General features: G+C 47.7%; 1 protein-coding gene across 1 annotated transcript; it reads right to left on the bottom strand.

The window, feature by feature from the left end:
* Positions 1-26,674: 26,674 nt before the first annotated feature.
* LOC120916399 (urokinase plasminogen activator surface receptor-like) lies at positions 26,675-43,206 on the bottom strand. Its single transcript, XM_040327354.1, has 7 exons — positions 43,066-43,206; positions 37,045-37,158; positions 35,552-35,701; positions 33,228-33,365; positions 32,988-33,131; positions 29,144-29,272; positions 26,675-27,121 (listed from the first exon to the last, which is right to left on the bottom strand). Exons 1-7 carry the CDS (start codon positions 43,118-43,120, stop codon positions 26,883-26,885), a joined length of 969 nt encoding a protein of 322 aa, XP_040183288.1. The 5' UTR covers positions 43,121-43,206; the 3' UTR covers positions 26,675-26,882.
* Between the last annotated feature and the right edge of the window lie 14,628 nt (positions 43,207-57,834).

Below are 57,834 nucleotides of genomic sequence, written 5' to 3'. Positions count from 1 at the left end.
TTCCCACCGAGATCAGGCAATCAGTTCTGAGCACCTTCCACGACCGTAAGTTAGCCGGTCATTTTGGGGCAAGGAAGACCTCTGAACTACTTTCCCGTTATTTTTGGTGGCCAAAATGGAAACAAGACTGTAAAACTTACATTTCTTCATGTGCAATCTGTCAACGCAACAAGGGTCCTAAAACCAAGACCTGGGGGTTACTTAAGCCTCTGCCAGTTCCAGAACGTCCGTGGGCTGATATTGCTCTAGATTTCATCGTAGATTTACCTCCATCGGAGGGCTTCACGACAATCCTGGTAGTCGTGGATCGCCTGTCTAAAATGGCACATTTTCTACCCATGGTTGGAACCCCTTCTGCTGCCGAAACGGCGAAAATTTTCTTCAAAGAAATCGTTAGGCTTCACGGGGTCCCCAAAACCATTGTCTCAGACAGAGGGGTCCAATTTACCTCTAAATTTTGGAGAGAGCTTTTCAGATCCCTGGAAGTCAAAACATGTTTGTCATCGGCCTACCACCCGCAAAGCAACGGGCAAACGGAAAGGACGAACCAAACTCTTGAACAATACCTCAGATGTTTTTGTTCTGCCTCCCAAGATGATTGGTCATCTCTATTGCCCACCGCGGAGTTTGCCTACAATAATTCTGTTCACACGACCACCAACCAAACACCCTTTTGGGCTAATTGCGGTTTTCACCCGGCCTTCCTGCCAGACCCTCTCCCGGAGATACCTGTCCCAGCTGCCCAGGAACGTATAACCACCTTACAGTCTAACTTTCGAAAACTCAGGGATGTAATGCAGCAAGCCCAAGAGGATTATAAGAAATTCTATGATAAGGGAAGGAAGGACTGTCCCTCTTTTGAAATTGGGGAAGAGGTCTGGCTCTCCGCGGCTAATTTGAAGTTACCAGTTCCTGCCCGGAAGCTAGGTCCGAGATTCATTGGCCCGTTTAGAATCAAACGCAAGATCAACGAAGTAGCTTTTGAACTTTCATTACCCAACTCTTATAGAATCCACCCGGTTTTTCATGCCTCCCTCCTAAAACCTACCATCCCCGACCCTTTTCAGGGAAGGGCAGCTCTTCCTGCACCACCAGTGGAGATTGATGGAGAAGAGGAGTTTGAGGTCGAGGCCATTTTGAGCTGTAGAAAAAAGGGGAGACAACTCCAATACCTGATCAAATGGAGGGGCTACCCTCCAGAAGACAACTCATGGGAACCTTCAAGAAATGTGCATGCCCCTCAGCTAATTCGTGTTTTTCACCAGGAGCATCCGGAGTTGATGGCCAGTTTAGGCGTCCGGAGTCCGCCCCTTGGGGGGGGGCACTGTCAGGGCCAAAGCGCTGTACTTCCTCCTTTAACACACCAGCGTAGTAGATTGGCTTCCCGGCGGCTAACTGGGCACTTTAGGCGTGTGCGCATACGCATGTGACCTCTCGGGGCCAATCACCAGCGTGACCGCCCTATTTAAACCAGCTCCTGTCAGTAGACAGGTTGCTGGTTTATCGTCAGCTACTTCCTGAACCTGTGTCTCTGGAAACCATTTCCTGTTGGAATTCCGTTCGACTCACCTCTCACCTGGAACCTGACCTCGGATTGCTTCACCACTCTATTGAACTCTTCTGACCCCGACCTCGGCTTGTGACCTGGACTCTGTTGTTGTTTCTCCTGCCCTTGAACCTCTTGGCTTGTGACCCGGATCTGCTGTCTTCTCTGCTCCCCGAACCTTGGCTTGCACCCCGGACTTTCCAGTTTGTTTCTTGGACTCTTTCAGTACCGGTTATCCGGCTTCAGTATCGTTTGTTCCTGTTTCCGTCTGCAGTCACCCAGAAGCACCTGTCATCTACAACCGTCACCGGTCAACGCTTCTCCACTGGCACCGGTACCGCCTCGTGCTTCCGCCACCTGTTCCAAAACTCAGTGGGCGGGCGCGCTTGGTCGTAAAGGTGAACCACCCTCGGCAGTTCGGTCTCGGTGAGTACTTGATTCCTGATAGGGCTGTTTTAAAACAAGTCCAGGAATATTTGTCTGCTGGGAAAAGGCCCGGCGGGCAAATGTTTGCTGGAATTCGGCCCGCTCGCGCCCACACACGACCAAACATGTCTGCTGAAACTGGCCTGCGGGCCAGTTTCAGCAGACATGTTTGCTCGTGAGTATGGGGCCTCAGATGTGCTCTGATTTTGTTTGTTTTTAGTCTACATTGATAGATAGAAACATTTTTAAGCTATTCGGCCCTGCAAAGTTGACTTTAGAACAGTTTAGAATGTCTCCTGCTTGAGGTGATTGTCTTATCAAAGGCAAGTAGGTGACATCAAAGAATATTCTGCCATTTTGTTTTATCTTTGATCTTTAATCCCCGGGTAGAGGAGCTAAATGGATTATATCCACATGCTTTTCAAAGTGTTTTTTAGTACTTTTGCTCATTTGTGTTCGCAGTTCTGATAAAGAATGAGCTTTAAAGTAGAACCAAGGTCCAAAAGTTTTTCTTGTTTCATTTTCGATAGAGTAAGGTTTTTTTATGCCAGCTGCGTCCCATTGGGGAGGTTTCCCTTCATTTCCTGTCCCATAGCCAAAACAGGAAGTGAGGGGAAATCCCTACAAATTAAGGGAATCTCTTGGGGCCCCTCAGGTCAGCAGAACTAGTGTCCCCATTGGAGGATTTCCCTTCTAATACTTTTCTGGGGACAACCCAAAATGTGAGATTTTTATTTACGGTACATACTCGAGTATAAGGCGAGTTTTTCAGTACATTTTTTTGTGTGTTGAAAATGCCCCCCTCGGCTTATACTAGAGTCACCTTTTTGCGCCTGATCTCCTGGACTTTGGGGACCCGGTACTGTCCTCTAGACCCCAATCTTGGCACACATGTAGCTTCACTCTTCCTCTACAAGTGTGCAAAGCAGTGGCGGCCCGTCCATAGGGGGCGCCCGGGCGCCGCCCCCCCCTCCCCAGTCAGAAGAAAAAAAAAAAAAAAAAAAAAAAATTATTTAAACCTGTGCCTTTAAAAAAAAAAAAATCCTAAAAAGGTCCTTATGTGCACTGTGTCCGCGCGCCGGGCGCCGGGGACAGTGCGGTAGGAGTAGCGCCACGTCTGTGCAATCACGGGATTGCAGACGTGGCGCTTCATTGGCAGCCAAAATATGCCATTGTGGCGCTTCCCAGCGCGCCATATGCTTCCGGCGCGATGGACAGTAGTATTGTCATTGGCGGGCGGGTGCATACACTTTCTATGTGCACCCGCCCGTCTCTGTGCTAGTTCCGACGTCACTGGACAAACAGGAAGTGACGTCGGCACTATCCAGCTCAGTGCGCCCGTTCGTGGAACAGGTAAGCTGCATTCTATGTCTTCCCCTCACCCCAGTTTGTACTGTTCTGTGCTTCGGCGGCAGCAGCAACAGCATCGGCGGCCGGCACACCCCCCCACCCGCTTATTGAGACTTCAACATGCCGTCAGGAAGCACCACCCCCCCCCTCCCGCTGGTTGAAAACTTTTTTTAAATGTCTGCCGTCAGGAAGCACCCCCTATTATTGTTTTTTTTTAAAATGCACATTCACTGCCTGATCCCCACCCATCCACCTCGGAGCCTTTTATTGTAGTTAGACTGCTGGGACTTTTAGTTCTCCATCTTCTCCTGGGGCTAATGGAGAAGATGGAGATTGGAGAACTACAAGTCCCAGCAGGTTATACATACAATAAGGCTCTGAGGTGGATGGCATGCACCTGAGCCCAGGAGAAGATGGGGAACTACAAGTCCCAGCAGGTTATAATATAAGGCTCCTAGGTGGATGGGTGTCTTATATTATAACCTGCTGGGACTTGTAGTTCCCCATCTTCTCCTGGGCTCAGGTGCATGCCATCCACACCCATCCACCTCAGAGCCTTATTGTATGTATAACCTGCTGGGACTTGTAGTTCATCTTCTCCTGGGGCTCAGGTGCATGCAATCCACCATCTATGGGACTACAAGTCCCAGCAGTGAGAAAAACTGGACAAAGATGGTGGATTGCATGCACCTGAGCCCCAGGAGACGATGGAGAACTACAAGTCCCAGCAGGTTATAATATAAAGCTCCGAGGTGGATGGATGACTGGACAGTGACACAGTGGGGACAATTGGCACAGCGGCATGAATGGGCACAGTGGTGACAATTGGCACAGTGGCTGCGTTTGGCATGGCACAGTGGTGACAATTGATGGCACAGTGACCACAATTGATGGCATGGAACAGTGGCTGCATTTGATGGCATAGCACAGTGGCTGCAATTCATGGCATGGCACAGTGGTGACAATTGATGGCACAGTGACCACAATTGATGGCATGGAACAGTGGCTGCATTTCATGGCATGGCACAGTGGTGACAATTGATGGCACAGTGACCACAATTGATGGCATGGCACAGTGGCTGCATTTGATGGCATGGTACAGTGGTAACAATTGATGGCACAGTGGCTGCGTTTGATGGCATGGTACAGTGGTGACAATTGATGGCACAGTGGCTGCGTTTGATGACATGGCACAGTGGCTGCGTTTGATGGCATGGCACAGTGGTGCGAATTTTTTTTTTTCTTTGTTTGCGCCCCCCCAAAAATTTTGAGCACCAGCCGCCACTGGTGCAAAGTTTGATGTCCAGGAGACCTAGGGCCGGGGAGCACCGATTTTTCAAAGCCGGGCACCCCTTCCATTGACTCCCATGTTAAACGGTAATTTCTCTGGTGACTTTGGGGACCCGGTACCGGCCGGTTGTAGGTCCCCTGGACCCGGAACTTGGCACAGAGTTTTTTGTCTGGGGGACCTACAGCTGGGGAGCACCAATTTTTCAAAGCTGGGCACCCCTTCCATAGATTTCTATGTTAAACGTCAGTCTAGTCATGGACACAGTGAGGCATGGGCACAGTGAGACATGGGCACAGTGAGACATGGGCACAGTGAGGCATGGGCACAGTGAGGCAATGTGAGGCATGCAGATGGACACCCTAGGCTTATACGCGAGTCAATACATTTTCCCAGTTTTTCGTGGTAAAATTAGGTGCCTCGGCTTATATTCGGGTCCGCTATACTCGAGTATATACGTTACTTTCACTTTCAATGATAATGGAAAAACAGGACAAATAGAGAGGATGAATCTCCCTAACGGGGGAACAGACAGCAATAAAAACTGACAGGCATGCTAATCCATCTCCACCCTATCCAAAACAAAACAAAAAAACTTTTGCCTTTCGTTATACGTTAAAGCGGAGTTCCACCCAAAAGTGGAACTTCCACTTTAAGCACTCTTCGCCCCCTTACATGCCACATCTGGCATGTCATTTTTTTTAGCGGGGAGTGGGTGCTTGGTTTTAAGTGGGACTTCCTGTCCCACTTCCTGCTTCCGCCTACGGGCTGCCTAGGTGACTGCTCCTCTCCCCCTGGACGGCCCCTCCTTTTCAGCAATCTTCTGGGTCCCAGAAGATTGACTTCCACTGGGAGAGCGCAGCGCAACTCGCACATGTGCAGTGCACGCCCGGCCGTGAAGCCACAAGCTGTCATGGCCGGGTGCCCACAGTTTCAATAGAGGCGGGAGGGAGAGAGAGGCGAGGAGGAAGAGAGGAGCGAGTCTTTGTGCGGCCGCATCGCTGGGCCGTGGAACAAGGTAAGTGTCTGTTTATTAAAAGTCAGGAGCTACACCTTTTGTAGCTGCTAACTTTTAATAAACAAAAAAAGCCTGGAACTAAAGGGGTTGTAAAGGTTTGTTTTTTTTTCACCGTAAAGTGAAAAAACACCTGGCAATGATGGCCCCCCCCCCCCCAGCCCTCCGATTTTTACTTACCTGAGCCCGTTCAACTGCTGTGCGTGTCCCCCGACGTCCTCTTCTAAATGGAGTCTGGCCATTGATTGGTTAGATTGGATAGATTGATAGCAGCACGAGACATTATATGGTCTTATTATGTTTTTCAATTGTATGTAGCGCCTGTGTACTTTCATTCCAGGTGCTATTTCAAATTTAGAGGGGGATGAGAGAGTTAGTTAACTCTCATCCAGGTAATTTGAGTAAATTGAGCCTCTGTTTCAGCTGGGCTTTATTGTGTGTTCCAGGGGTGCTTTTCCACCCCGGGGGCAACAGGTGGCTTCCGGTGGAGTCTTGGTGGGAGTGCCTCTCGCCAGCAGCCAATCGGGAGGGGTTTTCCCTCACGGGGCATGCTTGGGGATTCCCAAGCGAGTTGTGCTGTTCGATGGGGAGTCAGTCTGAGGTGAGCCCGGAGGCAGGCGATCCAACAGGGCCTAGACAATCCATCGGGGATCAAGGTGACCGTACATTGAGAGTTTGTCTGTTGGCAACCTGTCAGTCGGTGACCATTTGAGAGACTACCTGAGGGAGATTCAGGCACCAAATTACTAAGGAGGATTTACCTCACGGTCTACTCGCTGAAGGAGGGGGGCCTGTGGCAGAGGTCCCGTTCTGATCTTCATTTCTACTAGGTCTGTGGCAGAGACTTATTCCTTCTCCTCAAGTTTTCCGAGTGATACCCTGGCTGCCAATGTCGGTGTGAGAGGCCTGTCCAGATACACTATACCCACTCCGGCTGGAGTGGCGACGAAGTAAAAGTGCCGCTAGAAGCAGGATTGCTTCCCTATTATTCAAGCCTGAATCTGCAATTCTACTTTTCACCCATATTTCTCTATCTACCTCAAGTTACTGTTTTGCCGTGTTGGGTGAAATAAAGCTACAAGAAAAGACACCTGCTGGAGATTCAGTTATTGCTCTCATCGTCATCATTACCCCTGGACGCTCACAGAGGTAACACGCCATCCCTATTCTGACCGGCGGCTTGTGCGGGGGGTGAGCGCTACATGTACTATCATGTACTGTTCCTAGGGATCTTTGGCAATCAGTTTCCTTTCATGTGACATATCCACATCATTACACACACCCACAGGTCTCATATAAAGTCCCAATCCTACCCCTTCTGGTCTTTACACTTGTAATCCAAAGCACTCGTATATCAATGCGAGCTTCCCCATAGAAGTCAATGGAAACAAAGATAATTTGTTTTGCATTGACTGCTATTGCATGCAACACCGCATGTGGCCAGAGGTGGGGGGTGCCAGAGAGCCTCGGAAATAGGGACAGCGTCAGAACAGCTTGGCTGAATTCGGAAAACCCTCGGAAAGGCTTGGAAACACTCAGGAACTGAGTATTTCCGAGTGTTTCTAATGCCGCGTACACACGATCAGTCCATCCGATGAGAGCTGACTGATGGTCCGTCGCGCCTAAACACCATCGGTTACGCGGTGACGTAAAACACAACGACGTGCTGAAAAAAACGAAGTTCAATGCTTCCAAGCATGCGTCGACTTGATTCTGAGCATGCGTGAATTTTTAACTGATGGTTGTTCCTACTAACGATCGGTTTTTTCCCATCGGTTAGGAATCCATCGGTTAAATTTAAAGCAAGTTGGCTTTTTTTTAACCGATGGTTAAATAACCTATGGGGCCCACACACGATCGGTTTTGACCGATGAAAACGGTCCATCAGACCGTTGTCCTCTGTTTAACCTATCGTGTGTACGAGGCCTTAGTGATTCTGAGGGCCAGATTCTCAAAAGAGATACGCCGGCGTATCGCTTGAAAGGCCGTCGTATCTCTGAGTCCGCCCGTCGTATCTATGCGCCTGATTCATAGAATCAGTTACGCATAGATAACCATTAGATCCGACAGGCGTAAGGCTCTTACGCTGTCGGATCTTAAATGCAATTTTTTTTTCAGCCGCTAGGTGTCGCCGACGTCGTTTTCCCCGTCGAGTATGCAAATGAGCGAGATACGCGAATTCCCGAACGTACGCCCGGCCGACGCAGTGAACTTACGACGTTTACGTTAGATTTGCGACACGTAAAGTTGCCCCTGGGTGTATGAGGCGCAGTCAATGTTAAGTATGGCCGTCGTTCCCGCGTCGAAATTTGAAAATTTACGTTGTTTGCGTAAGTCGTCCGTGAATGGCGCTGGACGCCATTTACGTTCACGTGGAAACCAATGACGTCCTTGCGATGTCATTTAGCGCAATGCACGTCGGGAAATTTTAAGGACGGCGCATGCGCAGTACGTTCGGCGCGGGAACGCGCCTAATTTAAATGATCCACGCCCCCTACCCGGCTCATTTGAATTAGGCGGGCTTGCGCCGGGGGATTTACGTTACGCCGCCGCAACTTTACAGGCAAGTGCTTTGTGAATCAAGCACTTGCTTGTAAAACTTGCGGCGGCGTAACCTAAATCAGACACGTTACGCCGCCGCAACTTTAGGCCATTATATGAGAATCTGGCCCTGAGTATTTACGAATGGCTCCAAACCGAGTGTCACCGGCGCCCCTGCACCTCTGGGCAAATGCGGTACTGCAAACCACAGAGGCTTGAATTCTGATTGTTAACCGCGTTCCTCGTAAACCAAGGATCCACTGTATATGTTTTCATTTTTTTTTTCATTTGATTGAGGTTGTAGATAGAACCATCTGATCCCGGACTAAGACCCCTATCTCCACCGTCCTGAGCACGTTGTATTGTGTAAATCCGGTAAATTATGTGGTGGTGTTTTGTAGGGCGGCTAAAGTTCCCTCGGCAAGTATGTCTTCAGAAAATGACACTGCAAATGTGGATTCCATTCTCTGGTGCCGAGAGAACCACTCAGAAAATGTCAGTGTCTTGGTGTCCATGTGTGTGTGCCTCGGAGGTTTTCTACAACCGGTCCTTCCAGTTCAGATATTTCAGATTTAAATAATTGTGGCTCTCAAAACATTTTTAGGTAGATTCACGTAGGGGCGCCTAACTTTAGGGCGGCCTAGCCTAGCCTGTTTAGGCTACACCGCCGTAAATTAGTTAGGCTAGTAGTGATTCTCAAACCACTTACCTGCTAATTTTCGGCGGCGTAGCCTAAAACGAGCGGCGTAAGGGCGCCTAATTCAAATGACTTGGAGGGGGGCGTGTTGTATGGAAATGAGACTTGACCTCACGTTTTTTGACGTTTTTTGACACTGCACATGCGCCGGGCGACTACATTTCCCAGTGCGCATTGCGGCTAAGTAGGGCGTACGGGCCTATTGATTTTGACGTGGACGTAAACGACGTAAATCCCGATTCGCGGACGACTTGCGCAAACGACGTAAAAAATTCGAACCTCGCGGCGGGAACGGCGGCCATACTTAACATTGTTATTCCACCTCATAGGTGGAATAACTTTAGGCGGCCTATCCCTTAGGCCCCGTACACACCATAGAATCCATCCGCAGATAAATCCCAGCAAATGGGTTTCAGCGGATAGATCCTATGGTGTGTACACTCCAGCGGATCTGTTTCCGCGGATATATCTCCCCTGGGATGGATTCCAGCAGATCGAATATTTGCCAACATGCAGAACATATCCATCTGCTGGAGTCCATCCCAACGGATGGATCCGCTGGTCTGTACAGACTCACCGGATCCATCCGTCCGAAGGGATCCCCCGCATGCGTCGTAATGATTCGACGCATGCGTGGAATTCCTTATATGACAGCGTCGCGCACGTCGCCGCGATGATGATCATCATCGCGGCGACGGCGCGACACGTCATCGCCAGAGGATTTCGGCGCGGAAACGGTCTGCTGGATCGTATCCGCGGATAAATCCTCTCGTGTGTATGGGGCCTTACGGAAACGGTCTGCTGGACCGTATCCGCGGATAAATCCTCTCGTGTGTATGGGGCCTTACGGAAACGACGTAATGCGACGGTGTAGGCCTGGCGTACGTTCGTGAATCGGCGTATCCCCTCATTTACATAATCGACGCCGGCCGCAATGGAAGCGCCATCTAGTGGACTACAGAAACATTGCAAGCTAAGATAGGCTGGCTTGCGCCGTTCTATCTTAGCTTTGTTTAAGTGTATCTCTGTTTGAGAATACACTTAAACGCTGGCGTAGATTCAGAGTTAGGTCGGCTTATCTACTGATAAGCCGGCCTAACTCTTTCTGAATCTACCTATTTGTTTGTCTTTTTTTTTCTGTTTCGTGCATTGTCACTTTACATTTGTTTTACATTTTTTCATTTTTTTTTTTTTACTGTAGTGATATTTTGTTCACTATTATATATTTATAAGAATGGGAATGACCAGAGTGATTTTGGAAAAAAAATGTTATTGCCATAAAATTACCAATTTTTCAGGCTAAATATTACTGATGGTTCAAGCTTCATTTATTTACGTATTAAAAACTGGCTGAAATATTTTTTTTTTTTTAATTTATTTAGAGGGTGTCTGTTTTTATTTTTTAATATATTGACAGGTATAGCTAGATTCAGGTAGCCCGCCCTAACTTTGCGGCAGCGTAGCGTATCGTGTTTACACTACGCAGCCGTAATTTAGCGAGGCAAGTACATGATTCACAAAGTACTTGCCTGCTAAGTTACGGCGGCGTAGCGTAAATGCGGCGGGCGCAAGCGCGCCTAATTCAAAATAGGCTGAGGGGGCGTGTTTTATGATAATTTGGTTTGACCTGACGTCAGGATGCCTGGTTCCCTACTGCGCATGTGCGAGTTGCACTGCGCGATTTCACTGGTCCCTGCTGTCTTCTGGGACCTGTGTGACGGAGGAGGGGCGGACATGGCATTGATCGCCCACGGATACTGTGGCGATCTATGCCCGGAAGTGGGAGCAAGTACCTGTATTAGACAGGTATCTGCTCCCCCCTCCCCCTGAAAGGTGCCAAATGTAACACCGAAGGGGGGGAGGATTCCAAAAAGCAGAAGTTCCATTTTTGGGTGGAACTTTGCTTTAAGAAATGTCACATGGTGGACCAGGCAGACTGCAGGAGTATTCGTTGGGAGGGAGCTCCAAAGTACCCTTCCCCAAGTTGAGGTCATGTAGCCTGGTATGGTTCAGAAGGGGGGCGCTCGCTCGTCCCCTCCCTTTCCTGAACTGCCGGGCTCCATGCTCAGATAAGGGTCTGGTATGGATTTTGGGCGGGACCCCACGCCATTTTCTTTTTAAATTGTGGTGTGGGGTTCCTCTCAAAATCCATGGGTGGATTTGGGGGAAGGGAACCCCATGCTGTTATTTTTTCACATTCAGCTGCCAGTGGGGAACCCGCTGACAGCTGATGACTCATTGGTTATTAAAACCGTGCCGGCTAGTTCCCGATGCGCTCCTTAGCAGCCAGCTATGCACAGTGTATTAAAGTGAAAAAAATAAAAACGCATAGAAAAAGGCACCACAAATGCAACACTTGTGTTTCTGGTACGGCTCTATTGAAGTATTTTACGCGCAAAATGCAATGTGTTGCGGGAAAAAAGTCCGGCCCTTTCCAAAAACACATGTGCTGAAAAATGCATAGATGTGAATGTGTACCATAGGACAATGTTCCTCAATGTACCCCCAACGGGTCATGTTTTCAGGATTTCCCTCATATGAAACAGCAATGGTAATTACTAAGGCAGTGAAACTGATCAAATCACCTGTGCAAATTAATGTAAAGCCTGAAAACATGACCTGTTGGGGGTACTCGAGGACTGTAGTTAAGAAACATTGCCATAGGAAAGCATGTTAAATCGACTGTTTTCTGCAAAACGTAAAACGCACAAAAAAACGCATAGGTGTGGGGTAAGTCAGTGACAGAGTACCTGAGTCAAAGAACATGTTACTATAGGGCGGTGTTGTAACAGCAGCCAGGTATTTGGATGTACTGTATGGCCCGGATTCACAAAGCACTTGCGTCAACGTATCTCCAGATACGCCGCGTAAGTGCAAATATGCGCCGTCGTATCTATGCGCCGGACTCACAAACTAAGATACGCCTAAAAACAGGCTTCATCCCACCGACGTAACTTGCCTACGCCGGCGTAGAGTGGGCGCATATTTACGCTGGACGCATGTGGCGTTCCCATTGATTTTCTATTCAAATATGGAAATGAGTGCGATACGGCGATTCACGAACGTACGTCCGCCCGACGCAGTGCGCGTAAAGTCATACGTCCGGCGTAAAGTTATGCCTCATAAAGGAGGTGTAACTCAGCAGCATCCATGCAAAGGGCTGCACCAGGGAACACAAGCCGGCGTATTTTACGTTGGACGTGAATATGACTAGGCGTAGGTTACGTTCACGCCGTAGGCAGTGATCCGACGTATCTTAGGGAGTAGTTCCAACGTGATTCTGAGCATGCGCACTGGGATGTGTCCACGGGACGGCGCATGCGCTGTTGGTTATACGTATCTGTCTGGCGCTCGACCCATCATTTGCATGGGGTCACGCCTCATTTGCATGGTTCACGCCCACTTCCCCCTACGCCGGCTTACGCCTAGGAAACCCAGCGCAGTTTTGGCAGCACTGGCTTTGTGAATTCAGTGCTTGCCTCTCTGCGCTGCGTCGGCGTAGCGTAAAGGAGATATGTTACAGCGGCATTAATGTGCGCAGCTGTCTGTGAATCCGGGCCTATAAGTTCATACGATGATTTACTATGTATTAACTCCTGAAGAAGGAGCAATGCACCGAAACATGTTGAGTATTGATTTTAATACATTTGGTAATTTCTTTTATTTATTATTATTGCAATCAACCTTTTTACTCTGCACTGTGTGAACACCCAACACCCAACAGCATTGTGGTTGAGCGTGGTACACCCAAACCTGTAACGTTTTGTTGAAGGCTTCTTGGAAGTCAACTGTGGATTCCTTGTTAGTAGGGGTGCAACGGATCAAAAAACTCACGGTTCGAATCGTTCCTCGGATCAGGAGTCACGGATCATTTTTCGGATCGGCAAAAAAAATAATCTCCCCCACTGTAATATCTACATCTCCCCCCCCACCAACTATAGTACCCCCTCAGTGCAGACACCCCCCCCCCTCCTCTTAGTACAGAGACCCCCCCTCCTCTCAGTACAGTGACCCCCCTCCTCTCAGTACAGTGACCCCCCCTCCTCTCAGTACAGTGACCCCCCCTCCTCTCAGTACAGTGACCCCCCCCTCCTCTCAGTACAGTGACCCCCCTCCTCTCAGTACAGTGACCCCCCCTCCTCTCAGTACAGTGACCCCCCCCTCCTCTCAGTACAGTGACCCCCCTCCTCTCAGTACAGTGACCCCCCCTTCTCTCAGTACAGTGACCCCCTCCTCTCAGTACAGTGACCCCCCCCCTCCTCTCAGTACAGTGACCCCCCCTCCTCTCAGTACAGTGACCCCCCCCTCCTCTCAGTACAGTGACCCCCCTCCTCTCAGTACAGTGACCCCCCTCCTCTCAGTACAGTGACCCCCCTCCTCTCAGTACAGTGACCCCCCTCCTCTCAGTACAGTGACCCCCCTCCTCTCAGTACAGTGACCCCCCTCCTCTCAGTACAGTAACCCCCCCTCCTCTCAGTACAGTGACCCCCTCCTCTCAGTACAGTCACCCCCCCTCCTCTCAGTACAGTGACCCCCCTCCTCTCAGTACAGTGACCCCCCCTCCTCTCAGTACAGTGACCCCCCCCTCCTCTCAGTACAGTGACCCCCCCTTCTCTCAGTACAGTGACCCCCCTCCTCTCAGTACAGTGACCCCCCTCCTCTCAGTACAGTACCCCCCTTCTCTCAGTACAGTGACCCCCTCCTCTCAGTTAGGGTGACCACATTTCCAAACTGCCATTCAGGGACACCCCCCCCCCCCCCAAAAAAAATACGTTTTTTTACATATTTTTTTGCCAGTTTTGGGGGCAGGGGCGTATCATGAAATCAGCGGGCCCGTGACAGGGGACTGGGTGACAGGGGACTGGGTGACAGAGGGCTGGGTGACAGAGGGCTGGGTGACAGAGGGACAGGGTGACAGAGGGACTGGGTGACAGAGGGACTGGGTGACAGAGGGACTGGGTGACAGAGGGACTGGGTGACGGAGAGCTGGGTGACGGAGAGCTGGGTGACAGAGGGACAGGGTGACAGAGGGACTGGGTGACAGAGTGACTGGGTGACAGAGTGACAGAGTGACTGGGTGACAGAGTGACTGGGTGACAGAGTGACAGGGTGACAGAGTGACTGGGTGACTGGGTGACAGAGTGACTGGGTGACTGGGTGACAGAGTGACTGGGTGACAGAGTGACAGAGGGACTGGGTGACAGAGGGACTGGGTGACAGAGTGACTGGGTGACAGAGGGACTGGGTGACAGAGGGGCTGGGTGACAGAGGAGCTGGGTGACAGAGGAGCTGGGTGACGGAGAGCTGGGTGACGGAGAGCTGGGTGACGGAGAGCTGGGTGACAGAGGGATTGGGTGACAGAGGGACTGGGTGACAGAGGAGCTGGGTGACGGAGAGCTGGGTGACGGAGAGCTGGGTGACGGAGAGCTGGGTGACGGAGGACAGGGTGACAGAGTGACTGGGTGACAGAGTGACTGGGTGACAGAGTGACAGAGTGACTGGGTGACAGAGTGACTGGGTGACAGAGTGACTGGGTGACAGAGGGACTGGGTGACAGAGGGACTGGGTGACAGAGTGACTGGGTGACAGAGGGACTGGGTGACAGAGGAGCTGGGTGACAGAGGACTGGGTGACGGAGAGCTGGGTGACAGAGGGACAGGGTGACAGAGGGACTGGGTGACGGAGAGCTGGGTGACAGAGGAGCTGGGTGACAGAGGGACTGGGTGACAGAGGAGCTGGGTGACAGAGGAGCTGGGTGACGGAGAGCTGGGTGACAGAGGGACTGGGTGACGGAGAGCTGGGTGACAGAGGGACAGGGTGACAGAGGGACTGGGTGACAGAGGGACTGGGTGACAGAGTGACAGAGGGACTGGGTGACAGAGGGACTGGGTGACAGAGTGACTGGGTGACAGAGGGACTGGGTGACAGAGGGGCTGGGTGACGGAGAGCTGGGTGACGGAGAGCTGGGTGACGGAGAGCTGGGTGACGGAGAGCTGGGTGACGGAGAGCTGGGTGACGGAGAGCTGGGTGACGGAGAGCTGGGTGACAGAGGGACTGGGTGACAGAGTGACAGAGGGACTGGGTGACAGAGGGACTGGGTGACGGAGAGCTGGGTGACAGAGGGACAGGGTGACAGAGGGACTGGGTGACAGAGGGACTGGGTGACAGAGGGACTGGGTGACAGAGGAGCTGGGTGACGGAGAGCTGGGTGACGGAGAGCTGGGTGACGGAGAGCTGGGTGACGGAGAGCTGGGTGACGGAGAGCTGGGTGACAGAGGGACAGGGTGACAGAGTGACTGGGTGACAGAGTGACAGAGTGACTGGGTGACAGAGGGACTGGGTGACAGAGGGACAGGGTGACAGAGTGACTGGGTGACAGAGGGACAGGGTGACAGAGTGACTGGGTGACAGAGTGACTGGGTGACAGAGTGACTGGGTGACAGAGGGACTGGGTGACAGAGGGACAGGGTGACAGAGTGACTGGGTGACAGAGGGACTGGGTGACAGAGGGACAGGGTGACAGAGTGACTGGGTGACAGAGGGACAGGGTGACAGAGTGACTGGGTGACAGAGTGACTGGGTGACAGAGTGACTGGGTGACAGAGGGACTGGGTGACAGAGGGACTGGGTGACAGAGGGACAGGGTGACAGAGTGACTGGGTGACAGAGTGACTGGGTGACAGAGGGCTGGGTGACAGAGGGACAGGGTGACAGAGTGACTGGGTGACAGAGTGACTGGGTGACAGAGGGCTGGGTGACAGAGGGACAGGGTGACAGAGTGGCTGGGTGACAGAGGGACAGGGTGACAGAGTGACTGGGTGACAGAGTGACTGGGTGACAGAGTGACTGGGTGACAGAGGGACTGGGTGACAGAGGGACTGGGTGACAGAGGGACAGGGTGACAGAGTGACTGGGTGACAGAGTGACTGGGTGACAGAGGGCTGGGTGACAGAGGGACAGGGTGACAGAGTGACTGGGTGACAGAGTGACTGGGTGACAGAGGGCTGGGTGACAGAGGGACAGGGTGACAGAGTGGCTGGGTGACAGAGGGACAGGGTGACAGAGTGACTGGGTGACAGAGTGACTGGGTGACAGAGGGACTGGGTGACAGAGGGACTGGGTGACAGAGGGACAGGGTGACAGAGTGACTGGGTGACAGAGTGACTGGGTGACAGAGGGCTGGGTGACAGAGGGACAGGGTGACAGAGTGACTGGGTGACAGAGTGACTGGGTGACAGAGGGCTGGGTGACAGAGGGACAGGGTGACAGAGTGGCTGGGTGACACTGACAGAGTGACTGGGTGACAGAGGGACTGGGTGACAGAGTGACTGGGTGACACTGACAGAGTGACTGGGTGACAGAGTGACTGGGTGACAGAGTGACTGGGTGACAGAGGGACTGGGTGACAGAGGGACTGGGTAGAGAGAGATTATACAGTCCAGATTACAATTTGCAGGGGCAGCAAAGGTGACAGAGAAAGGGGGGTGCACCATGCAACCAACCCCCCCCCCCCTCTCTCACTGTCACCTCTGCTGCCCCTGCAAATTGTAATCTGGACTGTATAATATCTCCCCCCATTGCATGGTCAACCCCCCCCCCCCCCTCCCCTGCACCTACCTTTTCTGCCCCTGCTCCAAGGATGGCCGGCGCCGCGGCGCAGCGGAAGTCGGGACTCGCGGGAGGTCGGGACTCAGGACGGGCGGCGGATCGAGTCCAGCTGTGCAACCGATGCCTGGAGGGGAGGAGGAGGAGGTCTTGGTCTGTGCCGCTAACGGTGAGTGACTCACTGCCTGTTACGCTGCTGCTCTCTCTGCAGCAAGAACCGCGGCTGGCCGCTGGAGGAGGAGGAGGTGGGGGTGGAGTCGGAGCCGCAGAGAGAGCGGGACACTGCGGTGACGTCACTGGTTGCTACAAGCCAAGCGGGGCTTCCCTAGCAACCAGTGATTTAGAATCATTTAATTACAGCTGCAGCAGCGGCAGTGAGTGTGGCAGGCAGTTGATTCCGGGACTCTCCATTGTCCCGGTTTGAAGGCTCCCGGGACACGGGACAAAAGTGTATATTACGGGACGATCCCGGGCAAACCGGGACACGTGGTCACCCTACTCTCAGTACAGTCACCCCCCCTCCTCTCAGTACAGTGACCCCCCTCCTCTCAGTACAGTGACCCCCCCTCCTCTTAGCACAGTGACCCCCCCTCCTCTCAGTACAGTGACCCCCCCTCCTCTCAGTACAGTGACCCCCCCCTCCTCTCAGTACAGTGACCCCCCCCTCCTCTCAGTACAGTGACCCCCCCTCCTCTCAGTAAAGTGACCCCCCCTCCTCTCAGTACAGTGACCCCCCCTCCTCTCAGTAAAGTGACCCCCCCTCCTCTCAGTAAAGTGACCCCCCTCCTCTCAGTACAGTGACCCCCCCTCCTCTCAGTACAGTGACCCCCCCTCCTCTCAGTAAAGTGACCCCCCCTCCTCTCAGTAAAGTGACCCCCCCTCCTCTCAGTACAGTGACCCCCCCCTTCTCTCAGTACAGTGACCCCCCTCCTCTCAGTACAGTGACCCCCCTCCTCTCAGTACAGTGACCCCCCTCCTCTCAGTACAGTACCCCCCTTCTCTCAGTAAAGTGACCCCCCCCTCCTCTCAGTACAGTGACCCCCCTCCTCTCAGTACAGTGACCCCCCTCCTCTCAGTACAGTGACCCCCTCCTCTCAGTACAGTGACCCCCCCCTCTCAGTACAGTGACCCCCCTCCTCTCAGTACAGTGACCCCCCTCCTCTCAGTACAGTGACCCCCTCCTCTCAGTAAAGTGACCCCCCCCTCCTCTCAGTACAGTGACCCCCCTCCTCTCAGTACAGTGACCCCCCCTCCTCTCAGTACAGTGACCCCCCCCTCTCAGTACAGAGACCCACCCCTCCAGCTAGTACCGACAGACACTCCCCGAGCGGTGTGTCCCACGAGTGCGGGCTCCTCCTCCTCTGTGGGTGTAAACAGAGGAGGGCCTCCGCCGGGTGTACCAAGATGGCCGCGGCTCCGGAGCTAGGCCGAAGCCGCGGCCTTTCCTAATGTTATTCCTGCGGCTCCGGAGCTAGGCCGAAGCCGGGGCCTTTCCTAGTGTTATGGTCGCGGCTCCGGAGGTAGGCGTACAACACCACGACGAGCCGAGAAAAATGAAGTTCAATGCTTCCGAGCATGCGTCGACTTGATTCCGAGCATGCGTAGGATTTTTCTCCATTGGAATTGCATACAGATGAACAAAGTTTCTGACAAGAACTTTTTCCCCGTCGGAAAATTTGAGAACCAGCTCTCAATTTTTTCTTGGCGGAAATTCCGACAGAAAAATTTAGTTTGAGCCAACACACGGTTGGAATTTCCGACCAAAAGCTCACATCGGACTTTTCTTGTTGGAATTTCCAATCGCGTTGTGCGCAGCATTAGATGTGCTCCGATTTTTGCTTTGTTTTTAGTCTACATTCATAAATAGAAGCAATTCGGCCCTGCAAAGTTGACCTTAGAACATTTTAGAATGTCTTCTGCTTGAGGTGATTGTCTTATCAAAGGAAAGTAGGTGACATCAAAGAATATTCTGCCATTTTTTTTTTTCATCTTTGTTCTTTAATCCCCGGGTAGCGGCTGAATGGATTAAATCCCCCGACGCATGCTTTTCAAAGTTTTATATTTTTTTGTGCTCAATTGTGTTCGAAGTTCTGAGAAAGAATGAGCTTTAAAATAGAACAAAGGGCAAAACATTTTTGGATAGAGTAAGGGAGGGTTATAACCGCTATCGTTTTTTTTTTTATTCCATCTGCATCCCATTGGGGAGGTTTTGGTTCTTTTCCTGTCCCATAACCAAAACAAGAAGTGAGAGGAAACCCCTGAAAATTAAGGGAATCTCTTGGGAACCCCCCAGGTCACCAGAAAAAGACTGAAAATGAAAAAAAACAAAAACAATATTAACCACTTCAGCCCCGGACCATTTTGTTGCTAAATGACAGGGCCACTTCTTGCAATTTGGCACTGCGTCGCTTAAACTGACAATTGCGCGGTCGTGCAACGTGGCTCCCAAAAAAAATCGACGTCCTTTTTTTCCGACAAGTAGAGCTTTCTTTTGGTGGTATTTGATCACCTCTGCGGTTTTTATTTTTTGCGCTATAAACAAAAATAGAGCAACAGTTTTGAAAAAAATTCAATGGCCCAGATTCTCAAAGGGCTTACGACGGCGCAACGCAATGTGCGCCGTCGTAAGTCCTAATCTGGGCCGTCGTATCTATGCGACTGATTCTTAGAATCAGTTACGCATAGATAACCATTAGATCCGACAGGCATAAGGCTCTTACGCTGTCGGATCTTAAATGCAATTTTTTTTTTTGGCCGCTAGGTGTCGCCTCCATCGTTTTCCCCGTCGGGTATGCAAATTAGCAAAATACGCGAATTCCCGAACGTACGCGCGGTCGACGCAGTGAAGTTATGAAGTTTACGTTAGATTTGCGACGCGTAAAGTTGCCCCTGCTATATGAGGGGCAACCAATTTTAAGTATGGCTGTCGTTCCCGCGTCGAAATTTAAAAATTTACGTCGTTTGCGTAAGTCGTCCGTGAATGGGGCTGGACGCCATTTACGTTCACGTCGAAACCAATGACGTCCTTGCGACGTCATTTAGCGCAATGCACGTCGGGAAATTTTAGTGACGGCGCATGCGCAGTACGTTCGGCGCGGAAACGCGCCTAATTTAAATGATCCACGCCCCCTACCCGGCTCATTTGAATTAGGCGGGCTTGCGCCGGGGGAATTTACGCTACGCCGCCGCAACTTTACAGGTAAGTTCTTTGTGAATAAAGCACTTGCCTGTAAAACTTGCGGCGGCGTAACGTAAATGACATACTTTACGCCGCCACAGTTTTACGCCCATATACGAGAATCTGGGCCAATATTTTTAACTTTTTGCTATAATAAATATCCCCAAAAAATATATAACATTTTTTTTCCCCTCAGTTTAGGTCGATACGTATTCTCCTACATATTTTTGTTTTCAATTTCTTTTCATAAAATTTTCTTCAGAGATAAAACTTTAACATCGTGCAATATTTACTTACGTTATACTTCATATAAATTATTCAATATCTCAAATCTTGATAAGTTCAATTTATTTTAACTTTAAAATATGATGTCCTTCAACATTCATCCACCCCTTTTCCCCCGTCCTCCCCATTCACTCAACACATTACAGAAAAAAAAAAAAATGAATACCTCTCTTCTCATCCCCCATATCTCTCCATCAACTTCCATTTTATTTTGCCTATCCCCTGATCCCAATTTTCCCTTTATATATATATATTCTTTCATTCCTCCTGAGAGCCGAAATTCATCCAATTTTTGCCATATTGCTGGCATTTGATTATTTATGTATCCTTCTTCTCTAATCTGTCTTTCCGTATGTTGTATTTCGTTCCTTCTACATATTTTATTAAAAAAATATTGCAATAAGCGTATATTGATTGGTTTGTGCAAAAGTTATAGGCCCGGATTCAGATACGAGTTACGAAGGCGTATCTCCGTATACGTTGTCGTAACTCTGAGGCCCCGTACACACCGTCGAACATGTCCGATGAAAACGGTCCGCGGACCGTTTTCATCGGACATGTCCGCTCGGAGATTTCGGTCTGATGGTTGTACACACCATCAAACCGAAATCTCCGCGGACAGACAGCGCGGTGACGTGGCGGTGACGTTGACGCCGCCACGTCACCAAACCAGGAAGTAAAATACTTCCACGCATGCGTCGAATCCATTCGACGCATGCGGGAGATATCTGTCCACTGGTTAGGTGTACTAACCAGCGGACATGTTGGATGGACGGGTTTCCAGCCGACAAGTTTTAAAGCATGCTTTAAAACTTGTCTGCTGGAAAAACCTGTCTGCTAGGCTGTACACACGGTCGGATCAGTCCGCTGAAACTGGTCCGCGGACCAGTTTCAGCAGACAAGTTCGGTCGTGTGTACGAGGCCTCAGTGTGCGTATCTATGCGCCTGATTCTTAGAATCAGTTACGCATAGATTTCCCTAAGATCCGACCGGGGTAACTCTCTTACGCCGTCGTATCTTAGTTGCATATTTACGCTGGACGCAAGGTGGCGCTTCCGTAGATTTACGCAAGGAATATGCAAATTAGGTAAATAAGCCGATTCAGAAACGTACGTTCGCCCGGCGCATTTTTTTACGTAGTTTACGTAAGGCTTTTTCCGGCGTAAAGTTACCCCTCATAAAGCAGGGGTAAGTCATGTTAGGTATGGACGTCGGAAACGTATGAACAGCGGCGTATTTTACGTCGTTTGCGTAAGTCGTTCGCGAATAGGGGCTGTACATAAGTTACGTTCACGTCGAAAGCATTGACAGTTTGCGGCGTAATTTGGAGCATGCACACTTGGAAACGTTCACGGACGGCGCATGCGCCGTTCGTAAGAAACGTCAATTACGTGGGGTCAAAAGTAATTTAAATAAAACACGCCCACATCATCCACATTTGAATTAGGCGGGCTTACGCCGACACATTTACACTACGCCGCCGTAACTTAGGGCGCAAGTTCTTTCTGAATACGGAACTTGCGCCCTAAGTTACAGCGGCGTAGTGTATCTGAGATACGCTACGCCCGCCGATAGATACGATAATGTATCTGAATCCGGGCCATAGCGTCTACAAAATAGGGTATAGTTTTATGGCATTTTTATTAATAATTTTTCTTTTTACTAGTAATGTCGGCGATCAGGGATTTTTATCGTGACTGCGACATTATGGCAGACACATCGGACACTTTTGACACATTTTTGGGACCATTGTCATTTTTACAGTGATCAGTGCTATAAAAATACACAGATTACTGTGAAAATGACACTGGCAGGGAAGGGGTTAACCACTAGGTGGCATTGTAGGGGTTAAGTGTGCCCTAGTGAGTGTTTCTTATTGTAGGGGGGATGGGCTGTGTGTGACATGACACTGATCTCCGCTCTGATTACACGGAGCTGAGATCAGTGTCATTGTCACTAGGCAGAGCGGGGAGATTCTTGTTTACATCAGCATGTCCCCGGTTGTTACAATGTTTTATGTTGCACTGTATTTGTGCAGCAGTCTTTTTAAATGCAATTTTTTTGGAAAAAAATACTTTAATGAATAAAAAAAAAACTAGCCAGTAAAGTTTTTTTTTTTTTTGTATAAATGTAAAAGATTTTACGCCGTGAGAATCGTGAGAGAATCGTGATCTTCATTCTAAGCAAAAAAATTGTGATTCTCATTTTGGCCAGAATCGTGTAGCTCTAGTGGTCACATAAAGCCCATAATATATCAATAAACAAAAGCAGTTGAATAAATTATAATTTTTAAATTTGTTAAAATGTGTTATTATAATTAGAATTCTGTTCATTTATCTGCATTTTTTAAGTTGGTGACAGGCTGCTGGATTCACGTAGGGCGGCGTATTTTTGAGCCGGCGTAGCGTATGGTATTTACGCTACACCGACGTAAGTCAGAGAGGCAAGTGCTGTATTCACAAAGCACTTGCCTCCTAAGTTACGGCGGGGTAGCGTAAATGGGCCGGCGTAAGCGCGCCTAATTCAAATTGTGAAGAGGTGGGCGTGTTTTATGTAAATAAACCATGACCCGACGTGATTGACGTTTTTAACGAACGGCGCATGCGTCGTCCGTGGACATATCCCATTGTGCATTGCTCCAAAGAACGCCGCAAGGACGTATTGGTTTCGACGTGAACGTAAATTACGTCCAGCCCCATTCACGGACGACTTACGCAAACGAAGTAAAATTTGCAAAATTTGACGCGGGAACGACGTCCATACTTATCATTGGCTGGGCCAGCTATTTGTTCGACTAACTTTACGCCTGAAAACGCCTTACGTAAACGGCGTATCTTTACTGCGACGAACAAGCGAATGTTCGTGAATAGGCTTATCTCGCTAATTTATGCATTCTAGGCGTAAATCAGCGTTCACGCCCCTAGCGGCCGGCGGAACTAGACAGCTAAGATACGACGGCGCAGGCAGTCGTATCTTAGCTACATTTAAGTGTATCTCAATTTGAGAATACACTTAAATGTACGCCGGCTTAGATTCAGAGTTACGACGGCGTATCTATTGATACGCCGGCTTAACTCTTTGTGAATCTAGCTATAGGTCTCTTTAGGAAACACTTCACCTGGTTTACAGACCACCAAGGAAAACAATAATGAGATATATACTAGTTACTTCAAAGATAAAATTCTAAGTGCAAATTCTCACTGCTGGAGTTCCCCGGGAAATAAAGGAAACTGCTTGGGGATTTAGCACACCAAACTTCAATTCTAGCTAAAATTACATTTTGAGTGGGTTGACCCTTTGAAAAAAAATTCTGCTTTTAAATGTTTAAGAATTCTTCTAATAAGAAAATAAATCATCTTTCTTTTGTTAAAAAAAAAAAAAAAGAAGAAAATAAATCATCTTAAATGAATTTCAAAAATGATTTTTAGGCACAAAACTAGATCACATGACTGAGAAATGAAGAGGTTTAAGAACAGAAGAGTTCTTGGTGAGCCAACCCCTCCAGGCACCATCATGAAAGAACGTCTGTCACACGCTTTTTATCATTTTTAGTTATGACTTGTGTGAGAGCCGCAGTGACTCACAGAGAGCTCCGCCTCTGCTAACAAGGACATAAATAGGTAGATTCACAAAGAGTTATGCCCCGTACACACCATCACTTTATGTGATGAAAAAAAATGACGTTTTTAAAAACGTCACTTTAATTCACCATGTGTGGGAGAAAACGTCTTCTAAAAAACGACCAAAAAAAATTGAAGCATGCTTAAATTTTATGTGTCGTTTTTCAAAACGTCAACTTTTACTTCACAGAAATTGACCGTGTGTAGCAAAAAACGTCGTTTAAAACGACGTTTTTTCACCCGCGCATGCCCAGAAGCTACTTATGAAGCGAGCTTCAATGGAAAAAGTTGTGAGAACGTAACCTCGCTTTGCTAGAACATTGTGAGAAAAACGATGGTGTGTAGGCAACTTCATCTTTGAAAATTGAAGTTTCAAAAACGTCATTTTTTACTTCACAGAAAATGTCGTTTTTTTTCATCACATAAAGTGATGGTGTGTACGGGGCATTAGGCCGGCTTATCTGTAGATAAGCCGACCTAACTCTAAATCTAAGCCGACCTATGTTTAAGTGCCGTCCTATCTTAGATTGCAATGTATTGGCTTACCGCTAGGTGGCGCTTACATTGCGGCTGGCCTAGATTATGGAAATGAGGGGATACGACGATTCACGACGATTCACGAGCGTACCTATGAGGTGGAATAACAATGTTAAGTACGGCCGCCGTTCCCGCCGCAAGGTTCGAATTTTTTACGTAGTTTGCGCAAGTCGTCCGCGAATCGGGATTTACGTCATTTACGTACGCGTCGAAATCAATAGGCCCGTACGGCCGACTTAGCCGCAATGCACACTGGGAAATGTAGTCGCCCGGCGCATGCGCAGTGTAAAAAACGTCAAAAAAACGTGAGGTCAAGCCTCATTTCCATACTACACTATACTATACTACACGCCCCCCTCCCAGTCATTTGAATTAGGCGTGCTTACGCCCGCTCGTTTTAGGCTACGCCGCCGAAAATTTGAAGGTAAGTGGTTTGAGAATCACTTCTAACCTAAATAATTTACGGCGGTGTAGCCTAAAAAGAGTAGGCTAGGCCGTCCTAATTTTAGACGCCCCTACGTGAATCTACCCCAAAAGTACTTGGATGTGCCGAAAAATCCAGTGCTGAATTGGCTCTAGAAACAAAGCAATACCTGAGAGTCTTTTAAATATCGAATAATGGAAAAAATGGAATAATGGAAAAAAAAAAGAAAAAGGTTATAAAATTAATTAACAAACTATTTTCAGAATAAAAGTTACATTTATTTACATATTTGAAAAAGCAGTTTGGTGAATGATTTGTGAATAATCCCTGATTACCATTACCGTATATACTCAAGTATAAGCCGACCCGAATATAAGCAGAGGCACCTAATTTTACCACAAAAAAATGGCTTAGCAAGTCTTCAACAGGAACGCAGGAGATAGTCTCTGTGATGTTAACAAAGGCAAAGGCAGAGAGCAACTGAGCTGGACGGCTTAAGGGCCCTTTCAGACGTGCGGACCATATGTCCGCATTTTCATCCATCCGTTGCGGATATCAGCGGATGACTATCCGCTGACACCCGTAATCGTCCGCCTCCGCAAAGATCTGATTTTTCGGACGGAAGAAAATCCTATTTTTCTTCCGTCTGGCGGATCGGATCGGATGAACACGGACATACGGTCCGTGTTCATCCGATCCCACATAGGGGAGAGCGGAGGAAAGACAGGGCGGTCCCTGCACAGTGTGCGGGGACTGCCCTGTCAGCCGACGGCTCAGCGGGGATTTTACGGAGGATCCCCGCTGAGCTTTTACGGACACAAAAAAATGACAATGGTCCCAGAAATGTGTCAAAAGTGTCCGACGTGTCCGCCATAAAGTCGCAGTCATGATAAAAATCACAGATCGCCGCCATTACTAGTAAAAAAAATAATAATAATAAAAATGCCATCCCCTATTTTGTAGATGATGTAACTTTTGCACAAACCCATCAATATACGCTTATTGCGATTTTTTTTTAACCAAAGATATGTAAAAAAATACGTATCGGCCTAAACTGAGGAAAGAAAATTTTTATTTTATATATTTTTTGGGGATATTTATTATAGCAAAAAGTAAATAATATTTTGTTTTTTTCAAAATTGTCGCTCTATTTTTGTTTATAGCACAAAAATAAAAACCGCAGAGGTGATCAAATACCACCAAAAGAAAGCTGTATTTGTGGGGAAAAAAGGATGTAAATTTTGTTTGGGAGCCACGTCGCACGACCGCGCAATTGTCAGTTAAAGCGACGCAGTGCCGAATCGCAAAAAGTGGCCTGGTCTTTGGCCAGCAAAATGGTCCGGGGCTTAAGTGATTAATAAAGAATGATGGGGAGTGGGGACCCAAAAATAAATAAAAATTTAATTTTTGCACATTAAAAGCAGAGATTGGGATACTTACAAATACAAAAACTAAGGGCCAGATTCACAGAAGAAGTACGCCGGAGTATCTACTGATACTCCGGCGTATTTTCAAATTTGCCGCGTCGTATCTTTACTTTGAATTCTCAAACCAAGATACGACGGCTTTAGGCTTCGATCCGACAGGCGTACGGCTTCGTACGCCTTCGGATCGTAGGTGTAATACTTCGGCGCCCGCTGGGTGGAGTTTGCGTCTTTTTCCACGTCGGGTATGCTAATTAGCTGTTTACGGCGATCCACGAAGGTACGCGCGTTCGTTGCATTCTCTTACGTCGTCGCTAGTCGGCTTTTCCCGGGGGATAGTTACGGCTGCTATTTCATGGCTTATATTTAGACTGCCCATGTTAAAGTATGGCCGTCGTTCCCGCGTCAAATTTTAATTATTTTTTTTTGCGCAAGTCGTCCGTGAATAGGAATGGACGTAACGCACTTCGCCGTTCAAAAGATTACGTCGGTGCGACGTCATTTCGCGCAAAGCACGGCGGGAAATTTCAAAACGGAGCATGCGCAGTACGTTCAGCGCGGGAATGTGCCTAATTAAATGATACACGCCCCATTTCAATTAGGCAGGGTTTGCGCCGGACGCATTTACGCTACGCCGCCGCAAGTTTACAGGCAAGTGCTTTGTGAATCAAGCACTTGCGCTTAAAACTTGCGGTGTAACGTAAATGGCATACAAAAAAAGTCACAAAAAAGAACAGGTGGCTCTCAAAGTTTTTTCTTCATATACTTTCCACCAATGATGGTCAGACTTCATAAGATAAATGTGGGCAAGAAATCAGAAATCAGTTTTTAGTATCAGTCCAATCAAAAGCTGTCTTGCAATTGGCTTCTACCATTTTGCGCTGTTACAAAGTTAGACCATCTTTATACATTTTATTAACATATTGGCCTTTATCATCTTGATTGTTCATAGAAAAGTCCATAGAAATTCCAAAAGTACCAACATAGTGACCAGTACATTGTAGACACTGCCGCGTGCCATGGTTGATCCAGACGGGAAATAGGAGGCAGCGATTCCAGTGTTACACAGGTTGCCGGTACAGCAGTACAACTTCTGACTGGCCTGGAGGGACATGGAGGCCGATAAACCGTAACACACATCCGCAGAGCAGCACCCCCGCAGCAGAGCGTTCCCTCTGGGAAAACCTGGGCAAACACAAGCAGATCAAAATGAGAAGATTGTGAAACCATCAAAATAATTATTGTATATAAGAGTCCATTCCATGTCATAATTTTTAAAAGTGCATTCTAGATGGGGGTATATGATAGGCGCCGGAGGCGGCTCTTTAATAATAATGCCATAAAACTATCCCCTATTTTGTAGACGCTATAACTTAACCGAACGCGAGGGGAGCTGCGGTGGCTCAACGCGATTGGCACTGCGCTGATAAGCCATTCACCTCTGCAGCTAGGGGTTCGGATCCCGGTCTCGGCTACATGTGAATTGAGTTTGGTGGTCTCAGCCCGGCTCCCGGTGGGTGTGCTATGCGAGGTAAGCCTGCGCTTAGTACGCCCACCCCCCTCCCACAAAAACCACCACACTTACACGCACTCGAAATTGGGTTAACATGCACGCACTTTGACCACGCGGTCTCTAAAAAAAAGAGAGGCGAAGGACTAACGGGGCTGGTTGAGCAGGCTAGATCCTCTCACTCCCTTATAGGGAGTCCCTCTGCCCGTTGGGCTTCAAAGCGGAGCAGGTAGGGCGGGCTGTGTGGGAGGACCCCCTCACACACTCACCATTGCCACCCAGGGCATGGAGAAAGGTGGCAGATTGCCTCTGGGGGAGGCCTGCCTACTCCCAACTCCTGCAGTCCAGCTCCTCTCTCGAGTACACGCACAAAATACACTTTAAAAAAAAAAAAAACTTAACCGAACGCTTATTGGGGCAGATCCACATACATACGCTGCGCCCGGCGCATATGTAAGATACGCTACGCGGCTGTAACTTACTTGGTTTTGGTTTGAATCCTCAACGAATTTGCGCCGTAAGTTACGGCGGCGTAGTGTATCTCTCGCAGCGTAAGGGCGCGGAATTCAAATTGGGCGGGTAGGGGGCATGTTTCATTTAAATGAAGCGCATCCCCGCCCTGAACGAACTGCGCATGCCCCGTCCGTCAAAACTCCCAGGGTGCATTGCTCCAAATGACGCCGCAAGGACGTCATTGTTTTCGACGTGAACGTAAATGGCGGCCAGCCCCATTCACGGACGACTTACGCAAACGACGTAAAATTTTCAAAATTAGACGCGGGAACGGCGGCCATACTTAACATTGAGTACGCCACCAGATAGCAGCTTTAACTATACGCCGGAAAAAGCCGAACGGAAACGACGTAAAAGAATGCGACGGCCACTCGTGCGTTCGTGGATCGTCGGAAATAGCTAATTTGCATACTCGACGCGGATTACGACGGGAACGCCACCTAGCGGAAGCCGAAAAATTGCATCTAAGATCCGACGGCGTACGGAGACGTACGCCAGTCGGATCTAACACAGATGCCGTCGTATCTTGTTTTGTGGATACCAAAACAAGGATACGACGCGCAAAATTTTAAATTACGCGGCGTATCAAGAGATACGCCGGCGTAATTTCTTTGAGGATCTGCCCCATTGTGTTTTTTTTTACCAACAACATGTAGAAGAATACGCATCGGCCTAAACTGAGGGAAACATTTTTTTTTTATATATATATATTTGGGGGATATTTATTATAGCAAAAAGTAAAAAAAAAAAAATTTTTTTCAAAATTGTCGCTCTATTTTTGTTTATAGCGCAAAAACTAAAAACCGCAGAGGTGATTAAATACCACCAAAAGAAAGCTCTATTTTTGGGGAAAAAAGGACGTCAATTTTGTTTGGGAGCAACGTCGCACGACCGCGCAATTGTCAGTTAAAGCGACGCAGTGCCGAATCGCAAAAAGTGGCCTGGTCTTTTGACCAGCAAAATGGTCCGGGGCTTAAGTGATTAAAGAGCAATTAGCAATGTTTAGAAATCCACAACGAGCAATTAATTAGATTTTGCCTTTACTCGTTTTCTACAGTAAACTGAAATCCGACCGGTGGTTGTGGATCATTTCACACCAAACAACCTGCTCAGAGCCGTGAGGAACAACATCCAAACATAAGCCTCTCCCCTATAGAAGGACATAAAATAAGAAGGTACATTACCTATTGCATCCATACATGAGGTCATGCTTCCAGTACATGGTGTGATGACGATAGATGTATTGCATTCTCCCTTGCCTGTCTCATTGCAGCCGTAGCACTGAAGACCATTCAGAGTCTCGTTCCCCTTCACTGGAGGAGGCAAACATAATCATTCCATTTAATGCATCCAGGCAGCCCAAGAATGGGGAACGTAAAAATATAACCTTACAGCTTCAAATGTGAAAATGTGTCTCCAAATCCCCGACACCTAACCCTAACTGAATCTTTAGTCTACCTCAGTGGCGGCTGAAGCTGCAAATTTTTTTTTGGGGGGGGGGGCAAACAAACAAACAAAAACAAAAAAACATTTATTGCAGCCTCACTGTGCCCATCAATTGCCGCCACTGTGCCCATCAAACGCAGCCACTGTGCCATAAAATTGTTGCTACTGTGCCATAAAATTGTCGCCACTGTGCCATGCCATCAAACGCAGCCACTGTGCCATCAATTGTTGCCACTGTGCCATCAATTGTTGCCACTGTGCCATGCCATCAATTGTCGCCACTGTGCCCATCAATTGTCGCCACTGTGCCATGCCATTGTCACCACTGTGCCATGCCATTGTCGCCACTGTGCCATGCCATTGTTGTCACTGTGCCATGCCAAACGCAGCCACTGTGCCATGCCATTGTCGCCACTGTGCCATGCCATTGTTGCCACTGTGCCATGCCATTGTTGCCACTGTGCCATGCCAAACACAGCCACTGTGCCATCAATTGTCGCCACTGTGCCATGCCAAACGCAGCCACTGTGCCATGCCATTGTCGCCACTGTGCCCATCAATTGTCGCCACTGTGATATGCCATTGTCGCCACTGTGCCCATCAATTGTCACCACTGTGCCATGCCAAACGCAGCCACTGTGCCATGCCATTGTCGCCAATGTACTCATCAAGTGCCACCAGTTTGCCCCTAAAATGCCGCCAGATTGCCCCCCCCCCCCCCCAGCCTGGCACTTAACTTTCTCGGTCAGCCAGAACCAGTGAATCTGATTGGCTGAGACGCCTGTCAGTGTTAACCAGGGAAAGCACACCCCCTGCATCCCCTGGTTAACTATCTGGAAGCCGATTACAGCCCTCACTTTCAAAGCCAACCAGCTGCCGTTATTCAGATGGCCGGCGCTCACCAGGGGGGCGGCCATCTGAATTGTGGGCAGCGGCGACAATATATAGATTCATGCAATGCATGAATCTATCTATTGTTTTTTAGTGGCGGTGCAGGAGCGAGAGGGGGCGGCGCTCCTGCTCCCTCTATACACGCACCGCCACTGGTCTACCTTATAAATGCAACACTTCCCCTATGACTTAATAATAACCTTCAGCATTAGTGTGTGTCAGAGACCACAATAATAATCCCCAGCATTGGTGTCAGTGACCGTAAAAATAACCCCCAGCATCTGTGTTAGTGACGACAAAAATAAGCCCCATCATTGGTGCCAGTGACCATAAGATTAACCCCCTGCATTGGTGTCAGTGAGGGCAATAATAACCCCCAGCATTGGTATCAGTGACCACAATAATGACCCCCAGCATAGGTGATAGTGGCTGTAAGAATAACCCTGAGCATTAGTATCAATAACCATAATAATACCCACCAATGTTGGTGTTAGTGACCATAATAATAACCCCCAGCGTTGGTGCCAGTGGCAGTGCTATTTACACACACTCCCATTGGTGGTCAACAGCAATGTATTTTAATCCCCTTTGCCAATATTGGTGGTCAGGGTAGGTAGTCTGTACAGTGGCAATGAATTTTACCCCCCAACATTGGTGGTCAGCTGATTACACACTCCCACCCTGCTCTATTTCCCCCATGAGGTCGGGAATATATTGCATATTGGGCACCAGGAATTTACGGTGACACAGCTTCACTTAGTTACTAAAAAACTTTGCTAGGTGAATAGTCTACTTTATTATTAAATCAACCCCAGTGTATGTGTAGTGCCCTGCTCCCAATGAGTGGGCGCTATATGTTGAAATTATAGTTGCCTGGGCAGTAATTTGGCTCAGAGAGATATTATTCAAATTGTGGCTCTGTTTCAGTTCAGCTGGTTGCATGATTTTCCCCCTAACGGTGGGTGTCACTGTCATCACTGGTCAGGGTTGGAAAGGCAGCAGGCTGGATGCATTGGGTACCTCTTTCCCAAGAAGCAGCCCAGAGGGCGTGGTCAACACGATGTGCATTCTGGGAGAGGGTACTTAAGGGACAGACACCATTTTGTGGGGTTCGTCTTCCGATCCTCATCTGAGGGCCCTCCTGGCCTCAGGGATTTGTTGGCAGTTTCCGCCTCGGGCATACCTCTCAACTTTTCAAAATCCTACCTAGGCACATTGAAAGTTGTTGAGAGGGGTGGTGGTGGGGGGGTTTGTGCTGACATCAAATGAGCTGAGGGGGGGACGGCGATAATGAAAGTTGTGGAGCGTGGGGAGGTGCTACCGTGGGACAGCTAAACTGAAAGTGTTGCGGTAAATCTCACTTGGTAGGCCAGTGAGAGTGGGCCTATTCGTGGTCGCTGAGTCCAGCGTGGAGACAGTTGTTCCTCTGGACCTAGGAGATTTTCCGTGATCTGCAAGTAAGGTACCTGAGTCCTCCCCATCCCTCTATCCCTCTGTTGGAAAGTTTATTCAATAAAACCCTTGAAAGAGACTTCATGTTGGTGCAGACATTTCTTCCGGACAACTCTTCAAGGAGAACCCCTGAGACGAGCGCAAGGAACAGTAAGGTAACGGCAGGCCCAAATCTAAACCAGCAGCTCCTACGGGGATAGTGCTACACATGTGTAGCAGGGTCATCCTGTCAGAGTCTAATGACAGGCCTGGATCCCGCTGGAACTTTGCTCACACTTGTAAATATGTAAGATACCTTTAAGAAGTTATGCATTGTGGGACTGCAAGTAGCGGGAGATATGGACTCCATTGACTCTTAGGAGAAATAGACTACACATCCCACAATGCCCTGCATTATCAGAACATGTGACACCTCCGCACAGACTTAAGGAAAGGGGGGGGGCTGATCTCTCTCTCTCTCTCGGGACCTGCATCTTCTCCTCTGCGGAGCTGCAGAGGATAGCACAGCCATACTGCTAGGCCTGAAGCTGGGCCTAAATCCACCGAGAGACCAGCCATCCAGAAGGAAGCAAGACCACTATACCCAGCTCGTGTTCCAGGAGATCGGAGAGGCCGCCCAGCTGACAACTGAAACAGTGGAGAGCCTGATGCCAAGATCCTTGTGCTGTGGAGCAGTGATCTACCAACGCGCCCTTTGGAGAAGAACTCAGGCGGTTCGGGCCTGTCGGGTGAGAGAGCACACGCTCAACTTCAACCTCTCCCTTTAGACAGACACTCTAGTACCACCCTACATATCAGAGACACGTGTTGGGCCTCTAGTTGAAACTTAGAGGCCCCCATAGTTTGATAGTGTTATACAGAAGTGACTGACGCTGACAAGCGATCAGATCACCAACGCTTGCTGTTCAGGATACTTTGTTCAATTGACTTCCACTTATCGTTCACCACTTGCGGATTATAAATCTAACGTGCACCAACCGGCCGCAACGTGGACTTTAGTCTCGAGATGTTTCTTTAGCTGTTCTGCAGAACTGCCACTAGAGGGAGCTCGCGAGCATAGAATGCCTACCTTAGTTTAATTGAATGGTACCATTCTTTAGTTTAAATCTCTTCTTTAACCTTATTTGCTGATTCCTGCAAGGGTTCTTGCAGAATCATAGTGTGTCATTGCACAATAGTGTCTACTTGTGATTTAAGGGGGGTAGCGCTACACATGCATCTGAGATTAGCAGAGTTTACCTTTACTCACAGCCTGGTTGCAGTTGTTGTACCCACAGCATGATATCTCAGAATACACTTTTACACCACCGCTGTTATAGTACAGTTTTCGTCCGCAGAGATTTCCAGTTCCACAGCCTTTGATCACCACATCTGAACTGGAACCTTCCGAAGCAAAAAATAGTGTTATCAATACATGTGTCTGTATGGCAGACACACACACACACACAGACTACATGTATGGTCTACCATGTGTCTCACCATTGACATACGTGGTGGTGACGGTCATACACCGATCCTGCACTCCGGCACACTGGACTGAGGTCAGGTTGGAGGTTGCACAGGTGCTGCTGTTCCCCTGACATCTCTGGCAGAAGAGTGCAGCCACAGGCACACGAGCTGGAAACAAGATCAATCAGAATTATATGGTGGCAGGTCTACTAGCTATGGTGCAACTACAGGAAGGCTGACAACAACATTTTCCAAGGACATTTTGCTACTGCACACACTTTATGGACACTATAGAGATTTACTAACACTGGAGCACTCAGAATCTGGTGCAGCTGTGCATGGTAGGTTACTCTCTCTCACCCCACTCTCTCTTTCACCCTCCCTCCCTCTCTCACCCCCCCCCTCTCTCCCCCTCATCCATTTCTCTTCTTTTCCATGTCCCCCATGTCTCTCTCCGAGGGCGATCCTAGGCATGGTGCATTGCACCCAGGCGCCTGCAGAGGTGGGGGCGCCGAACATCTATCAGACTCTCTAACAGAAGCCCTCTCTGTGTCCATCACAGAGGTCCCCCTTCAGGTCCCAATAAAGTACTCTGCTTCTCTTCCTGTATTTTGTTTATTGTTAACAGATCATGTAAGGATCCCAGGGTAATGAAGACTTTGTGGGGGAGCATCTCTGTGGTTGAGTCATTGCCATAGAAACCTTTGTAAAGGGGAGGAGTTGGTAAAAAGATGACGCCCATGTGGGGCGCCAGAAATATTTCTGCACCCAGGCGCCTGTGACCCTAGGATTGGCCCTGCTCTCTCCTTATTATTCCTATCTCTTCTCTTAGCAGGAGGAGGAGCACTGTGGCAGGCTGGTGAGGGGGGGGGGGGGTTACTACTCTGCAGTCGACTAGAGACCCTGCATAGCCACCAAAGATACGCATAGCCACCTGAGACCCCATATTTGTCCCATACCTTTCTTCCCAAGTGGTTATGCGGGTCTTTGGTGGCTATACGGGTCTCTGGTGGTTATGTGCAGTCTGGTCACCAGAGACCCTGCATAGCCACCAGAGACCCGCATAGCCACCAGAGACCCGCATAGCCACCAGAGACCCCGCATAGCCACCAGAGACCCCACATAGCCACCAGAGACCCCACATAGCCACCAGAGACCCCACATAGCCACCAGAGACCCCACATAGCCACCAGAGACCCGCATAGCCACCAGAGACCCCGCATAGCCACCAGACAGCACATAGCCACCAGAGACCCCGCATAGCCACCAGAGACCCCACATAGCCACCAGAGACCCCACATAGCCACCAGAGACCCCACATAGCCACCAGAGACCCCACATAGCCACCAGAGACCCCACATAGCCACCAGAGACCCGCATAGCCACCAGAGACCCCACATAGCCAACATACAGCATATAGCCAACAGAGACCTGCATAGCCACCAGAGACCCCGCATAGCCACCAGAGACCCCACATAGCCACCAGAGACCCCGCATAGCCACCAGAGACCCCACATAGCCACCAGAGATCCGCATAGCCACCAGAGACCCCGCATAGCCACCAGAGACCTGCATAGCCACCAGACCGCACATAGCCAACAGAGACCTGAATAGCCACCAGAGACCCGCATAGCCACCAGAGACCCCGCATAGCCACCAGAGACCCCACATAGCCACCAGAGACCCCACATAGCCACCAGAGACCCGCATAGCCACCAGAGACCCCGCATAGCCACCAGAGACCTGCATAGCCACCAGACCGCACATAGCCAACAGAGACCTGAATAGCCACCAGAGACCCGCATAGCCACCAGAGACCCCGCATAGCCACCAGAGACCCCGCATAGCCACCAGAGACCCCGCATAGCCACCAGACCGCACATAGCCACCAGAGACCCCGCATAGCCACCAGACCGCACATAGCCACCAGAGACCCGCATAGCCACTAGAGACCCTGCATAGTTTATTGGTCTGGCATTCTTATTGGTGTTTGTATATATTTCTAGATGTACATTACAGCTGTCATGTGAAGCAATGTTGCTTCCAGAGCCGCATTGGCCTGAGAACGTTGGATAGTGAGACATTTTTTGCGATCATGATCATGCGCTCTAACCTGAAGGTTTAGTAGGTCCTTGCTGGTACTCAAGAGATGGGAGCAAGCTTTGTTTACTCATCCTCAAGTGTCAGGCTGTATTACAAAGGGACGCCGCTCAAACCAAGCCTGATGTTTGAGGAGATGTGTGGCCTCTTGGCCACTCCACTGACGCGTTTCGTCCCTCCTGAAACGCGTCAGTGCATTTTGTATTAGATGTAAGTATTGTCAAGCTTTTTCAACAGAGGACTTTGTTTCTTACCATAGACTGTGGCGTTGTTACACATATTTGTTTCACAGCAATAGGAACTTATATACGTCTTCTTGAAGCCCATGTCCATATACACGGACTGGTTACACCTGAGTCCCTGAGAACAGCCCTTGTATGTCTTCTCTGTGATGATCCCATCCTCTGCAAGAATAATTTTTTTTTGACAAATTTGTTAAATTCTACACAAAATAACATATAACAGATATACAGTTTGTGGCACATTAGTATATGTAAGGGGGGAAACTTTTCAAGATGAGTGGTGACCATGGCGGCCATTTTGAAGTCGGCCATTTTGAATCCAATTTTTGTTTTTGGTGTATCCATATAAATGGCCCACCCTGTACTATAAACCATGAAAATTTGATGTATCTAATTTATCTATTGTTTCTTTTTTGCAGCAATTAACCAAAACATAAATTTTCACAAAATCCCCTCCCTGGAATTTTAGTGTCCTTTCACACTTGAATGCCGAACGGACAACACGCGTTCCATGCAGGTTTCCCGCATCATATTCATACCGCACTGCCCTTGCGTGGCCGTGGGTGTCAGTGCAACTTTAATGATACCCCAAAAGCAAATCCAAAAATGCAGTGTTCGTCCCCAACAGATCGCATGGAACAAAAGTTTCAGTGTGTTTCCAAAAGTAGTACACTCGCTACTTTAGGTGTGGTACTGTGCAATTTCACCCCATTAAAAATGAATCAGCTGAAATCGTTGAGGTCCCTCCCTTGTCACCTTTTTTCTCTTGGTGTCAGGAAAACTTGTCAGAAGGTGACTCATTCTCATAGCAGAGGAACGAAGCAGCAGAAGTGACACTTATAGCCAGATTCAGAGAGAGTTACGCCGGCATATCAGTAGATACGCCGACCTAACTCGGAATCTGCAAAAGTGTATGCTCAAACTGAGATACACTTAAACCTAGCTAAAATACGTCAGCCTGCGCCGTCGTATCTTAGGATGCAATTTTTCCGCTGGCCGCTAGGTGGCGCCTCCGTTGAGTTCGGCGTAGAATATGTAAATGCCTAGATACGCCGATTCACGAACGTACGTGCGCCCGTCGCAGTAAAGATATGCCGTTTACGTAAGGCGTTTTCCGGCGTAAAGTTAGTCGAACAAATAGCTGGACTAGTCAATGTTAAGTATGGCCGTCGTTCCCGCGGCGAAATTTGAAAATTTTACGCCGTTTGCGTAAGTCGTCATTCACGTCGAAACCAATACGTCCTTGCGGCGTACTTTTCTCACTGATGCTGGGCCTGGGACTTTTTCTGCACCCACTGGCCACAATCCGGCCCTCCTAAATTCTGAAGGACAATAAACTGGCCCTTTGTTTGAAAAGTTTGGAGACCCCTGCCTTACACCAAGAAGAGGGAAAGAGGGATTTGGCTCCAAATTGGAACAGTCCAGGGGCAGTTGGGAGGTATGCAATGAACTGTGCCCTATGTGTTCACTGTATGTGTGCCAAGGTTTAATCCATCATACCATACCTACAACGGTGAAGGACTGTGACATGCAGCTGGTCTGGTTGAGGAAACATAGCTGTGTAGATTCTGGACAATAATATGGTAATCCTGTACACTGGGTGCAACTTAGAGAAAGACCTGGGAGAGAATCAGGAATGAGATTAGCACAACATATAATATAATTATACAATTAAAAGTAATCACCCCAGGCATTTAAAGCTGAACTCCAGGCAACAGAGGCGGCTCTAGGCTTTGAGAGGCCTTAGGCAAATTTGACATGGGGCCCCACCCACACCCATGATGGGAAAAATAATTCAAGGACAAGAGCCTCTTCCCCACCACCCTGGCTGGTGGTTGTGGGGGTCTGCGGCCAGATCCTGCCCTTTAACCACTTAAGGACCGCCTCCTGCACATATACGTCAGCAGAATGGCACGGCTGGGCACATGTACGTCATAGGTGTGCGCAGCCTATTGCATTAGGGCAGTGTTTCTCAATTCCAGTCCTCAGGCCCCCCCAACAGGTCAGGTTTTCAGGATTTCCCTCAAATGAAAAGGCTGTGGTAATTACTAAGGCAGTGAAACTGATCAAATCACCTGTGCAAAATAATGGAAATCCTGAAAACCTGACCTGTTGGGGGGGCCTAAGGACTGGAATTGAGAAACACTGCATTAGGGTGTGCACCCCAAAGCTCAAACACACATGAACGCCACCCGCTGTCACAGGGAGGAGACTCTGATAGTAGGAGACAGTTGATTGGGAGAATATTACCTTACATCCTAAGTATAGGTTTAATGTGTTCCTACAGTTGAACCTAGCCTTTAATATAATGAGGGCATTTACACTGTCCACCGGCATCCCCAACCACCCACCTGGTGCCACCCCTGGATAATGCTAATGCCAGGGCCGTCTTTAATATGGTTTGGGCCCTGGGCAAACATTTTTTTTGGGCCCCCCTCCAGCTTATTTTGGGCCTGTCTGGTTCACATGTATGTTTTGGCGGTCCTCATTTGTGCAGGTACAGCAGTCCATTAATTTGAATGGGCTGCCATGCCTTTGTTTCCTGCAGAAAAAAGGTGCATTCAGCATTTTAAAAATACAGTTGCCTTGAAATCCATTCTGCTTTTGCACCATGCTACTTACCTGCAGTTCTTGCACACACAAACGCACTGTGTTTTTAAAAGCGTGACCTAAACGTCTAAAAATGCAGCAAATTTGACAGTGCGGGAACTGCAGATAAGTCACAGCAGACAGCAGAATGGACAGACAGTGCTGTATTTCAGTGCTTGATGGGCATAGGTGTTACATGAGGCATGCACTTTTCTTTGCAGGAAACGCAGGCATGGCGGCCCATTCAAATGAATGTGGGCTGCCAAAACACATACATGTGAACCAGCCAGGCCCAAAATAAGCCCATCAAGCAGTTAAATACAGACAGTAATGCCATGTGCTCTGAGGCCTTACTCAGCCTGGACTGCAGGTCTGGTCTGTGATTTAAAGAGTTCCTCCATATTACACATGGCATGGCATGGGGTCCCATGGTGCTAAAGCAGAATGGACAGACGGTGCTGTGACCCCCATGCCATGCTATGTGTAAAATAGAGGAACTTTTTAAAACACTGACCAGACCTGCAGTGAATCATCAAATATTATAAAGACTTTGGGCACACTCTACAGAAAACTTCTATTTACAATATAGATTAGCAAACAGTGACATACCTTGAGGAGCAGGACATGAAGAAGTCAGCCTCAGGAAGAGCAAACTGGGGATGTTATAAAATCACATTCTAATTCACTTTTATATGCAAGCAGCACCCAGTGGCAGGAAGGGAGAAGTGCACGTCTAAAGGGAAGCCAGGGGTGCTGTACATTTTAAAACACTGGGAAGGGAAGCAGTACTGTCACTGGCTGCGTGCCGCTGATGATTTTCAGCCTGATTTGTGGGCAGCACAGGGGCTTAACGGGCGGCAGGGATCAGGAATTATGGGGCCACTTACACAGCTTCAGGCATGGGCCCCCTGGAGCAGAGAAAAAAAAAGGGGGTTGCCATCCGGGACCTCTGGGCCCTTTAATAAAAAATAAAAAAAATATATATAAAAAATAAACATTTATAAAAAAAAGGGGGGGTTGCCATCCAGGGCCCTGGGGACCTCTGGGCCCTTTAATAAAAAAAATATAACAAAAATAAAAAAATAAACATTTATAAAAAAAATAAAAAAGGGTGTTTGCCACATGGGGCCCTCTGAGCCCTTTAATAAAATATATATATATATATATATATATAAGAAAAAAAAGAAATAAAATAATATGAAAACAAAATTATAAAAAAAGGGGGGTTGCCATCCGGGGCCCTGGGGACCTCTGGGTCCTTTAATAATAATAATAATAATAATAATGATATATTATATATATATATATATATATATATATATATATATATATATATATATATATATATATATATAAATAAAAATAAAAGAAATAAAGAAATATATAAAAAAATATGTTTTTTATAAAAAAAGGGGGGGTTGTCATCAGGGGCCCTGGGGAACTACGGGCCCCTGGGGACCCACAGACCTCTAAAAAAAAATTGGCCCTTTAATAAAAAATAAAATAAAAATATATTAAAAAAATATATATTTTTTTATTTAAAAATAAATAAAAAAAGGGGGGTTGCCATCTGGGGCCCTGGGGGCCTCTGGGCCCCTGGGCACCCCTAAAAAAATGGTCCCTTTAATAAAAAAAACTCTAAAAAAAAAATTGGCCCTTTAATAAAAAATAAAATAAAAATATATTAAAAAAATATACATTTTTTTATTTAAAAAAAAATAAAAAAGGGAGGTTGCCATCTGGGGCCATAGGTGCCTCCGGGCCCCTGGGGACCTCCGGACCCCTAAAGGGGGTTGCTTTGGGCCCCCAACAGTGACAGGGCCCTGGGCAGCTGCCCCATTTGCCCTGTGGTAAAGACGGCCCTGGCTAATGCACATGGGGTGATTAGGGTGTACCCAGGCACACCCGGCACACCCTGTGCGCACGCCTATAAGGTACGTCCTGTACTAGTACCCAGCCGCGACCCGGTCCGAAGCTCCGGGACCGCAGGACCCGCGGACCCCGATCGCCACTGGAGTCCCGTGATCAGTCCCCGGAGCTGAAGAACGGGGAGAGCCGTGTGTAAACACACCTTCCCCGTTCTTCACTGTGGCGGCGTCATCGATCGTGTCATCCCTTTTATAGGGGGACACAATCGATGACGTCACTCCTACAGCCACACCCCCCTACAGTTGTAAACACACTTCAGGTCACACATAACCCCAACAGCGCCCCCTTGTGGTTAACTCCCAAACTGCAACTGCCATTTTCACAATAAACAATGCATTTTAAATGCATTTTTTTGTAGTGAAAATGACAATGGTCCCAAAAATGTGTCAAAATTGTCCGAAGTGTCCGCCATAATGTCGCAGTCACGAAAAAAATCGCTGATCGCCGCCATTAGTAGTAAAAAAAATTTTTTTATAAAAATGCAATAAAACTATCCCCTATTTTGTAAACGCTATAAATTTTGCACAAACCAACCGATAAACGCTTATTTCAATTTTTTTTACCAAAAATATGTAGAAGAATACATATCGGCCTAAACTGAGGGAAAACATTTTGGGGGTCTAATAGACCCCTGATGTTTCTATAAAGAGGAAATGTCACCTGTCCAATGCTATCCCGTGTATTACATCTGTAGGCTTTGATTTATGTAGGATATATATATATATATATATATATATATATATATATATATATATATATATATATATATACTGTGTGTGTGTGTGTGTGTGTGTATATATATATATATTAGGGTTGTTACTGATTCAAATTTTGGTGTTCGATTGATTTTTTTTTTTAATCGATTAATCAACTAATTTCGATTAATTATAACGCACATACATTTTTCGGATCACCACCATATATAGTCTTCACTGCAATATCCACAGACATCTCCCCACTGTAATATCCACAGACATCTCCCCACTGTAATATCCACAGGCATCTCCCCCACTGTAATATCCACAGACATCTCCCCCCACTGTAATATCCACAGACATCTCCCCCACTGTAATATCCACAGACATCTCCCCCACTGTAATATCCACAGACATCTCCCCCACTGTAATATCCACAGACATCTCCCCACTGTAATATCCACAGACATCTCCCCACTGTAATATCCACAGACATCTCCACTGTAATATCCACAGAGATCTCCCCCCACTGTAATATCCACAGAGATCTCCCCCCACTGTAATATCCACAGAGATCTCCCCCCACTGTAATATCCACAGAGATCTCCCCCCACTGTAATATCCACAGAGATCTCCCCCCACTGTAATATCCACAGAGATCTCCCCCCACTGTAATATCCACAGACATCCCCCCACTGTAATATCCACAGACATCTCCCCCACTGTAATATCCACAGACATCTCCCCCACTGTAATATCCACAGACATCTCCCCACTGTAATATCCACAGACATCTCCCCCCACTGTAATATCCACAGACATCTCCCCCACTGTAATATCCACAGACATCTCCCCCACTGTAATATCCACAGACATCTCCCCCACTGTAATATCCACAGACATCTCCCCACTGTAATATCCACAGACATCTCCCTCACTGTAATATCCACAGACATCTCCCCCCACTGTAATATCCACAGACATCTCCCCCACTGTAATATCCACAGACATCTCCCCACTGTAATATCCACAGACATCTCCCCACTGTAATATCCACAGACATCTCCCCCACTGTAATATCCACAGACATCTCCCCCACTGTAATATCCTCAGACATCTCCCTACTGTAATATCCACAGACATCTCCCCCCACTGTAATATCCACAGACATCTCCCCCACTGTAATATCCACAGATATCTCCCCACTGTAATATCCACAGACATCTCCCCACTAATATCCACAGACATCTCCCCACTGTAATATCCACAGACATCTCCACCACTGTAATATCCACAGACATCCCCCCCACTGTAATCCACAGACATCTCCTCACTGTAATATCCACAGACATCTCCCCACTGTAATATCCACAGACATCTCCCCCACTGTAATATCCACAGACATCTCCCCCACTGTAATATCCACAGACATCTCCTCCCACTGTAATATCCACAGACATCTCCCCCCACTGTAATATCCACAGACATCTCCCCCACTGTAATATCCACAGACATCTCCCCACTAATATCCACAGACATCTCCCCCACTGTAATATCCACAGACATCTCCCCACTAATATCCACAGACATCTCCCCACTGTAATATCCACAGACATCTCCACCACTGTAATATCCACAGACATCCCCCCCACTGTAATCCACAGACATCTCCTCACTGTAATATCCACAGACATCTCCCCACTGTAATATCCACAGACATCTCCCCCACTGTAATATCCACAGACATCTCCCCCACTGTAATATCCACAGACATCTCCCCCCAATATCCACAGGCATCTCCCCCACTGTAATATCCACAGACATCTCCCCACTGTAATATCCACAGACATCTCCACCACTGTAATATCCACAGACATCTCCCCCACTGTAATATCCACAGCCCTAGTTGTAATGAATTTGAATTGTATTTTCGGACGACAACTATACTGACTAAACGAAAATCGAAGCCCTGGTATCGTACGAGGAAAATTTTCGTGCTTCTCCGATCGAATAATATCGGGTGAACTGTCGCGATCGGCTCTCAGAAGTAGTGTACACACGATCCGAAAATCGTATGATTTTTCCTCGGACGACCGTTTTCGTCCGATATGCGGATTGTGTGTACAGGCCTTTAGAAGGTTTGGAATAATTGACCGCGCGCTGGTAAATGGTTGAGAAGCGCTGGTATAGATAGACGCTATCCAAGTGCAATCTTTTACTGTCTTCTAGGACATACTATTCTTATACCTCCTTAGAGATGAAGATCGATCCTACTTCCAAATGTATACACAAATATATCTATAGAGTACTCACCCGCCGGGAGAAGAGCGAAGAGGAGGTGAAGTATCGGCAACTTGCTCATTTTCATGAATTCTCCTTATTTTTTGTTTCTTTGACTCATTTGTCTGTCCCTGATAGACCTGGTCTGCCCGGCAGTACCTGTCCCTCCCTTCCTCCCTCCCTCCCTCCTCCCTCTTACCTTCCACTCCCTGCTAATATTTTCAGCTTTTCTGACCCGTCTGCATATTTTACAGCCTTTTGTTGTAGGACAGAGACAGCGAGAAGAAGAATGGATTGCACTGTGTTCTACAGCTAGTGTAAGATTTAAAGCTTGGAGGCAAAGTGGAGATTCTGGCCTTCTAACCAATTAACCACTTAAGACCCGGACCATTATGCAGGTTAAGGACCTTGCCCATTTTTGCGATTCGGTACTGCGTCGCTTTAACTGACAATTGCGCGGTCGTGCGATGTGGCTCCCAAAACAAAATTAGCGTCCTTTTTTTCCCACAAATAGAGCTTTCTTTGGGTGGTATTTGATCACCTCTGCGGTTTTTATTTTTTGCGCTATAAACAAAAATAGAGCGACAATTTTGAAAAAAAGGCAATGGCCCAGATTCAGGTAGGACTTGCGCTTTATTTGCGGAGGCACAGGGCAACGATTATGCCCTGAGCCCACGCAAAATTGCCCGGCGTAAGCGCGCGCAATGTAAATGATCCCGCCAGGGGCGGGAATCATTTAAATTAGGCGCTATCTCCCGCGCCGAGCGTACAGCGCATGCTCCGTCGGGAAACTTTCCCGACGTGCATTGCGGCAAATGACGTCACAAGGACGTCATTTGCTTCAAAGTGAACGTGAATGGCGTCCAGCGCCACTCACGATTCACTTACGCAAACGACGTAAAATTCGAATGTCGTGACGCGGGAAGCCGGGTATCCTTTAGCATTGGCTGCCCCTGCTTTTAGCATTGGCAGCCTTACGCTAAAGACGCCGTACGCAACCGACGTAACTTGCGTACGCAGGGGGCGCGCAACATTGTGAATCGGCGTAAGTATGAAATTTGCATACTATACGCTGACCACAATGGGAGCGCCCCCTAACGGTCAACGCAAGAATGCAGCCTAAAATCTGCGTGGCATAAGAGCCTTATGCCACGCAGATTTTAGGCTGCAGTCGGCGTAACGAGTTCTCTAAATCAGGAGAACTCGTTACGCCGGCGCAAGTCAGCAATTGCGCTGCGTAACTATGGTTACGCAGGCACAATTGCTACCTGAATCTGGGCCAATATTTTTTACTTTTTGCTATAATAAATATCCCCCAAAAATATATATAAAAAACACTTTTTTTCCTCAGTTTAGGCCGATTCGTATTCTTCTACCTATTTTTGGTAAAAAAAAAATCGCAACAATCGTTTATCGATTGTTTTGCGCAAAATTTATAGCGTTTACAAAATAGGAGATAGTTTTATTGCATTTTTATTAATATATTTTTTTTTACTACTAATGGCGGCAATCAGCATTTCTTTTTTTTTCGTGACTGCGACATTATGGCGGACACATCGGACAATTTTGACACATTGTTATTTTTACAGCGAAAAAGTGCTATAAAAATGCACTGATTACTGTGAAAATTACAATTGCAGTTTAGGAGTTAACCACTAGGGGGCACTGTAGGGGTTAAGTGTGACCTCATATGTGTTTCTAACTGTAGGGGGCGGGGCTGGACGTGTGACGTCAGTGATCGTCTTTCCCTATATCAAGGAACAGACGATCGCTGACATTGCCACAATGAAGAACGGGGGAAGGTGGCGGCGATCGGGTTCGCGGGTCCCGCGGGTAGAGTCACAGAGCTTCGGACTGGGTCGCGAGCGTACCCCACAACTGGGCACTTAAAGAGGACGTACAGGTATGTGCTTGTGCCCAGCCGTGCCATTCTGCCGACGTATATCGGCGTGAAGGGGTCCTTAAGTGGTTAAGGACCGAGCCTCTTTTTCAGTCTCAGTGTTTACAAGTTAATATTTTTTTATTTTGCTAGAAAATTACTTAGAACCCCCAAACATTATACATTTTTTTTCTAACACCCTAGAGAATAAAATAGCGGTAACTGCAATACTTTATGTCACACCGTATTTGCGCAGCGGTCTTACAAGAGCACTTTTTTTGGAAAAAAACATCACTTTTTTTAATAAAAAAATAAGACAACAGTAAAGTTAGCCCAATTTTTTTTATGTTTTATGTTAATACGTCGTGACCCAACGTAAATGACGTTTTTTTTTAACGCGGCATGCGCCGTCCGTTGGGGTATCCCAGTGCGCATGCTCGAAAATAAACCGGAACAAGCCAATGTTTACGACGATGACGTCATTCTACGCAAATCCCTATTCTCGAACGACTTACGCAAACAACGTAAAAAATTCTAAATTCGACGCGGGAACGACGGCCATACTTAACATAGGATACGCCTCATATAGCAGGGGTAACTATGCGCCGAAAAAAGCCTTATGGAAACGACGTAAAAAAACGCGCCGGCCGGACGTACGTTCGTGGATCGCCGTATCTAGCTAATTTGCATACTCGACACGGAATTCGACGGAAACGCCACCTAGCGGCCAGCGCAAATATGCACCTAAGATCCGACGGCGTACTAAGACGAGCGCCAGTCGGATCGAGCCCAGATGCAGTCGTATCTTGTTTTGTAGATACAAAACGAAGATACGACGCGGGAACTTTGAAATTACGCGGCGTATCAATAGATACGCCGGTGTAATTCTTCTGTGGATCTGGCCCTTTGTGAGTAGTTTTTTATTACATTTTTATTCTATTAACCGGTTAACGCCCGCCGCATGTAAATATACGTCCACAGAATGGCACGTACAGGCACATGGGCGTACATGTAAGTCCTTGCCTTTCCGCGAGTCGGGGGTCCGATCGGGACCCCCCCCCCCGGTACATGCGGCAGTCGGTAACCCGCGGGGAGCGATCCGGGGACGAGGGCGCGGCTATTCGTTTATAGCCGCTCCGTCGCGATCGCTCTCCGGAGGTGAAGAACGGGGAGAGCCGTATGTAAACACGGCTTCCCCGTGCTTCACTGTGGCGGCTGCATCGATCGAGTCATCCCTTTTATAGGGAGACACGATCGATGACGTCAGACCTACAGCCACACCCCCCTACAGTTGTAAACACACACTAGGTGAACCCTAACTCCTTCAGCGCCCCCTGTGGTTAACTTCCAAACTGCAACTGTCATTTTCACAATAAACAATGCAATTTAAATGCATTTTTTGCTGTGAAAATGACAATGGTCCCAAATGTGTCAAAATTGTCCGAAGTGTCCGCCATAATGTCGCAGTCATGAAAAAAATCGCTGATCGCCGCCATTAGTAGTAAAAAAAAAATAATTAATAAAAATGCAATAAAACTATCCCCTATTTTGTAAATGCTATAAATTTTGCGCAAACCAACCGATAAACGCTTATTGCATTTTTTTTATCAAAAATAGGTAGAAGAATACGTATCGGCCTAAACTGAGGAAATATTTTATATATATATTTTGGGGGATAAAAGTAAAAAATATCGATTTTTTTTCAAAATTGTCGCTCTATTTTTGTTTATAGCGCAAAAAATAAAAACCGCAGAGGTGATCAAATACCACCAAAAGAAAGCTCTATTTGTGGGAAAAAAAGGACGCCAATTTTGTTTGGGAGCCACGTCGCGCGGCCGCGCAATTGTCTGTTAAAGCGACGCAGTGCCAAATCGCAAAACCTGGCCTGGGCATTTAGCTGCAAAATGGTCCGGGGCTTAAGTGGTTAAATTGTCAACGGTAACACACTAGGCTGGTGCGCATTTTTCTTTTCTTCTCTCTTATATGCCCGGTATGCCCTATAGCCAGTCCGGGCCTGGCGGCATGAGTCTACTTTCAAGCCATAGATATTGTTGCATATAAAACCCACTCTCCCCTTCCACAGATCTGTACTTACCTCAATATCATAGCACTGCCATAGCACTTAGGACGCCGTACAATGTTGATTTTTATTCCTGTTGGGGGCCCATTAAAGTTTTTGCTACAGTTGCCCTGTTATTTCGCATTGACGCCCCCGATTACCTCTAAAACTATTTGCCGCTAATGAAGCGTTCAGAAGCATAACGGCTCCCGGGAGGGGATCCGTTTTCACGTATATCGCACCCCTACAGTTCTGATAAAATTAGTATTCTGGATGATATATTTATTTATAGACGTGAGAAAAGGTTGCAATTTCTTTCGCACTGAGATATGACACAAATCTACTTTCTGGCGGCAATAGAATTCCGGCGCCAGTGTGAGACGTGTTCCAGAAAGATGAATAACCTTCCCGGAACTTATTAATCAGATGTTAGGAACCCGGGAGGGAGGTGAAAAAAATAAAAAAAAATAATGATCCGTATGAAGTTTAACAGAGAAAACTGACACAAAAGTTGAGCTGTTGTCTGTAACCACCAAGAACAGCCCCGCGTTTGAGGCAGCCATGTTTTCTCCAGTACCCATTGGGGCAGATCCACAAAGATCTGCCCCGGCGCATCGTATCTGAAATACGCTACGCCGCCGTACCTTACCTGGCTTTGGTTCGAATCCATAAAGATTTTGCGCCGTAAGTTACGGCGACGTAGTGTATCTCAAGCGGCGTAACAGCGCGGAATTCAAATGGAGCGGGTAGGGGGCGTGTTTTATTTAAATGATGCGCGTCCCCGCGCCGAACGAACTGCGCATGCGCCAACCCTAAATTTCCTGCCGTGCATTGCGCAAAATGACGTCGCAAGGACGTCATTGGTTTTGACCTGGACGTAAATTACGTCCATCCCGATTCACAAACGACTTACGCAAAAAAATAAAAAAAATAATGAAATTTTACGCGGGAACGACGGCCATACTTAACATTCAGTGCGCCACGAAATAGCAGCTTTAACTATACGCCAAAAAAGCCGACTAGAGACGACGTAAAGGAATGCGCCGGCCGCTCGTACGTTCGTGGATCGTCGAAAATAGCTAATTTGCATACTCGATGCGGAAAACGAAGGGAACGCCACCCAGCGGACGCCGAAGAATTGCATCTAACCCAGATGCCGTCGTATGTTGTTTTGAGGATTCAAAACAACGATACGACGCGGGAAATTTGAAAGTACGCCGGCGTACTCTCTCTGTGGATCTGCCCTATAATAATTAAATTAGAACTAACGGCAAAGCGTTTTTTTTTACCATAAACTTGACATTTATTATAGGTCAGGTATATGAAATCCTGAATGCAAAAATTCTCTATTATTTTCTTCAGCCAACAGGTGGAGCTCTTGCCTCCTTTTCACATGTTCCAGGCTATTTTTATTTGCTTTACTGAAAAAAAGTTTGCTGTTTACAGTGATGATAGAGATTAAACTTGTCATGTACAGTATATAAAACGTCATACTAGGGTTACATTTTTTAGAAAAGGAGTCTGAAAGCAAATAACTCATCACAAGTTGGCCTCTTAAAGTGATAATAAAGGCTTTTTTTTTTTTTTTTTTGAAAAATAACAGAAATTACATACTTATCTGTAATGTTTTTGCACACAGCAGCCTCGATCCTTCTTTTTTAGAGTCCCCGCTAGTTTTTCTGGCCCCTCTTCTTCCCTGAGTGCCCCCATAGCAAGCTGCTGGCTATGGCGGCACTAATGCAAGCTGGCCCCCGGCCCCAATTTGTATGTCCATAAGACACACAGAATGGGGCTCAGCCCCCAACCCCTGCTCCCTCCTCACTGGCTTTTAGCTGTGATTGACAGCAGCGGGAGCAAATGGCCCCCCGCTGCTGTCTCTCAACCAATCAAGAAGCAGAGACATGGGAAAGCAGCCGCTCTCATGCACATTGCTGAATCACGGCTGGGCTCTGGTAAGTATTGGGGGGCTGTGGGGAGAGCTGCATACTGAAGATTTTTAAGGCATTGAAGGCTTAGAGCCAGTATGCAACTCTCCCCACAGCCCCCCAATACTTACCAGAGCCCAGTCGTGATTCAGACCACCAACCATTACTATTGGCAGGCAGCATCCCCAGGCACCATCACTGTGCACATGCGCACTGGCGCACCCCCTGGGGTGGGCACCTTGGATTATAGTGCTCAGTGCTCAGCCGATGTGAGCGGCCGTGGTATCACGTGATCGCTATGACCAATTTTAGTGATCACAAAATTATAAGTAAGCAAAATTTTCATGAATGGAAACCACCCGGGAGACGATCCACTTGTCACCACTTCCTATCGCGACCGAGTTGACGTCACACAGCACCGGCTGGTCTGGGCACATGCGCGGCTCCTCGTACTCTCCAGCGGGACGTTGCAGCAAGGATTTAAGAAACTTCCATCCCCGCTCGTTGAGTCTTGGAGCTCAATCAATACCTTAGTGCAGTCCTCCTTCACTTACCTCATTCTTCCATTTTGCTTTTAAATGTCCTTATTTCTTCTGAGAAATCCTCACTTCCTGTTCTTCTGTCTGTAACTCCACACAGTAATGCGAGGCTTTCTCCCTGGTGTGGAGTGTCGTTCTCGCTCCCTTCCTTGGACTACAGGAGAGTCAGGACGCTCTCTACGTTGCAGATAGAGAAAGGAGCTGTGTGTTAGCACAGGGCTGAATAGCAAAAAAAAAATGCCCTGGTCATGAAAGGGTGTAAAACTTCCAGTGGTCAAGCGGTTAAAGTAGTATTACACTTTTAGCATTTTTCAGCTTAATGCATTGGACTCAATAAATCATATGTGCATCATGTGCCTTTGATATTATCTATGGCTCGGATTCAAAGAGATTTGCCCCTTTTTTACGGAGGTACAGGGCAGCGTTTTTTTCCCTGCGCCCCCGCAAATTATCTGCGCTGCGCGCGATTCACGGAGCAGTAGCTCCGTAAATTGCGTGTGCGCTCTTTAAAATTGCCCTGCGTAAGGGCGCCTAATGTAAATGATCCCGTAGGGGGCGGGAATCATTTAAATTAGGCGCGCTCCCGCGCCGAGCGTAGAGCGCATGCTCCGTCGGGAAACTTTCCCGACGTGCATTGCGGCAAATGATGTCGCAAGGACGTCATTTGCTTCCAAGTGAACGTGAATGGCGTCCAGCGGCATTCATGAATCACTTACGCAAACGACGTGAAATTCAAATTTGGCGACGCGGGAACGGCGGGTATCCTTTAGCATTGGCTGCCCCTACTATTAGAAGGGGCAGCCTTACGCTAAACACGCCGTATGGAAACGACGTAACTTGCGTACGCAGGGCTCGCGCAACATTGTGAATCGGTGTTAGTATGCAATTTGCATACTATACACTGAGCACAATGGGAGCGCCCCCTAGCGGCCATCGCAAGAGTGCAGCCTAAAATATACGTGGCATAAGAGCCTTATGCCACGCAGATTTTAGGCTGCAGTCGGCGTTACGATGTTCCTGAATCAGGAGCATTCGTAACGCCGGCGCAAGTCAGCAATTGCGCTGCGTAACTATGGTTATGCAGGCGCAATTGCTCTCTGAATCCGGGCCTATATCTATTAATAAATATAGTGGTGACAAAACCACTGTGCAGAGAGCAGAGCTGTGGGAGGGGCCCAGCAGGCCCCACCCAGTACCGTCTGCCTGAAGAAAGCTACAGGAGGGGGGCGGAGATAAGACCAGTCCCCCTGCACAAGGAGAGAGAGCAGCAGTGAGCGGTCTTTATTACAGGAAGGACAAGTCTCACATTGGATTACTTCTCAGATCTGGACAGTGGCGGTGCATCTATAAAGGGCGCATGGGCGCCGCCCCCTCTCTCCTGTCACCTCTCTCTCACCATAGATAGAGTCATGCATTGCAGGACAGGTAAGTCCTGGGCGATGCACACTGGCAGCATTTGATGGGGCACAGTAGCGGCAATTGATGGGACACAGTAGCAGCAATTGATGGGCACAGTAGCAGGCAGCAATTGATAGGCACAGTGGCAGCGATTGATGGGTACAGTAGCGGCAATTGATGGGGCACAGTAGCAGCAACTGATGGGCACAGTAGCGGCAATGCCAGTAGCAGCAATCGATGGGGCACAGTGGCAGCAATTGATGGGCACAGTAGCAGCAATTGATGGGCACCGTGGCAGCAATTGATGGGTACAGTAGCGGCAATTGATGGGGCACAGTAACGGCAACTGATAGGCACAGTAGCGGCAATTGATGGGGCACATTGGCAGCAATTGATGGGGGGTACAGTAGCAGCAATTGATGGGCACAATAGCAGCAATCGATGGGGCACAGTGGCAGCAATTGATGGGTACAGTAGCGGCAATTGATGGGGCACAGTAGCGGCAACTGATGGGCACAGTAGCGACAATTGATGGGGCACAGTGGCAGCAACTGATAAGTACAGTAGCGGCAATTGATGGGGCACAGTGGCAGCAATTGATGGGCACAGTAGCGGCAATTGATGGGCACAATAGCGGCAATTGATGGGGCACAGTGGCAGCAATTGATGGGCACAGTGGCAGCAATTGATGGGCACAGTGGCAGCAATTGATGGGCACAGGAGCGGCATTTGATGGCACAGTGGCTGCATTTGATGGGCACAGTGGCTGCATTTGATGGGCACAGTGGCTGAATTTGATGGCACAGTGGCTGTGTTTCATGGGCACAGTGGCTGCAATTGATGGGTTTTTTTTCCAGGTTGTTTGCGCCCCCCAACTGCCTCTGGTACACCGAGATTCAAGGAAGAATACATACAATGCGACACTAGAATTTAGACAACATGTAATCATCTCATATTTGAATTATTTTTAGAAACACGATCCTTTGGTAGAAGAACACGCCCTCTACGTGTTAGTGATGTCATAATGACAGCTTCTGAATGACTTCTGTTTGAACTGTGCTTATGTCAAGGTTCCGTTTTCTATAGAAAGGTGTCTGACTTCACCGTCCTTGCGAACGCTTTGACATCATTGCTTTGTATTCTTACATGGTTTATCGGCCATTTTCATCAGAAATCTGCAATTTCAGCTGGGTGCGGTTGGTGGCAAATGAATCATGTGTCGGATTCCTTACAGGTCACTGAACAATGGGCAGCACTGTGGCTTAGGGGTTAACACTCCAGCACCCGGGTCTTCTCTTCAGATCCCAACCAGGACACCGTCTGCATGGAGTTTGCATGGGTTTCATCCTACATTCCAAAGACGTGCTATTTTGGTTTACTGGTTCTAGTATGTGTGTGTATGCATAGGGACAATAGATTGTAAGCTCCTTGAGAGCAGGGACTGACGTGAATGTACAATATGTAAAGCATGCTGTAAATTCTTGCTGCTATATATACAAGGTGTGACAATTTAACCACTTGAAGACCAGGCTTTTTCTGGCACGTTTTGTCTACAAGTTTAAATCAGTATTTTTTTGCTAGAAAATGACTTATAAACTCAAAACATTATAATTTTTTTTTAGCAGAGACCCTAGGGCAGGCATGTCCAAAGTTCGGCCCGTGGGCCAATTGCAGCACGCGTTCCGGTTTGGAACGGTCCGTCTGGTAATTTGGACATGCATATCTTTTATGGTCCCCAGCAAATCCCCGAGCTCCAGGGGCCACAAAAGATATACATGCTGGCTTCCCTTGGAGGGGGCAGGAAGGGGGTGGGAGGAGTGCCATACATACAGTGAGGATTTCCCATTTACACAGCGAAAGTCCCGTCTCCTGTGCTGCCATTGGACGACTGTTCTGTCTATCATTGGAGGCGGGACTTTCTATTAAAGAAGCCGCAGAGAAAAAAAGATTCTCCTGTATGTATTGTTTTAGCGCTCATCCCGCCCCCTCCCTGTCCCCCCACGAGGGGCAAACGGACCCCGCACCAATGGCGTCTGTCCCTCAAGTACCCCTCCCCAGCATGCACAGCGGGGTAACCACTCCCACTAACTCGTTGCTGAGGGGGACACTTGATGTACCATGACCTGACTGCTGCCACCCTTGGCCTGGGGTGGTAATAACACCCTCAGGTGGTCAATGGTGGATCCCTCCCAGCATAGCCGTGGCTAGAACAGAGGCTAAATTGACTTACTCTGGTCTGAGCCAAATAACAGCTCAGACCCCCAATAAATTTGAGGCAGCGCCTGTCAGGAGCAGGGCGCTACATATGTACTCTTTTTTTTTTTTTGCCGACCTGCCACCGTCGTTTTACGGCGGCAGGTTGGCTCCCCTGCGCGAGAGCCCGTAGTTCTACGTCGGCTCTATCGCAGGATACTAGGGGCGCTCCTGGTCCTGTCAGGGGGGGAAATGCTGATCCTCTGTTCATACAACGTATGTACAGAAGATCAATGATTTCCCCTAGTGGTGCCACCCCCCCCCCCCACAGTAAGAACACACCCAGGGAACATACTTAACCCCCTTCCTAGTGTTAACCCCTTCACTGCCAGTGGCATTTTTATAGTAATCCAATGCATTTTTATAGTACTGATCGCTATAAAAATGTCAATGGTCCTAAAAATGTGTCAAAAGTGTCCGCTATAATGTCGCAGTACCGAAAAAAAAATCGCTGATCGCCGCCATTACTAGTAAAAAAAAAAAAATATTAATAAAAATGCCATAAAAATACCCCCTATTTTGTAAACGCTATAACTTTTGCGCAAACCAATCAATAAACGCTTATTGTGATTTTTTTTTACGAAAATTATGTAGAAGAATACGTATCGGCCTAAACTGAGGAAAAAAAACGTTTTTTGATATATTTTTGGGGGATATTTATTATAGCAAAAAGTTAAAAATATTCATTTTTTTCAAAATTGTCGCTCTATTTTGGTTTATAGCGCAAAAAATAAAAACCGCAGAGGTGATCAAATACCACCAAACAAAATCTCTATCTATGGGAAAAAAAGGACGCCAATTTTGTTTGGGAGCCACGTCGCACGACCGCGCAATTGTCAGTTAAAGCGACGCAGTCCCGAATCGCAAAAAGTGCTCCGGTCTTTGGGCAGCAATATGGTCCGGGGGTTAAGTGGTTAAGGAAGTTGCATACTGGCTGGAAATTTTGGCTTTGACATAGGTTCTTTATTATATAACCATTTGAGGTGTCATTTTTTTTTTTTTTCTTCCTTTAATCTCTTTTTTTTTTTTTAAGTGTATTTTGTGCGTGTACTCGAGAGAGGAGCCGGACTGCAGGAGTTGGGAGTAGGCAGGCCTCCCCCAGAGGCAATCTACCACCTTTCTCCATGCCCCGGGTGGCAATGGTGGGTGTGTGAGGGGGTCCTCCCACACAGCCCGCCCTACCTGCTCCGCTTTGAAGCCCAACGGGGCAGAGGGACTCCCTATAAGGGAGTGAGAGGATTTGCCCGCTCAACCAGCCCCGTTAGTCCTTCGCCTCTCTTTTTTAGAGACCGCGTGGTCAAAGTGCGTGCATGTTAACCCAATTTTGAGTGTGTGTGTAAGTGTGGTGGTTTTTGTGGGAGGGGGGTGGGCGTACTAAGCGCAGGCTTACCACACCCACCGGGAGCCGGGCTGAGGTGTCCTTTTGATGTGTCTTCAAATACATTGACCCAACAAGGTCATAAAGGAGTGGAAGGGTCTCTCAGGAACCCGAATAAAAAAACTATTTTTTTTTGTGCTTGTGGAATGCAGCTGGATGAGAGGTAAGACATAAACGCCGGGCGTGTCGGGTGGGGAGAGCATGAAAACATGCCGAATTTGGTATTCTGACAATGTAAGCTAGACACGGAAACCTTCTCTGTAACTGGAAATGAGTAAATTGATTGATTAGATTGATTCTCTCATCTCTATAAATGACGTTACATGGATTGTGCAACGTTCAGTGTTACACCTGGCGTCTGATGTTATGTTGGGGTGTTTCTATTGGATAGGATATGTCAATGTGTAAAGACGACAGACAATTTGGCCCATTGCCTAGATGAGAGATGGGTATTTGTAAAGGGAGAAATACAAGAGTGAAGACATATATCAATCGTTAGGACTAATTCTACGCCTTGTAGAGAGACTTCGTTCTTCACATAGCTAACAAATTTGACATTGTGGAGAAGGGCAGGCAGATAGTAAAGTTTAAGGCTGCATTCACACCTCCGCGACAAGATACGCCGGCGTATTTTGCCGCGAGTGTGTAACTTTTTTTTTTTTTTTAACAAAGCCTTCCCATTGCTTTGTATGGGCGAACGCCAATGCCGCCTGAAAAAAAGGGTCCGGGACTTTTTTTCAGGCGTCTATGAGATGTGAACCATCTCATAGACAGCAATGGGAATTCTCCCCTCCAGCGGCACGAGCGTCCGGCGTCGGGCGTTTTGTCGCGGAGGTGTGAATGGGGTCTAAACAATTCATTATCAGAGATGAGCTTTGGGTGTCCATTTCTAGCCAAGCTTCCAACTTGTACTCTTTTGTTTTTTTTCTTCAATCAGTTACAGAGTGAAAATGACCCGGACCGTAGATTATTGGAGCAAACAAAGAAAGAGTTCCGATGTCATCCTGTTCTAAAATGTCCTTATAGACTATTTAACCACTTAAGCCCCGGACCAATATGCTGCTAAATGACCCAAGGGGTTTTTACAATTCGGCACTGCGTCGCTTTAACAGACAATTGCGCGGTCGTGCGACGTGGCTCCCAAACAAAATTGGCGTCCTTTTTTCCCCACAAATAGAGCTTTCTTTTGGTGGTATTTGATCACCTCTGCGTTTTTTATTTTTTGCGCTATAAACAAGAATAGAGCGACAATTTTGAAAAAAATTCAATATTTTTTACTTTTTGCTATAATAAATATCCCCCAAAAACATATATAACATTTTTTTTCTCAGTTTAGGCCGATACGTATTCTTCTACCTATTTTTGGTAAAAAAAATCGCAATAAGTGTTTATCGATTGGTTTGCGCAAAATTGATAGCGTTTACACAATAGGGGATAGTTTTATTGCATTTTTATAAAAAAAAATTTTTACTACTAATGGCGGCGATCAGCGATTTTTTTCATGACTGCGACATTATGGCGGACACTTCGGACAATTTTGACACATTTTTGGGACCATTGTCATTTTCACAGCAAAAAATGCATTTAAATTGCATTCTTTATTGTGAAAATGACAGTTGCAGTTTGGGAGTTAACCACAGGGGGCGCTGTAGGATTTAGTGTTCACCTAGTGTGTGTTTACAACTGTGGGGGGGTGTGGCTGTAGGACTGACGTTATCGATCGAGTCTCCCTATAAAAAGGATCACTCGATCGATGCAGCGCCATAGTGAAGCACGGGGAAGCCGTGTTTACATACGGCTCTCCCCGTTTTTCAGCGACGGAGCGGCTATAAACGAATAGCCGCGCCGTCGTCCCGCATCGCTCCCCGAGGGAACCCGACCCACGTCTAAGGAGGCACGTACAGGTACGTTGATGTGCCTGTCCGTGCCATTCTGCCGACGTATATGTACATGCGGCGGTCGGGAAGGGGTTAAAGGATCACTAAAGGAATTTTTTTTTTTGCTAAATAGCTTCCTTTACCTTACTGCAGTACTGGTTTCATGCCCTTATTGTTAGTTTTTGCTTTGAAGTTGCTGTAATTCTGCTGTGATCTCCACACTTCCTGGTTGCCTGTTTCCTTATAACCACAGTACTGGGAGCTTTTCACGGTGGTCTAAGCTGTCATTACTGTTAGGTAGATTCACAAAGAGTTAGGCCGGCTTATCTACAGATAAGCCGACCTAACTCTGAATCTAAGCCGACCTATGTTTAAGTGTATTCTCAAACAGAGATACACTTAAACATATCTAAGATAGGCCGGCTTGCGCCGTCCTATCTTAGATTGCAATGTTTCTTTTGGCCGCTAAATGGCGCTTCCATTGCGGCCGGCCTAGATTATGTAAATGAGGGGATACGCCGATTCACGAGCGTACGCCGGGCCTACACCATCGCATTACGTTGTTTCCGTACGCGATAGGCCGCCTAAAGTTATTCCACCTATGAGGTGGAATAACAATGTTAAGTATGGCCGCCGTTCCCGCCGCGAGGTTCGAATTTTTTACGTCGTCTGCGCAAGTCGTCCGCGAATCGGGAGTTACGTCTTTACGTCTGCGTCAAAATCAATAGGCCCGTACGGCCTACTTAGCCGCAATGCGCACTGGGAAATGTAGTCGCCCGGCCCATTCGCAGTGTCAAAAAACTTCAAAAACGTGAGGTCAAGCCTCATTTCCATAATACACGCCCCCCTCCCAGTCATTTGAATTAGGCGTGCTTATGCCCGCTCGTTTTAGGCTACGCCGCCGAAAATTTGAAGGTAAGTGGTTTGAGAATCACTAATAGCCTAAAAAATTTACGGCGGTGTAGCCTAAGAAGACTAGGCCGTCCTAATTTTAGGCCATTCTATGTGAATCTACCCATGTGTGTCTAAAACTTAACAGAACCAATCAGATACATTTTAAGAATAAAACACTGCCCTGGATTTGTTTGTTTTTGTTCTGTGTGTCTCTCTAGTTCACAGGAACATGAAACCAGTTTAAAAACGAAAGTGAAACTGCAGGCACATTATTTGATTGAATTTAATCTATTTTTAATCATTTTTAAAAGGAATCAGTTAACTTTTATGTCTCTATACCCTGTAAACAGTCATTTCAGCAAAAAAAAATTTTTTCCTTTAGTGACCCTATGTTGGCACCCCATACTGCTTTTTATTTTCACGTGATTTTATGTATTTTTATTTTATCTTTCAAATAAAACCTTCCATGGTTTAGTTTGATTTGCACCATCTGGAGCACTCTTCTTGTTATTTCCATGTCCATACTTGTCCTACCTGTTCACTGAGGTTGGCCATCTGACCTGCATTATTTAATCACATCCGCCTGGTTCCTGGATTGGA

The sequence above is a fragment of the Rana temporaria genome, chromosome 10, assembly GCF_905171775.1.
Source record: "Rana temporaria chromosome 10, aRanTem1.1, whole genome shotgun sequence".
In the NCBI taxonomy this organism is placed as follows: domain Eukaryota; kingdom Metazoa; phylum Chordata; class Amphibia; order Anura; family Ranidae; genus Rana; species Rana temporaria.
The sequence above is the reverse complement of the archived record's forward strand: the minus strand, read 5'-3'. Positions and strand labels throughout refer to the sequence as shown.

What these genes read in the sequence shown, in the direction of transcription:
- LOC120916399 (XM_040327354.1), bottom strand. Translation starts at nt 43,120, where the DNA reads ATGAAAATGAGCAAGTTGCCGATACTTCACCTCCTCTTCGCTCTTCTC. An exon ending in CAACCAGGCTGTGAGTAAAG is followed by an intron (nt 29,273 to 32,987) that starts GTAAACTCTGCT and finishes TGCCTCCTCCAG; the next exon opens with TGAAGGGGAACGAGACTCTG. An exon ending in CTCATGTATGGATGCAATAG is followed by an intron (nt 27,122 to 29,143) that starts GTAATGTACCTT and finishes GTGTTTGCCCAG; the next exon opens with GTTTTCCCAGAGGGAACGCT.